This window comes from Capra hircus, chromosome 29 (assembly GCF_001704415.2).
Source record: "Capra hircus breed San Clemente chromosome 29, ASM170441v1, whole genome shotgun sequence".
NCBI classification, from domain to species: Eukaryota; Metazoa; Chordata; class Mammalia; order Artiodactyla; family Bovidae; genus Capra; species Capra hircus.
The window spans coordinates 27,027,871-27,099,959 of record NC_030836.1 but is presented as its reverse complement, the minus strand read 5'-3'; the positions used below and the strand labels follow the sequence as shown (position 1 = coordinate 27,099,959).

At 38.7% G+C, this 72,089-nt stretch overlaps 3 protein-coding genes and 2 pseudogenes across 3 annotated transcripts; 4 read left to right on the top strand and 1 right to left on the bottom strand.

The window, feature by feature from the left end:
• On the bottom strand, positions 6,081–7,010 carry LOC102179548 (olfactory receptor 143-like). Its single transcript, XM_005699704.2, has one exon. It carries the CDS (start codon positions 7,008–7,010, stop codon positions 6,081–6,083), a length of 930 nt encoding a protein of 309 aa, XP_005699761.2.
• Positions 25,289–26,236, top strand: LOC102177777 (olfactory receptor 8B3). The gene has a single exon (XM_005699566.2). The coding sequence runs from the start codon at positions 25,292–25,294 to the stop codon at positions 26,234–26,236; it is 945 nt and encodes a 314-aa protein (XP_005699623.2). The 5' UTR covers positions 25,289–25,291.
• Positions 48,628–49,576, top strand: LOC102177502 (annotated as a pseudogene).
• Positions 53,816–54,760, top strand: LOC102179269 (olfactory receptor 8B3-like). Its single transcript, XM_018042814.1, has one exon. It carries the CDS (start codon positions 53,816–53,818, stop codon positions 54,758–54,760), a length of 945 nt encoding a protein of 314 aa, XP_017898303.1.
• Positions 65,680–66,719, top strand: LOC102178983 (annotated as a pseudogene).

Below are 72,089 nucleotides of genomic sequence, written 5' to 3'. Positions count from 1 at the left end.
TACTTTTTGCCAGTTTTTCCATGATTTGGCATATATTAATGCAGGGGAAAATACCATTCTCAGGGTTTATGTTGATAAGCAGGTGACCCTAGGAATTTATAAAAAGAACACTGAGGTTGTAGGCAGTTGGTGTGAGACTGTAAAACTACACTTGGAAAAAAAGAAGTAAAATCACTAGAAAAAAAAAATAAAGTGACTTACCTGAAAAACAAAACAAAACAAACAAAACAATAAAACCAAGAGTCATATTGCCATTAAGATCAGTTAAAAAACGTCATGTCTGCTATGGTTATAAAGCATGTATCAGTTCACTTCAGTTCAGTTGCTCAGTCGTGTCTGACTCTTTGCAACCCCATGAATTGCAGCACGCCAGGCCTCCCTGTCCATCACCAACTCCCGGAGTTCACTCAGACTCATGTCCATCAAGTCCGTGATGCCATCCAGCCATCTCATCCTCAGTCGTCCCCTTCTCCTCATGCCCCCAGTCCCTCCCAGCATCGAAGTCTTTTCCAATGAGTCAACTCTTCACATGAGGTGGCCAAAGTACTTGAGTTTCAGCTTTAGCATCATTCCTTCCAAAGAAATCCAAGGACTGATCTCCTTCAGAATGGACTGGTTGAATCTCCTTGCAGTCCAAGGGACTCTCAAGAGTCTTCTCCAACACCACAGTTCAAAACCATCAATTCTTTGGTGCTCAGCCTTCGTCACAGTCCAACTCTCACATCCATACATGACCACAGGAAAAACCATAGCCTTGACTAGACGGACCTTAGTCAGCAAAGTAATGTCTCTGCTTTTGAATATGCTATTTAGGTTGGTCATAACTTTTCTTCCAAGGAGTAAGCGTCTTTTAATTTCATGGCTGCAATCACCATCTGCAGTGATTTTGGAGCCCAAAAACATAAAGTCTGACACTGTTTCCACTGTTTCCCCATCTATTTCCCACGAAGTGATGGGACCGGATGCCATGATCTTCGTTTTCTGAATGTTGAGCTTTAAGCCAACTTTTTCACTCTCCTCTTTCACTGTCATCAAGAGGCTTTTTAGTTCCTCTTCACATTCTGCCATAAGGGTGGTGTCATCTGCATATCTGAGGTTATTGATATTTCTTCCGGCAATCTTGATTCCAGCTTGTGTTTCTTCCAGTCCAGCGTTTTTCATGATGTACTCTGCATATAAGTTAAATAAGCAGGGTGACAATATACAGCCTTGACGCACTCCTTTTCCTATTTGGAACCAGTCTGTTGTTCCATGTCCAGTTCTAACTGTTGCTTCCTGACCTGCATACAGATTTCTCAGGAGACAAGTCAGGTGGTCTGGTATTCCCATCTCTCAGAATTTTCCACAGTTTATTGTGATCCACACGGTCGAAGGCTTTGGCATAGTCAATAAAGCAGAAATAGATGTTTTTCTTGAACTCTCTTGCTTTTTCGATGATCCAGCAGATGTTGGCAGTTTGATCTCTGGTTCCTCTGCCTTTTCTAAAACCAGCTTGAACATCAGGAAGTTCATGGTTCACATATTGCTGAAGCCTGGTTTGGAGAATTTTGAGCATTACTTTACTAGCATGTGAGATGAGTGCAATTGTGTGGTAGTTTGAGCATTCTTTGGCATGGCCTTTCTTTGGGATTGGAATGAAAACTGACCTTTTCCAGTCCTGTGACCACTGCTGAGTTTTCCAAATTTGCTGGTATATTGAGTGCAGCACTTTCACAGCATCATCTTTCAGGATTTGAGATAGATCCACTGGAATTCCATCACCTCCACTAACTTTGTTCGTAGTGATGCTCTCTAAGGCCCACTTGACTTCACATTCCAGGATGTCTGGCTCTAGATGAGTGATCACACCATCGTGATTATCCGGGTCATGAAGATCTTTTTCCTACAGTTCTTCTGTGTATTCTTGCCACCTCTTCTTAACATCTTCTGCTTCTGTTAGGTCCTGACCATTTCTGTCCTTTATCGAGTCCATCTTTGCATGAAATGTTCCTTGGTATCTCTAATTTTCTTGAAGAGATCTCTAGTCTTTCCCATTCTGTTGTTTTCCTCTATTTCTTTGCATTGATCACTGAAGAAGGCTTTCTTATCTCCTCTTGCTATTCTCTGGAACTCTGCATTCAGATGCTTATATCTTTCCTTTTCTCCTTTGTTTTTCACCTCTCTTCTTTTCACAGCTATTTGTAAGGCCTCCCCAGACAGCCATTTTGCTTTTTTGCATTTCTTTTACATGGGGATGGTCTTGATCCCTGTCTCCTGTACAATGTCATGAACCTCATTCCATAGTTCATCAGGCACTCTATCTATCAGATCTAGGCCCTTAAATCTATTTCTCACTTCCACTGTATAATCATAAGGGATTTGATTTAGGTCATACCTAAATGGTCTAGCAGTTTTCTCTACTTTCTTCAACTTAAGTCTGAATTTGGCAATAAGGAGTTCATGATCTGAGCCACAATCAGCTCCCGTTCTTGTTTTTGCTGACTGTATAGAGCTTCTCCATCTTTGGCTGCAAAGAATATAATCAATCTGATGTACAGTATCTATTATAATTCAGTTGCTGCACTGTTGCTACATTATTCTCATACAAATAAAATTTAAAAACTGAAAAAAAAATACACTTGGAGAAAAGGCAGAACCAAGGTAACCCAGAGGCCAGGAGCAGGGCATAGTTCAGCAGAAACGATCTTGACACAATGCCACAGCCCTGCTCTTTACAACTGACATGGGCCCTGGATACTGCTGCAGCAACCAAAATAGTTCCCAACTGTCTCACTGCATTCACATCATTCCCACTCAGATTAATTTCTCAGGTGGAAGCATGCAACTAGGTCAGTGTGTCTCTTTTCTGTGAGCCTAGAGACAGAGGGGAGGTGTTTCTCTCCTACATGGATTCAATAGTAGGAAGCTGGGCAGTGAATCTTATCAACATGACAGAGAATGGAAGCTTATCCTCCAAGATATATGCCTACACATTTGTTTTCTCATATTTATTGAAACAGTGAACTTATATTTTCAACTCCAGCTCGTGGTTTATTTACATAATATTCAATATGACATTTGGGAGTGGAACACTTGCTGTTTTTTCTTTGCATGTGATTAAACTGATGCCAAGAAAATTCAGGTCATTTTCCTTTAACTTGTTTCAATCTGTCTTCATATTTTCAAGATGCTTTTTATCTCTGGCAGCAGTATTGGATACTGGTGGAACCAAACAGTAAGCCAGCTGGCAAAGCAGAAAAATAATATCCAGAGGCTTAGCCCCAGCATCATGAAAAAAAGGACAGAAGGAGGCATTTGTACCAAGAAGCAATTTAACACTCTAAAAGAAATATATTCAATTAGGGCAACTGGATAATAGTCATTAAATAGCCATATATATATATATGTGTGTGTGTGTTTGTATATGTATTTTTAGGCTTAATAAATGCACTCTAAAATTTTTACACATGACTAACAATTTATGTATTGGTTTATTAATTTTTTCAGGTAATAACAAAAGACTTGGATCAACGTAGTTATCCATCAGAAAGAGACTGATCAAATACATTTTTGGGCATTTGTACACAAATTTTTACATAGGTGTATTAAAAATTAATATTATATATATGCTATATATTATCCTATTGATTTTACAGAGATGGTAGCATTCTATGTGCACTCTGATTTAATCTGCTTTTTATCTTAGATGTACCATTTCCTGAGTTACAACTAGAGGATGAATAAGCCTTAGGATTTAGGAAAGAGTAAATTCAGAAGACTAGTCAATTCACAGGATGACAACTGTGCAGTTAGCCTGCCTAAAAGCAAACATTTCAGACTGGAACAGTGGTATAGGAGGGTTTTCTCCATTTACCAATATATTCTGTTTTCCAAAAATGTCACAGTCGCTTTGAAGGCACAGCTAATTTACTTACTTGGTTTTATTATCTTCTACTGACTTAGGCATGGGGCTTTCCTGGTGGCTCAGTGGTAAAGAATTCACCTGCCAATGCAGGAGACATGGTTCTATCCCTGTGTAGGGAAGATCCCCTAGAGAAGGAAATGGCAAACCATTCCAGTATTCTTGCCTGGGAAATTCCATGGACAGAGGAGCCTGGTGGGCTACGACGTGGTGACTAAACAACAACTAATGTAGACATAGGTTACATTTTGGAGATAGGTTTTAAATTTCATATATATTATAAGTAGTACAACACATCCTTATTTTATCTTAAGTTTCTGAAGATAAAATTACATACTTTACCTAATTTGTGTTGTAACCAAATCAAGCAGTTTTTTTTTTTTTTCAAAAGGAATCTAAATTCTTCAGGAGAAACATGTTACTTTCCAAATAGGAGTGCTGGTTACTTGAAGCATTATTCAGTTTGAAAGACACCTATGTTACAACAGACTCAGGAATAAGCAAAAGCTGAGGGATTCCATCATCACTAGACCTGCTTTATCAGAAATGCAACAGGCTGTACTTCAAACTGACAAAAGAATGGCATTTTTTTTCTGTTGTATCAAAACAGACCTTTTTCAATTTTGAAGATTTATAGCCACAGATTTTAAGAAAACTCATTTCTGGAAAAAAAAAGTAAAGTTTTTACAAACATAAACTTTTAGTTTGCTTTGCACAGCATGAGGGATCTTTGTTCCCCAACCATGGATCAAACCTGCACCCTCTGGAGTAGAAACACAGAATCTTAACCACTGGACTGCTAGGGAAGTTCCTAGTTTGCTTTACAGAAAACCTGTATCAAACAAGTTCAAGCTATTAATTTCATCAATATTTATTTTTGTCAGATTCTAGTCTAACCACGTGTAGGAGAAAGGAATAAACAATAGATGGTCAAATTCTATTTGATGAGGTAGAGGTGTAAACAAAATTATGAGTCAGATACAGTGACTGAGCATGCACAATACATGCATATATACATATATATCATATCCATGATGCTTTTACTATTATAATAAGTCAGACTAAGTTTTAAAGTAACTAGGTTCATTTCTCTCAGTTCCTACTTGGTACTAACACATTTCATACTTAACATTATAAGTGAATACTTGTGATCCCTGTTCAGTTCAGTTCAGTTCAGTCACTCAATCCTGTCCGACTCTTTGCAACCCCATGAATCACAGCACGCCAGGCCTCCCTGTCCATCACCAACTCCCGGAGTTCACTCAGACTCACGTCCATCGAGTCCGTGATGCCATCCAGCCATCTCATTCTCTGTAGTCCCCTTTTCTTTCCGCCCCTAATCCCTCCCAGCATCAAAGTCTTTTCCAATGAGTCAGCTCTTCACATGAGGTGGCCAAAGTACTGGAGTTTCAGCTTTAGCATCATTCCTTCCAAAGAAATCCCAGGACTGATCTCCTTCAGAATGGACTGGTTGGATCTCCTTGCAGTCCAAGGGACTCTCAAGAGTCTTCTCCAACACCACAGTTCAAAACCATCAATTCTTCGGTGCTCAGCCTTCTTCACAGTCCAACTCTCACATCCATACATGACCACAGGAAAAACCATAGCCTTGACTAGACGGACCTTAGTCAGCAAAGTAATGTCTCTGCTTTTGAATATGCTATCTAGGTTGGTCATAACTTTTCCCTGTTGATTAATCATAAATATTTCACAGATACCACTGAACCTTTACTGAGTCTGAAAATGCACTATAATAGAAAACATGACTAAAAGAGCTCTGAAATTCTAGAAAATTTATAACTTATACAGTGGAAATTCCTAAAATGGTTAAACACAGAAAGGTCCATATTAACACTGTTTTCAGGGAAAACAAAGAGGGGTGGCCTCATCAGTCAGCATTCCACATTCATGCTGATATATGAAAAGTACATGGAAGGGCAAAGTGCAAGGTAGTCTAAAAACGGAATCAAACAGCCCACTGTTAAGGATAAAGCTCATTCAGTGAGTAGGCACGAATCTGAGAACAATCATGAGACTCAATAATATTTGTGTGTTTAAATGGCATGATTAGAGAGCAAAAAAGATCTCAGGCAAAAACCTTATTCTGAAGAAAATTATGGAAAAACACATTCACACATGCACAAAACACAGGTACACACACACACACACCTGGTTATGCTTAGTTTGCAACTCTCTTCAGGGTTTTCTTCACTGCAAGTCTGACATCCTTATTCCTTAGACTATAGATGAGGGGATTCAACATGGGGACTATATTGGTGTAAAATACTGATAAGAACTTCCGCTGGCCAAGGGAACCATCTGAAGAGGTCTTGAGATGTGTGCACAACCCAGAACCATAGAAGAGGGCAATAGTTATTATGTGGGAGCCACAAGTACTGAAGGCTTTGGACCAACCCTGAGCTGATGAGATGTGGAGGATATTGGAGAGGATCAAAGCATAAGAAACAAAAATGATGAAGCTAGACATTATTACAACTGTGCTCACAACAATGGAATCCACCAGCTCACTGGCATCAGTGCGGCTGCAGGACAGCTGGAGGAGGGGGAAGATGTCACACATGTAATGATTGATGATGCTGGAATCACAAAAGGACAATCTAACCATGTCCCCTGTATGGACCATGGCACCAGCAAACCCCATTGCATATGAACCAAACATGAGCAGAGAACAGACCTGAGGGAACATAGTGACTGTGTACCAAAGGGGCTTACAGATGGCCACATAGCGATCATAGGCCATGGCTGTCAACACATAGCATTCTGAATGGACAAAGAAACAGAAAAAAAACAGTTGAGCCATACATCCTTCAAAGGAGATGGTGTTCTCTGACACAAAGCTCATCAGCAGTTTAGGGGTAATGACCAAGGAGTGGCAGAGATCTATGAAGGATAGATTGAAGATGAAGAAATACATGGGAGTATGGAGATGAGCATTCAGGTATATCAGATTAATTAAGCTCAAATTCCCTACCACAGTGACCATACAGTTCATAAAGAAGAGTAAGAAGAGGGGTAACTGGAGCTGAGTGAGGTCTGTAAATCCCACCAGGATGAACTCAGTTACTGAAGAATCATTTCCCACAACCATTATTGACAGCAGTGTGATCTGTGAGGAAATAAGAAAAGAATGTTACATCAGGGAGGGATTCAGATCCTTTGTTTCTAGGCTGAAGACTTGTTCCACTGGGGCTCAAGTGTGCCTGTTGAGACAGTGAGTGATGACTCCCTATCTTTCAACTGTCTTCTCGCAACTGTCTTTTCATGTTTTCAAATCTCAGCTGCAACTCCTGACCTCCTTTTGACTGACTAGCAGGGGCCTAAAGCAATGCTCACACTGGAGAGATAAAGAAACAATATTTTGAAGATATGACTAGGATGGCCAAAGCCATACAACAAGAGAGGAAAGGAGTCCAGAGTGGTACTTGGGACCACTTTCTATGGAAATTCCTGAAGCTTGGACAAAGAAGTCAGTGTGATACCCACTGTGCTCACTGCTCAACTCACTCTCTCCCTCTTGTTATTTGTTTGTTTGTTGTTCAGCTGCCAAGTTGTCTCTGACTCTGCGACTCCACGGTCGGCAGCACACTAGGCTCCTCTATCCAACACTATATCCCGGAATTTGCTCAAATTCATCTCCAATGAGTTGGTGATATTATCTAACCATCTCATCCTCTGTCACCCCCTTCTCCTTTTGCCTTCAGTCTTTCCCTGCATCAGGGTCTCTCCCTTTAACCCTTTAGAAAGTCAGCCCCAGACTTAGTGAACATGCTGAGCCTGTCCCCATATGATTCTGCATTTCTCCTACCTATTCCTTTTATCCAATATTACCTCAAAATAACAATGAATTGTTTAAGAAGGGCAGGTGGCTTCCCACACCTCTCCACTGCTGTAGTGAAGGGAATGAAAACATCAGAACAGAGAAGACTTGCTGTCCAATTTCCTTCTACCTGGAGGTCTCCTAGGCCTTAAGTGTTCTTTTCCTTTCCCTGGCCTGAAGGATACAAAGGTTCTGACAATGTGGATTTGCATATAATGTCTTCAGAACCAGGCAAATGCAACTTTCTGTCTCCAAACCATCATCTGGCTGATAATGTGAATGCATCTCATTCTCTGTGGATTTCAGCAAGCTGTTTGGAAGCTGGAAAATAAGCCTCATTTAGGATCAAAGTTTGATCCGGCTCCTTAGGGAAAAAATTATTGAGCCTGTGTTTACCGACTTCATCAATAAGTTGATATTGGTACCTTTGGGATTTAATGTTCCTCTCCAAGTATCAGTTCACATTAAGAATTTATTGATGTATAATAAAGTACCATAAATGTAGTGACTTAAATACCCAGTTATTCCATAAATTAGAAGTCTGGTATGGCATGGCTGGATTCTCTGCTCAGGCTAAAATCAGAGTGTGGGCAGGGCTCTGTATTTTCTTCTGGGGACTCTACAGATAATTTTTTTCCAAACTCATTCAGGTTGTTGGAAGAACTCGATTTCTGTGGTTTCGGAACTGAGAGCTTCATTTTCTCGTTGACTGTCAGCTGCGGGTCACTCTCAGTTTGCTTAGGCTGCTTGCATTTATCATCACGTGGCCCTCTTGTCTTCAATCTGGCAGTAAATGGAACACTGAATCCTTTTTAAAAATTTTAATTGAGACATATTTAAATTTATTTAGATACATTTGAGAAACAGTATCACAGGAACATCTTGAAATTAATTTTTACTACTTTTATGGATGCCTTAATTATAAAGTAATATGCGCTTATTTTTAAAACCACAGATGATTGAGACATATATCAAGTAAAAAGTGTCTGGTCCTCTCCATCTTTTCCTCCAAAGATAAAGTATAGTTGACTAACAATGTTAGTTTCAGAGCAGAGTGATTCAGTTATACATATACATGCATCTATGCTTTTTAGAATTCTTTTCCCATTCAGGTTATTACAGATTAGTGAGCAGAGTTCCCTGTGCTATACAGTAGGTACTTGTTGGTTATCTATTTTAAATGTAGCAGTGTGTAAATGTCAGCCCAAAGCTTCCAATCTGTCGCTCCCTCCAGCCCTTCCTTCCTGGTAACCATAAGTTCATTCTCTAAGTCTATGAGGTTCTTTCCATTTTGTAAGTAAGTTTGTATGTATCATTTGTTTTTAGATTCTGCCTATAAGCAGTATCATATGATATTTGTCTTTTTCTGTCTGGCTTACTTTACTTAATATGATAATCTTCCATTAATTGATGTTGCTGAAAATGGCATTATTTCATTCTTCTTTATGGCTGAGCAATATTTTGTTGCATATATGTATCACATCTTCTTGATTCATTCCTCTGTCAATGGACATTTAAGTTGCTTCCATGTCTTGGCTACTGTAAACTGTGCTGCAATGAACATTGGGGCATATGTATCATTTCAAAAACTATGTTTTTCTCTGGATATATGCCCAGGAGTGGGATTGTTGAATTATATGGTGTATCTATGTTTAGTTTCTTATGGAACTTCCATATTGTTCTCCATCGTGGTTGTACCAATTTACATTCCCTCCAACAGTGTAGGAGAGTTCTCTTCTCTCCACACCCTCTCTAGCATTTACTGTTTGTAGCCTTTTTGATGATGGCCATTCTGACTGGTGTGAGGTGATCTCATTGTAGATTTGATTTGAAGTCAAGTGGGTCTTAGGAAGCATCACTAGAAACAAAGCTATTGGAGGTGATGAAATTCCAGCTAAGCTATTTCAAATCCTAAAAGATGATGATGTTGAAGTGCTGCACTCAATATGAAAGCAAATTTGTAAAACTCAGCAGTGGCCACAGGACAGGAAAAGGTCAGTTTTCATTCCAATCCCAAAGAAAGGCAGAGCTGAAGAATGTTCAAACTACCACACAACTGCACTCATTTCACATGCTAACAAAGTGATTCTCAAAATTCTCCAAGCTAGGCTTCAACAGTATGTGAACCAAAACTCCCAGATATTCAAGCTGAATTTAGAAAAGGCAGAGGAACTAGAGATCAATTGCCATCTGTCTCTGGCAGATGGATTGAAGAAGAAAATGCAGCACTGTCCATCATATACTCAGATCACATGAAATTATGTAATTCTTATATAGGTACCTGGTTTGATAACTTCCAGTGTCAACATGTGGCAGGCATGAACATTATTGCCCTTTATCCAAGATTATCCAACAGGTATTTTGAGCTTTTAAAGTCCAAAATGAGGAGAAGAAATAAAGAGAAAGGAAAAGACTCACTATCTGATGTTCACTATCCATAGTTTTAATTTTAGTATTCTGTTAAAAGAGATGCATCTTTCAAACATGACCAATGCCAAGATAATGATCTCATCCTCAATTGCATAATTCTGGGTGAGATTTCAAGAGAGTATCGTTCTCACAAAGTGATTGGAGAGAGACCCATTGAAGAATCTCACTCCTTGCTTGATTTTGCATCTTTTTCTTCTTTTCCTTGTTTCAGTCTTTAAGATTTTTATTTTTAAGACCACTAGGGCATAAAGGTCTATGCTACGTTATGTGTCTTTTATTTCTTTACTCCACACACATTATTTTCATAATTTTAACTTTTTCTTCTTTTGAGGTACCAAGAGGTGACACTTCAGATTGCATATCTTTTCTATTCCCTTCCTGTATATCTTACTATGATCTCTCATGACACATTTTTCTTTTCACATTTAGTGTGAATTTTTTCTTTCTGACTGTGGCTTTGGATCAAATTAGATCCACCACAACCAAAACGGTTTCATCTTCCCAACAGCTTTTTCCACCTGCTCTTGATCATTGCAAAAGCTTGAAGCTTCCATTGTAGAAGTGAGAAAAACTATTCCCTGGGATTTGCTTTTCCTTTCTTAATTTACAGTTATTTTGAAGTGTGAGCATTTTCTTTGTTTTTGGATTATGCTGTGAATATTGTTTTTTATGGAGTTTTACTTGTTATTTTTGTTCTGTATTGCTTTTACCAGAATTATTGGGAGGTGCAGGTCTAGGCATTTGCTTTTTTTTTTTTTTTTTGGTTTCCTGAAAGTCTTCTCAAAAATACTATTTTAAACATATCTGCATATTTTAAAAAGGTATATTTTATTGATTTAGAGATGTGGCAGCCTGGATGATAGGAGAGTTTGGGGGAGAATGGATACATGTCTTGGAGAAGGGAATGGCAATCCACTCCAGTATTCCTGCCTGGAGAATCCCATGGACAGAGGAGTCTGGTAGGCTATAGTTCATAGGGTCGCACAGAGTTGGATACAACTGAAGCGACTTAGCATGACATGGCATGGCAGAGGTGGTTCACTTCTCAGTGAACTCAAAAATACTTTTTCCATTTTAGTTTGTTAAAAACACCATTCATCATTTAGATTTGTGTTATTTCAGAAAAAGTAAATATTCAGAAAATTACTAGATCTGTTACTGGAAATATGGTGGCTAGTTTATTCAAGTCAACCAACTTGTTGGAAATAACTATATTGTCATACAAAATACAGACTTTTTCCTTATAAAATTGAAAAGCTAAAAGAATGTAAAGAATTACTAGGTCAAAATAGATTATGTGAAAAATATTTTATCTATTAAACAAATTGAATTAGTAAGTAATCTTTCACACACATGTGCCCACATCTTGTGCTCACAAGCCTAATGGCTTCACAGGTTAATTCTATCATACATGAAAAGAAGAAATAATACCAAGTGCATGCAAATTCTTTCAGAGGAGATAAAGAGAAAACATTTTTCAAGCATATTTTATGAGGCAGCATAACCTGGATATCCAAATAAGACATAGAATTACAAGGAAAATATATACCAATATTCTTCATAAATGTAAGTGCAAAAAAATAAATATGAACTACAATACACACAACAGAAAAAAAAAGTAAGTGCAAAAATCACTTATACCATATTACTAGTCTAATATTGTGTTCTATAAAAATGATAATGCTTTATAATTAAGTGGGGTTCAGCACAAGAAGTCAAGGTTGGTTATACCTCTGAAAACCATTCAATATAATTCACAATATTAACAGAATAAAGGAGAAAACAGTATCATCAGGTAAGTAGATACTAAAAAAGCATATGGTAAAAAATATCCATTTATCACAAAAATCTCAGAAAAACAGGAACAGAAAAGAATTCTCTCACTTTGGCAAAGGGAATTTATAAAAAAACTAACATAATTAATGGTATAAATCGAAAGCTTTCCCTGTAAGATTAGAAACAAGCAAAGAATGTCCTCTTTTTTCTATATTTGGTGAAGAGCTTAGTTAGTGAAATTAGACATTAAAATAAAACAAAATGATATCAGGCTGAAAAAGAAGATAAATTAGCATTATTCTTAGAAAATATGATTATTAATGTAGAAAATCCACAAAATAAAAATATTAGAATAAGAAGATGTACCAAGATCTTAAGATATAAGATCATTAAACATAAATTGACTGCATTTCTAAATGCTAGCAACAAATATTTGGAAAATGAAATTAATAAAAATACCATTTACAATAGCATAAAACTAAAATTACTTAGGAATAAATTTAATGATAGATGTGCAAACCTCTAAACTGAAAACTTCAGAGCCTTGATCTGAGAAATAAAAAGTTTACAAATAAAAAGAGATACACCACGTTTGTGGATTGGAAGATCTGATGTTGCTAACATTTATTTCCATTTCCCCCAAAACAGATCTAGAGATTCAATGCATTCCAAATAAACACAGGGATTCAATGGCTTCAAAATGCTGAGAAAAAGTTACATTTAAACTAGAATTTCATACCTTACTAAACTATGAAAAAAATAGGAAGCAAAAATTAAAGAAATTTCAGAAATGCAATGTCTCTAAAGTTTGCATTCCATGCACCCTTTCTAAGGAAATTAATGGAGCATTTGTGCTATCAAAAATGAGGAAAAACACTGACACAGTCAAGAGGAGTCTAAAGAGGCATACCAACTAAATGTAATGTAACTTTGATGAGATTCTGGAACTGAAAAAGGACATTAAGTAAATAGTAAGGAAATCTGTATATAGTATGAACTTTAGCTAATGATAACATAACAACACTGGCTTGCTAATTGTAACAAACACATTGTAAGATGGTAATGTTAATAATGGGGGAAATAGTTTTCAGTATATGGGAATTCTTTGTACTATTTTCTTATTTTTTTCTATAAAGCTAAAACTGTCCTAAAAAATAAACTTCATTTAAAAAATGAAGAAAACCAAGAAACAGGAAAATATGGGATGCAGAAACAGAGAATCTAACATATATAAGAGGTGAAGAGAATCCTCAGAAAGATGGTGAAAAGGGATCTCAAGATGTTAGATTTCACTGAAGTAAGAAGACAGTCTATCAACACTTGAGTGGATCATGAATTTCTCAGAAAGACTTCCTAAGGAAGGCAACGTTTTAAGAACAGCAGCTAACATCATATAGCTACAGCTGAATATACTGAAAGGAGATCTGTACAAAAGGGATAAATCAGAGAAATCTATAGAATATGAAGCAAATGAAAGCCCCTAAAAATATTCCCTTCAAGGAAAACAACAAATCAAATGAAAGCAATAATTATATTTGATGTATCTCTGTAAATAGGTGTTTAAAATTGTCTTAATAATGTTAACTGCCAATATTTACCTAAAATTTTAGTTATAGCCATATTGCAATAAAGAGAGTGTGGGTGTGTATGTGTGTGTGGTGAGAGTGAGGTAAAAAAGATTCCACAGGAACTCACATGGGAAACAATTGCGTGTTTAGTTGTTCAGTTGTGTCGTGTTCGACTCTTTGCAACTTCATGGACTGTAGCCCACCAGGCTCCTCTGTCCATGGGGATTCTCCAGGCAAGAATATTGGAATGGGTTGCCATTTCCTTCTCCAGGGGATCTTCCCAGCCCAGGGATCAAACACAGGTCTCCCACTTTGCAGGCAGATTCTTTACCGTCTGAGCCACCAGGGAAACTCAAGAATACTGGAGTGGGTAGCCTATTCCTATTGGAGTAGTTTAAACTTTAGACAAGAAGCTTATCAAATCAATGTAACTGAGAGGGAAGGCCAGACCAGGGTTTCAAAGAGATATGTTCTCTGGGACTAGAGGTTGGATAAAGTTGAGTGAGAAGAATATGTTTACATTTAGTTTATGAATTTAGCTTGTTGCCTAGGGGTGAAAAAAGCTTAGAAAATAATGACCAGAGGAGGAGCAGCATTGAGAATTACAAGTAAATGTTGAATGCAGTTTGGGGCACTTTAACTTGAGGTACATAAATAGACATAAAACAGAATTGTTCAAGAGGCAAGTGGGGGACAGTTTCAGGTGATACATACTGGTGAATATGAATAAGCAGAAGGAAAGCAAATACTTGTCAGACTCTATGATTCAGGCAGTGTTTCATTATTTTACATTTAGTAAGTCATTTAATTCAAAGGACAATTACTCTTATGTTACAGATGTGGATACCAAGGGTGAAAGAGGTCACATAAATTGTCTAAAATCTCGCAATTAGAAAGTGGAGACTCAGTCTGGATTTAAAGTTCAGACCATCTGACTTGATAGTCTCTTCTTTTAAATGCTTTCCCACAAGTCTGAACTTCAGGGCGTAGAACCATTGACTCCCTTTGTCCTCCTGACAGTGAGGGCAAAACATATTCACAACTACATTACATGATACAATTGTGGCCAACTGCTCAGAACTGGGTGAACATCCTTTGCCAGCAGCAGTACAGCTGCTATTCCTTTGGCTTGCCCCACTCTTGCAGAACATCTGTCTACCAAGCCAGTGTCCACATCTGTAAGATGCTTTGTTCGCCAATCCTGGTTTTATAATCTCAAACCAGTGATCTGAATTCCCATCTTCTTTTAATTAACTCTATTTAAAAGAGCTAGTAATTTTTTCCTACTTTTATTGAGATATAGTTGACATACAGCAGTGAATTAGAGTCACTTTCTACTGTTTACTCACATTAACTCAAATACAGTATTTTCTCCTCACATATATAAGCCAAAGTATGAACTGACAAAACACTTAGCTGTCAAATGGGTTAAATTCAAAGTTAGAAATATGAATAAACTTTGCAATATAAGATTTTAGGGTTTTTTAATTCTCAGTTAATCAGTCACTGAAATTTGTGTAATCTTTGTACCTCACTTCTCAAATGAGAAGGCTCTAGTTTCTTCTTTGGCAAACAACGTCACTAATGGTTTTCCCCAAAAGTTCTGTTTCATGTAACATACATTCATTTGCAACAAATGAGTTTGGATTTTTCCACCAAAAAAGAAGTTGCAAATACAGTTCCTATTTACTGAAAACGATAGGTAAGTCAAATTAAAAGGATCTTCTTTAGTGAAATGTCCAGTTATAGCTGAGTGGGCAGGTCAGCAAATCTCCACAGCACATCTATAAACTTGGACAAAACTGGCAAACACAATGATACCAACATTCTGGAAATCAACCAATGCACACAACAATATGAGAAATACTGATGCTTCAAAAAGTTTTTAAGTTCATGTAAGAATAAAGGGAGTCTGTGATATATTACAAAGGACTCCTCCCAATGCCAAATTTTGACTGGATATTTTAAGGTTAAAGATAAAAAGAGTTGTGTTTAGATACTGCACTCTAGTTGCTGAATTCGTTTCTCACAGTGTTTGCAATTCTGAAACCTTATTCCATATGTACCGGGATTGATGGAACAATAATAATAAATAATAGATAATAAAAATCTTGTTGTATTCAAATACCTTTTCCCGGCTGATTAGCTTATGATGAATAATATTGCAGGAAGTAAGGGACACATGCTCCATCCGCTCGATTCCACCCACCAGTCACCACTGCTGCTTCAGCTTTAGGCTTGCCACAGCTCAACACTGCGTGAGAGCCAAGGGGGCTCCATCACAACCTCCCAAAACTCAAGAAGCAGTCCCAAGGCCCCGCCACAGCCTCTCCCAGAGACTTATGTCTTTGCATAAGGGCAGGCTCACTCTTATCTTCCCTGGAGAGTCTCCGAAGACCTGGACGGCGCAGGAGGCAGCTGGAGGCCTGGCTCAGTCCTGAGTGAGAGCTCCCTGGTCTCTGCATGGGCTGGGCCCTAAGGGAAGCAGCCTGAGGGCTCCAGGCGGCCGGCTGGACAGGAGTGACCCCAAGAAGACTTCCAAAGGAGACGAGTAGGGGTGGGGGGGCTATGGACACTTGTGGCCTGGGCCACCACCGAGGCCTTGTACGGTAGCAATTGCAAGATGGAGGGCACAGAAGCCACTGGGGCAGATCAACGGCCAGCGCCATCCGCCATGGCCAACAGCAGCCTCAAGCTAGGCCACCCACCAGCTGGTAGCAGCCTGGCATGTCCCACGAGGACAAAGGTGCATCTTTTGCTTTGGAGCCTGGGGATCCCAGGCCAGCTGAGCTGCCCATGGCTACCTGGCTGGGAGGACCCCTATGTGGTGTCGAGCAGAGCATGCGCACGAGAAGCCCGCCCACAGCTGGGAGATTCTGCGAAATGGAGGCGCAAGGCCCGGGCCGGCCAGAGGATGTGGCTGAGGAGGACACGAGGGACCAGCAGGTGAGTGAGTTCACGTGCAAGATCCTGGCAGCCGCTGATCATGGCCAGACCGTGGCTCACCTTGGGGCCCACCCAGTGGATGCCCTGCCCTTGGCCTTGGCCTCTCTGGTCTCATGGGTCTGGGCCCTCACTGCCCCAGGCCTTGCTTCCCCAACTCTTGTTTCTTCTCACACCCCAGTGTCTGGGCTCTCAGCTTCTCGTTCTCACACGTGTGCCTCCACCATGTCTTTGAGCTTCAGGCCCCCTTTTGGGCCATCTTTCACTTCAGGGTCCCATCTGTTTGTGCCTCAGTCCACCATTTGGTAGGGGTAACCTTTCCGTACTTCAGTTCCTGTATTTTCTTAAGGCCTCCTCTCTTGAGTTTTCTGTGTTCTCAGGATTTGCCTGTGTTCATGAGTTCCTGGCTCTACAGCTTCTTCGCTCTTTGAGTCTTTGCTGTCTCTAGAAAATCCCATGGATGGAGGAGGCTGGTAGGCTGCAGTCCATGGGATCGCTACGAGTTGGACACGACTGAGCACCTTCACTTTCACTTTTCACTTTCATGCATTGGAGAAGGAAATGGCAACCCACTCCAGTGTTCTTGCCTGGAGAATCCCAGGGACGGGGGAGCCTGATGGGCTGCCGTCTATATGGTCACACAGAGTCGGACACGACTGAAGCGACTTAGCAGCAGCAGCAGCCACCATCCTCTGTATTGGGACTTCCCACCTCCTCAGGCCCTTTCTCTCCCACTTGGCATTTTAGGCAGATGGAGACTCACCACTTCCTGTCATGCTTGTGCTCCCAATTCTTTACTGCCTACCCGCCTGCCTCCAGGCACCTTTCTTGCTTGTTGTTTAGTTGCCAAGTTGTGTCTGACTCTTCTGTGACCCCATGGACTGCAGCTGGCAAGGCCTCACTGTCCCCCAGCATCTCCTGGAGTTTGCTCAAGTTCATGTCCATTGCATCAGTGATGCCATCCAACCATCTCATCCTCTGTCACCCATTTCTCTTTCTGCCTTCAATCTTTCCCAGCATTAGGGTTTTTTCAAGTGAGTTTGCTCTTCACATCAGGTGGCCAAAGTATTGGTTTCAGCATTAGGCCTTCCAGTGAGTAGTCAGGGTTGATTTCCTTTAAGATTGATTGGTTTTATCTACTTGTTATTCAAGGGACTCTCAGTGAGAGTCTTCTCTAGTACCACAGTTTGAAAGCATCAATACTTGGGCCCTCTGCCTTCTTTATGGTCAGGCTCTCAAAATCGTTCATGACTACTGTAAAGACCATAGCCTTGACTATACAGAACTTTGTTGGCAAAATGATGTCTTTGCTTTTTAACACACTGTCTAGGTTTGTCATAGCATTCCTTCCTAGAAGCAGTTGTTTCTAATTTCCTTTCCTGATGGCTTATCCTTTTGCTGTGAGGAAGCAGAGCTTGTTTCAGGCAGTTTTTTAGGGAGGGGTGGAGCCAGATTAAAAAATGCTTTTCTTGGGAAGTACAATAGGACTTGTCATTGACATGGGGGCATGGGCTCCTTAAGGGGTTTCCCTGTCCAGGCCAATTGAAGAAACCTGGCCAACTCCTCCCCCAAGGCTCTGGCCAGCATGTTGTGATGAGTGGATACATTAGGCTTTGCACACAATCAAACTTTATTTAGATAGATGATGTCCTTGCCCATGAAGAGTCCCTGGCATGCCCCACAGACACACAGATACCATCCCCAGCCATGCCTGGAAAGAGGCTGAATGTGGAGTGCTTGTTGTTGAATAGGTGAAGGCAAGAATGATAGCTGCTGAGCTCCAGCACACTGCTAGGAGGGTCTTCATGGGCACCTCATGGGCACCCCATGAGGTGGCAGTGGTCCTTGCTTTTAGAGGTGCCTGGCAGACCCCAACTCCATCCTGTTTTTGGAGCCTTTCCTCTTTGTAACCAACCTGCAAAATCTGTCCTCTTACCTTTCGTGTGTGTGTGTGTGTATGTGTGTGTGTGTTCTTTCAGCTCCAGAGAATAACTTTGATTTGGAATGATACCTTTGGTACCAAATGTTTAAAAAGACCCCCCTTCTGACCCCCCAATGCACACCCTGGCCATATAGGTGCTAGTACTGTGAAAATACTATTTCTGCTATTTCATTATAAATAGACTTCTGTTTTTAATTTTAGTTATAAGAAATTCCAGGAAAGAAAATTTGAGAAACAAGGCCACTGAGCCAAAGTCACAGTTCTGTCTCCCAGCATGGAGAGGGGAGTGCGATGGGGCTTTGGGGCACTTTTGCTCTCTGAAAGCTCCTTGTTCACCAGTGCCACTGCTCACTTGGTGGGAGTGGTGACAGCTGGGAGTTTTGTTCATGTGGAAAAGATCACTGGGTGCTAGATGAACCTGAGTGTTTTTTGACCTTAATGTGCTTGCTGCCAATTTGTTTTCATGTAGCCTGGTGTGTCACTATTTTGAGCTGACCATTCCAGACCTGTTGCTAAGGGAGAATTGCAACAGGCAGTGGAGCATTCTGCCCATGGAGAGACCATTTACTGGGAGCCCAGTCAAGGTCTTGAGAGCCTCTTGTCTGCATCTTCCCACATTTTGCAGCATAAGACATCTCCTAAAGTGTGATTCTGCACATTTTGTTGTTAACATAGTGCACATATACACAAGTGATGATGTGTATTTTCACAGATAGTTATAGTGGGGCATATCTTGTCTTTGACTAATTATAAGACCAACGCAAATTCCGGCCCAGCTCTGCAGGCCTGGGGAAAACCACAGACTTGAGCATGCAGCACCACCCTAGGGAAAGCACAAAGGAGGCTATCAGCAACTGAAATAGCTTTGCAGGGTTGAAAGAAAGCATATAAGCTTAAGAGTTCTGCTATAAATTGAAATGAGAAATGTAGAGCAGATATCATGTAAAAAAGATCTGAGAAAGCTTCAGACTTACTAGCAGGACTGCCAGAAGGTGATTCTCTCCTGAAGCTAGTCAGAAGGACCAGAGGGATGTGACTGATCAGTTTTGAAGATATTTAAAAAAATTAAAGGAATTTGAAAAATCAGTGTAACATGACATCAACAAAGTTCACAGTAATTTTCTAGAGACAGAGTCCAAGGAAATGGAGATATGTGATTTGTCTGATGAAGAATTCAAAATAGCTGTTTTAAGGAAGCCCAGTGAGCTACAGGAAAACAGAGAAAGATGGTACAGTGAAATCATGAAAACAGAGAACAAAATGATAAGCTTAATAAAGAGATACTGATAAAAATCATAAGAAAGAAAAAGAAATCTTGGAGCTTAATAATGCAGTGAATGAAGTGAAAAAATGTGATAAGAGCAGCAGTGGATTAGATAAGCAGAAGGATGAGTCTGTGAGGTAGAAGATAAGACATTTGAAATTATGTAGTAAGTAGAGAGCAAAGGAAAAAAAATGAAAAAGAGTGAAGAAAATTTATGTGAAACATGGGATGTTATCAAGAGGAATATTGTAGACAGTATTAGAGTCCCAGAGGAAGAAGAATGGAGAATGGAAAGCATTCTTAAAGGAATAAGAATGAGAACTGAGAACTTCCCAAATATGGGGAGATATTTGGACATCCAACTTAAAAGTTAATAGGTCACCCCAATATTTCAACTCAAAATGATCTTCTCTAAGACACATAATTAAGCAGTCTGAAATAAAAGAATTTAAGAAAATCCAGAGGAAAAAAAAGGAGCCCTCATTAGACTGACAGGAGATTTCTCAAGAGAAACCTCGCAGCCTAGAATAGAGTGAGACAATATACTCAAAGTGCTGAAAGAAAAAACTGCCCTGCCAATCAAGAATACTTTACCCAGCAAAGTTATCTTTCAAAAATGAAGGTGAGATAAAGATTTTCCCAAAAAACAGCTGAGTTAATTAACACTTGACTTTATAAGAGTTACTGAAGGGAGTTCTTCAAGCTGAAACAAGAGGACACTAATTAGTAACATGAAACATAAGAAAGTATACAACATATTGGCAAGTATAAATATAAAGTCAAATTTAGAATACATACTGTAAGATGGTGGTGTGTTAACCAGTCAACTCTAGTAAATGTTAAAGGACAGAACTATTTAAAAATAGCTATAACTACAGTAACTTGCTAATGGGTACACAATATAAAAAGAGGTAAATTGTGGCATCAAAACATAAAATGTGGGAAAGGAGTAACTTCATAGTGTTTTTGTGTGTTATCAAAGTGTTATCACCTTAAGAGTTATATCTGTAGGATATCTTCTGTAAGTCTAATGGTAATCACAAAACAAAAGACTATATTAACACAAAAGAATAAAGAGAAGGGAATAGAAATATACCATTATAGAAAATCATGAAATCACAAAAGAAGACAGCAAGAGAGAAAGAAAAGAACAAGGGAGTTACAAACAGCCAGAGAACAATTAGGTGGGCATTACCCCTTACTTGTCAATCATTATTTTAAGTGTAAGTGATTTAAATTTTGCACTCAAAAGAAGTAGAGTTGCTGGATGGATTAAAACAAAACAAAAAAAACCAGACCCAATTATGTGCTTTCCACAAGAGCCTTACTTCAGCTTTAAGGACACTCACAGACTGAAAGTGAGGGGATGAGAAACGGTGTTCTATGCAAGTGGAAACCAGGAAACAACAGCAGTAACCATACTTATATCAGAAAAAATAAACTTTAGCTCAACAATTGTAATGAGACAGAGATGGTAATGATACCATGATGAAGAGGAAACATTACAGCTGATACCACAATAATACACAGGATCAGATTATTATGAACAGTTATATTCAAACAAATTGAATAGCCTAGAAGCCATGGATAAACTCTTAGAAACAGTCTACCAAGAGTGAATTACAAAGAAACAGAAAAAATCTAAACAGATCAATAACAAGTAAGGAGATTGAATCAATAATCAGAAACCTCCCAACAAAGAAAACCCCAGGACCAGAAAATAGATGGTATTATTGGTGAAACACTATGAAGTTACTCGTTTCCCACCTGTCAAATGTTTAAATAAGAATAAATGCCAAAACTTCTCAAACTTTTCTCAAGTCGAAGAAAGAGAACACTCTCAAAGCTGTTTTACAACCAGAATTACCCTCTCACCAACATCAGGTAAAGACACTGTAAGAAAAGAAAACTACAAGCCAATGTCTCTGATGAATACAGATGCAAAAATTCTCAACAGAATTCTGACAGACCAGTTCGATAGCACATTAAAAAATCAGGCCCTGTAATCAAGTGGGATTTAACCATGGAATGCAAGAGTGGTTCAACATACACTAATCAGTAAATGTGCTATACCAGATTAATAGAATGAAAGATAAAAATCATATAATATTTCAATAGTTGCAGGAAAAACAGGGGATGGATTGGTAACAAGGATAAGGGAACTTTTGGGGGTGATGGAAATGCTCTAGATCTTGACCATGGTGATCTTTAATGTAACTGTGTTCTTTTGAAAGTTGTTGAACTGTATTCTTAAAATGAGAGCATGTTATTGTATCTAAATTATGCCACTGTAAAACTGATTTAAAAAAGAATATTACAAGAAGAACCAGTCTGAACACCTTATATCCCCTGCCCCTGAAACACTTTCCATAAATAAAACAGATTTAGCTTTGTATTAAACAAGAACCTAGTAATTTTTAACTTACTACAGAAGTTAGAATAAATGTGAGTTGTATAAAATGGAATACCACCCAGCAATAAAAGGACAGGTTATTGATACAACTAAGGTGGACTTAAGAGCATCATGCTTAGGGGAAAAGGCCAATATCAGAAGTTATATATTGTATAGTTTCATTTTTTGTCTTAACAACCCACCTATAGAGATGAAGGACAAGTAAGTTAGTGGTTTTTAGAAGACAGAGATGAAGGTGGAAGGGGAAGGGTGTGACTGTAAAGGGATAATGTAAGGGGGTTCCTTTATGTTAGTAAATGAGTTCTGTGTATGATTGTGGTGGTAGCTACATGAATCTATAAAAGTGATCAAATCACATAGGTCAGACAGAAACATGTGCTGCATATAAAATTTCTCAAAGCTAAATAGAGTCTATAGTTTTGCTTTTATACTACAGTTGCTGTGGTAGGAAGTTGGGTGGATTTTAAGGAAATCTATCCAATATTTTTGAAATTTTGTGGGACTCAGTAATAATTTCTAAATAAAAAATTAGATTTCTTCTCACAGCTTGTGTGTGTGTGTGTGTGTGTGTGTGTGTTAGTCACTCAGTCATGTCCAACTCTTTGTGACCCCATGGATTGTAGCCCACCAGGCTCCTCAGTCCATGGGATTCTCCAGGCAAGAATACTGGAGTGGGTTGCCATTTCCTTCTCCGTGGTCTCACAAGTGTAACTGTAAGCTAATACATACATGGGAATTTTAGTCATAATTCTTTATAATGAGGCTTATTTACAGGGATTTTTCTCATAGATTTAATTTTAATCTATCAAACACATATTGAAGTAAAACAAACATCTTAAAGTAAATTCCCATGGGATTATTCTTATAGTAAACAGTGATTTATTAAACAACAACCTCTGAAATCAATTAAAAATCCTTTGGTTTATGTCTATAACATTTTCATAAGCTGATTATTTAAAGAGACTCAATTATTGTAAGTGAAAGTGGCTCAGTCGTGTCTGACTCTTTGCGACCCCATGGACTATACAGTCCATGGAATTCTGTAGGCCAGAATTCTGGAGTGGGTAGCCCTTCTCTTCTCCAGGGGATCTTCCCAACCCAGGGATCGAACCCAGGTCTCTAACGTTGCAGGCGGATTCTTTACCAGCTGAGCCACCAGGGACTTTGTAAAGGGCCATAGTAAACAGTCTTTCCTTAAATGTTTGTATATCTTTATGAACTAAAATTCTTAAAACTAAAGTTGCCTAGAGTTATAATTAGTGAATTTTCAATGACATTAATTATTTGCATCTTTATAAGGGAGGGCAGAGAATCATTTCTTCTATGCTCTGGGGAATGTATAATCTGTGATGGGAAATTTACATTTACTGTCACAGTTAGGGTGTAAACATACACACTGATTTCTTCCCTGCAGAGTTTATCATGATGGGAAGGTCCTTGAGGGCACCTGTACCTGGATTTCTAATCAGGTTCAAAAGGATTATAAACCTTAAGCAAATGCTATATGCTCTATGACATGCTGATTCAGATGTCTGCCTGTTGTTTCCTTTCAAAATTTATAGCTACAAGTTTGATCTAAATCATAGACTGACTCTTGAAACATTGAGACTGTGAGATTTATGCTATATTTCTTTGCCTGTGAAGGAAGAAGATTCTGTGGGTACATCCACTCGGCTTTGATATCCCCTAGGCCAGTTCTTCCAAGGAATTGGAGGTGAAACATGCATAAAGGGTCAGCACTGAGTTCTGTCAATGGATGGAGAGTGAGTTAACGAAGTTTCTATATTTTGCTAAATTCTCTGAAAATGAGGAAAGTATTTATATTGAATAACCCCAAAGTCCAAAGTCAGGAGCTCTGACTCTACTGCCTGTATTGTTCTCAGCATACCCTCTGTGTTGGCTTTATCTTCATTCTGGTAGCAAGAGAATTACAGCACTTTAAAGTGACAAATCGAGAACATAGCAATATCAGAAGAAATTTTGTTTTTTTCCTAAAATTTTTTTTTAATCGAGATGTACTGTATACAAAGAGTCAGACACGCCTTGGTTACTGAACAACAACAGTTATATACATAGTAAAGTTGACATAATAAGTTGAAACTTTTGGGATTAGTCTTGATGAGGACCTTAGAGATTCATTAAAATTTGTTTTCTATGAAAATGTTAAGAACTCTTATTTAGGTGATACAGGAAACAAAATCACTTCCTTTAAGTTTATATTACATGAAGTCAACATTACAATAAAGTTTATGGCAAGGTACCAAGCTAGAGTTAAAGGTCATTTTTTCATCTTTAGTACAACCAGTATAAATACAGGCAGAAAATGAGTGTGGACTCAACTTATTCTTACATTGCAAAACTAACTCATTACCTTCCTCTCTCCTATCTACATAATGGTCACAGTAGCCTGATTTAGTTATAACAAAATGTGTCAAACAGTTATCCTTTTCACTGAGATATAACAAGGTATCCTTTGCTAATAAGTATACAGCTTGAAATGTTTTCAGAAACTTAACAACTAACTTAATCAGCACTCAAATTAATTATTTTCTCATTCTTGCCATCCTACAAAACCTAGGAAAGAACATCTAAATTCCTTTATTCATTCTCTGTGCACATAGGATAGAACAGAGTAGGGCAGTGTGTGGAAACCCTGAAATGTATGGTTAAGTATAAAATTTCAGATATCAAGGTTCACCTCAATATCTGTTACCAATTATTGACTTCCTGGATTCTTAAAGAATCTGAAAATTTGGAGACTATGAGAGGCTTCCTCGTTGTGGAATATCTGTATGGTCTCTTCCCTGTAGGAATCCCTTCTTGAAGGAACCTTCAGTGTGTAGTAGGATGATGGAAACATGAGTAGAAAGTAGGAAGTGGTAAATCAGATAAATATGGGGAGGACTGGGGATACCTTCCCACTGCTGAAGCCCATTATCAAGGAAGCTCATTCCTCAGCTACTATATCCCTCTATTTTCTAGTGAAGATAGAGCAGTTGTTTGTCACATGCAGTTCATTCAAAAGACAGCGATTTAAATGTTGAGAAATGTGTGCCTTCAAGACACTATAAGGCAAAGAAGCGTTTACATGATTTCTGCCAGACTGAGATTCTTTCTCATAAATAAAGCTCATGTAAAAGTGAGTTTGTAAAGGATGGAGCTGTGTTCCCTACTAATGAAATTTTCTTCTGTTCTCACAGATTTCTGAAGTTCAGAATGCTGGCTAGAAATGACTCTTTAGTGACTGAATTTATTCTTGCTGGATTAACAGACCGTCCAGAGCTCCAGCAACCCCTCTTTCACCTGTTTCTAATGATCTTTGTTGTCACCATGGTGGGCAACCTGGGCTTGATCATTCTTATTGGTCTAAATTCTCACCTCCACACCCCCATGTACTATTTCCTCTTCAACCTGTCCTTCATTGATCTCTGTTACTCTTCTGTTTTCACCCCCAAGATGCTGATGAACTTTGTATTCAGGGAGAATACCATCTCGTATGTAGGGTGCATGACTCAGCTGTTTTTCTTTCTCTTTTTCGTCATCTCTGAGTGCTATGTGTTGACCTCAATGGCCTATGATCGCTACGTGGCCATCTGTAATCCCTTGCTGTATAAGGTCTCCATGTCCCATCAGGTCTGTTTGGTGCTCTCTTTGGCTGCATATGTGATGGGGTTTGCTGGAGCATCTGTCCACACAGGGTGCATGCTTAGACTAACCTTCTGCAATGTGAATGTCATCAACCATTACTTGTGTGACATCCTCCCACTCCTCCAACTCTCTTGTACCAGCACCTATGCCAATGAGGTGGTAGTTCTCATTGTCGTGGGTATTAACATCACAGTACCCAGTTTTACCATCCTGATTTCTTACATCTTCATCCTCACTAGCATTCTTCATATCAAATCTTCTCAAGGAAGATCAAAAGCCTTTAGTACCTGTAGCTCCCACATGATTGCTCTTTCTATTTTTTTTGGTTCAGCATCATTCATGTACCTTAAATATTCTTCTCCTGGATCTATGGAGCAGGGAAAAATTTCTTCTGTTTTTTATACTAATGTGGTGCCCATGCTCAATCCTTTGATTTACAGTTTGAGAAACAAGGATGTCAAAGTTGCACTGAGGAGATCCGTATTTAAAATCCAGAGGAGAAACGTGTTCTAATTAGTAACAGCAATAATGTAAAGACATTCAATTTTGTACTTAATTTTTATTATCTATCATGATGAGATTTGTTCAAAATTGCATTACTTCTACGGATTATATTATGTGTGGTATAATAGACTTGTCCTATCATTTCTCTTATAGCTGTTCTTGTCTCATTCCTACGTATCTCTTGTAACTTGTAACAGTTTTAGTAAACAACTAATGGCATCTTTATAAAAGGGAAATATCAATTGATTTTTTTCAAACTACCTTTGACTTTCGGGCTATTCCAAATTGAACAAATGTGGTGTTTCTTAAATGCATAAAGATAAAATTAGAGTTTGTTGATCTAGACACAAAAGTACCAAACAATACAGGATAATTCTCTTATGAAACAGTATTGTTACTGATATAGTCAGAAGGCCTTCCTCAGTGATCAGTACAAAGAAATAGAGGAAAACAACAGAATGGGAAAGACTAGAGATCTCTTCAAGAAAATTAGAGATACCAAGGGAACATTTCATACAAATATGGGCTCAATAAAGAACAGAAATGGTATGGACCTAACAGAAGCAGAAGATATTAAGAAGAGGTGGCAAGAATACACAAAAGAACTATACAAAAAAGATTTTCATAACCCAGGTAACCACAATGGTATGATCACTCACCTAGAACCAGACATCATGGAATGAGAAGTCAAGTGGGCCTTAGGAAGCATCACTACAAACAAAGCTAGTGGAGGTGATGGAATTCCAGTTGAGCTATTTCAAATCCTAAAAGATGATGCTATTAAAAATGCTGCACTTAATATGTCAGCAAGTTTGGAAAACTCAGCAGTGGCCACAGGACTGGAAAAGATCAATTTTCATTCCAATCCCAAAGAAAGGCGATGCCAAAGAATGCTCAAACTATCGCACAATTGCACTCATCTTACAAGCTAGTAAAGTAACACTCAAAATTCTCCAAGCTGGGTTTCAACAGTACGTGAACTGAGAACTCCCAGATATTCAAGCAGGATTTAGAAAAGGCAGAGGAACTAGAGATCAAATTGCCAACATCCGTTGGATCACAGAAAAAGTAAGAGAGTTCCAGAAAAACATTTACTTCTGCTTCATTGACTACCCCCAAACCATTGACTATGTCAATCACAACAAACTGTGGAAAATTCTTCAAGAGATGGGAATACCAAACCACCTGACCTGCCTCCTGAGAAATCTGTCTGCAGGTCAAGAAGCAATAGTTAGAACCAGACATGGAACAAAGGACTGGTTCCAAATTGGGAAAGGAGAATGTCAAGGCTGTATATTGTCACCCTGCTTATTTAACTTCTATGCAGAGTACATCATGCAAAATGCTAGGCTGCATGAAACACAAGCTGGAACCAAGATTGCTGGGAAAAACACCAATAACCTCAGATATGTAATTGACATCACCCTTATGACAGAAAGCGAAGAGGAACTAAAGAGCTTCTTGATGAAAGTGAAAAAGGTGAGTGAAAAAGCTGGCTTAAAACTCAACATTCTAAAAAATAAGATCATGGCTTTGGGTTCCGTCACTTCTTGACAAATAGATGGGGAAACAATGGCAGACTTTATTTTCTTGGGGTCCTAAATCGCTGCAGATTGTGACTGAAGCCATGAAATTAAAAGATGCCTTCTCTGTGGAAGAAAAGCTATGATCAACCTCAGTTCAGTTCAGTTCAGTTGCTCAGTCGTGTCCGACTCTTTGTGACCCCATGAATTGCAGCATGCCAGGCCTCCTTGTCCATTACCATCTTCCAGAGTTCACTCAAACTCACGTCCATTGAGTCAGTGATGCCATCCAGTCATCTCATCCTCTGTTGTCCCCTTTTCCTCCTGCCCCCAATCCCTCCCAGCATCAGAGTCTTTTCCAATGAGTCAACTCTTCGCATAAGGTGGCCAAAGTACTGAAGTTTCAGCTTTAGCATCATTCCTTCCAAACCTAGACAGTATATTAAAAAGACAATATATTAAAATATATTAAAAATACATTACTTTGCTGACAAAGGTCCATCTAGTCAAAGCTATGGTTTTTCCTGTAGTCATGTGTGGATGTGAGAGTTGGACCATAAAGAAAGCTGAGCACCAAAGAATTTTTCCTTTTGAACTGTGGTGTTGGGAAGACTCTTGAGTCTCTTGGACTGCAAGCAATTCAAACCAGTCAATCCTAAAAGAAATCAGTCCTGAATGTTCATTGGAAGGACTGATGCTGAAGCTGAAACTCTGATACTTTGGCCACCTGATGAAAAGACCCTGATGCTGGGCAAAATTGAAGGCAGGAGGAGAAGATGACAAAGGATGACAGTTGGATGACATCACTGACTCGATGGACATGATTTTGAGTAAGTCCCGGGAGCTGGTGATGGACAGGGAAGCCTGGAGTGCTGCAGTCCATTGGGTCACAAAGAGTTGGACATGACTGAGTGGCTGAACCGAAATGACAGTCAGAGGGATTTAAAGAAATGTCTTCATTGCTAATGTAAACAGTTTAATGTAGAAAGAGATCCACCTGATGTTGTCATTTTGTTCTATTTTTTGTAACACTTTTGATCTTGCATTTCTTGCTCTCTTTGAAAATAACATAAATCTTTTCACCTGCCACCTGCTTCTGAGAACCTCTATCAGGCAAATACATTTAGTACTCAAGAGAATACATACAATTCTACCATTTATTGTCAAACATAGCATTAAGAGAGGGTGATTAGAGGAATAATACATATGTATCTCAGAATTCCAATAAGTATGATGGGCAGTTTGTTATCAAATTTGTATTTATTACTATCTACTTGACACAAAATATTTTGAAAAAGGCATATGGTTTTACTGTAAATTTCATCATCACATTAGGCAAATACTACACATAGTGTTAGGAGAAACATTTTAAGCCATGTTTCACTTATCCACCGAAGTGTTATCAAAGGTGTGTATTAATACAACAAATTATATTAACATTTTCTGAAATTACTTGAATGTTGTTTCACCAATGAGATAATAAATACATTTACCTAGATGTTTCTCCCTATAGTTTTCCCATTCATATATTTGGAGTATCATATGTAGTGGTAGGTCACAAAATTCTTGTTAATTGGATTATCTTGTTTGGATAACAATAATAAATTTAATGTTATAAATAATAATAGAATATAATAATTACAATAATAAGAAATCAGAAAGAACTTTGGGATTTAATTTCTTCTGGGCAGTGAAATGTGGCAGCCATGGATAGGTGCCACTAACCCCTTTTCAGTAGAACCATTTGTGGGGCACATCATTGTCTGTAACTGATATTCCCTTGGATCCAACATAGTATTTAGGTAGAGTCTATGTTTCATCTAAGATGTTCTCAACCATTGACTTAGCATGGTGGGTCATATGGGGCTGGCCTTTATCTTTGTAACATAGATCTCTTCTGATAGGCAGTCTTTGCTTAGGGACTTCTTATACTCTTTGAGATTTTTTTTTCTTTTTGAACCACACTGTAATCTGAAGTTTTTCTACCAAATTCTTCCTTCCTGCTCTCCTTTTGTAGGTGTCACGCTTTCATCCTGGTCTGAAAACTTTTTCACTGACACCCACTCCTTCCTATTTTATCTTTCACAGGCACTTACCACAGTAAATGTCTTGGAAGTCTAATCATTTCTTAGCATCTGTTTCTTGGAGAACTCAAAATAACATAACACTAACTGATTTTAAGACTTTGTTTTAGGATATGGTAATCAAAACAGATTGGTTTTGTTATAAATATAGACAAATAAATCCATGGGACACAACAGAATATTTAGAAACAGATCCTTACTTACATAGTTTATTGATTTTTAACCAAGCAACTATGTTAATCTGGAGGTAAAGACAAATCTAAGCGATTGATGCTGAAAATGCTAATTAATCATGAGGAAAAGTAAACTTTGATTTCTACCTCATGTCATACACAAAATTAATTTTAAATGGATCAAAACTATATATGTAAAACTGTCATTTGAAGCTTCTAGAAGAAAACATAGAAAATATGTTAATGTAGACACAGATTTCTTAGACATAATCTGGAAAACACTAAACCTAAAAGAAAAAAATATGAGTTTCATTTAAATTAGAGCAACTATGTATCAAAAAATATTTAGAGGCAGGCCACAAATTGGAAGAATATTTGCAATACTTATATGTGATAAAAGTATTATAACTAGGATATGTAGTAATTTAATTAAAATTTATCTCAGTGATTAAAAAGACCATATCATATATTCTCAAATGATTTGAAAGACGTATCCCAAAGGAACGTGTAAATGGCCAATAAGCCCATGGGAATGTGCTTATCTTGGTGCACCCCTTAGATATGGTAGCTAGCTGTTCAACAGTCCCTTACCAGTGGTACTATGCTCCCTCACATCATTGTCCAGACTTTTGCCCTTGAGTGGCTCAAGCACTTGTCAGGTCTTCAGGGTCTCCCTCCATGTTAGACCTTGCAACCTCTTGGTGGAGTCTCTATTTCAGAGGTCCAGTCACCAGCTGTGGGGTATCTTCAAGCCCTCCATTAATCCAAGCACCAATCTTGTAGAGCTTCTCCTCTGAGATTCTAGAATTTGGTAATGCTTCTTAGTCTTTCTTTTTGTTCCATCAGTCCTGGAAGTAGTATCTATTTTTTAATAGGATATTAGTCTTTATATTTTTCCCTTCAGGTCAGTTCAGTTCGGTTCAGTCGCTCAGTCGTGTCCGACTCTTTGCGACCCCATGAATCGCGGCACGCCAGGCCTCCCTGTCCATCACCAACTGGAGTTCACTCAGATTCACGACCATCGAGCCAGTGATGCCATCCAGCTATCTCATCCTCGGTCGTCCCCTTCGCCTCCTGCCCCGAATCCCTCCCAGCATCAAAGTCTTTTCCAATGAGTCAGCTCTTCACATGAGGTGGCCAAAGTACTGGAGTTTCAGCTTTAGTATCATTCCTTCCAAAGAAATCCCAGGGTTGATCTCCTTCAGAATGGACTGGTTGGATCTCCTTGCAGTCCAAGGGACTCTCAAGAGTCTTCTCCAACACCACAGTTCAAAAGCATCAATTCTTTGGTGCTCAGCCTTCTTCACAGTCCAACTCTCACATCCATACATGACCACAGGAAAAACCATAGCCTTGACTAGACGGACCTTAGTCGGCAAAGTAATGTCTCTGCAGCTTCTTATACTCTGTGTCTATATATCCAATTATCTTTTAAAAAAATGTCCTCTGTAGAAAGTGTGTAGTATGCTATATTTTTTGACTGGAATTTGAAACAGGGAACACGTTTTATGTGATTATGTTGGACTGACTTGACCCTCTCACAAAACATATCCAGTCTAACCTTGATGACAGTGATTAATCAGGAACAGTTATTTGGCTATAGTCCTTTCTGCCAAAATTGTTTAAACAGGCTTTTCTCTTTGTAGTTACTGAATTGGTAAGATTAAATCTTGGTATTCTGGTAGTCCTATTTTCACTGCATGGGAGAATTTAGCTGAGGTTGTAGTAGAACCAAGCAAACAGAACATGGGGGGAGAGACACACTTCCATGAGTGGTTGGCCCTGTCCAGCCAAATAAAAGGCCATGTATATTTGTGGCTTACCAGTTTCACACACTTTTGGGGAGTATGTTGGTTTATCTAGGCAAAATATAGTTGCAGGCATGACACGTGGCTTGCAGTCTGAATGTGATATCCAAGTGCCCAGAACACGCTGCTGAAAGTATGAGTCAGCAAATGCCTGGCCTGGTCTGTGAATCAGCAGGCTTATTTTGCAGGGTAACTTTATATTCTGTAGATCAGCCTGTGTAAAATGATCATTTAAAAATATTAAAACCACAATTCATATAAAACTAAAATGCTTAAAGCTTTAAATGTAATGTTTAGAAATAATTATAACTGTAGAATTTGATATAAAATTATTTCAATATATTAAGCATTTTAAAGATACCTTTAGGATATTTGGAAGTATTTTGTCTGTAAATTGATGAATTTCTTGAAGATACAAGTAATGTCATATATGGCTTTATTGTCCTTCTGTATATGCTTCATGCATACTATTTTTTTTTTGGGAAAAAAAGAGTTTGTTTTATTCATGTGGAATCCCTAGATGAACAGAGCCTAACGTATATGCTAGATAGATGCTCTCAGAAGGGTAAGAATAGAGTGGGTCTGATGTGGTGGCATATACCATACTCTGGTCAGTGACAAGCGTGATCAGCCAAGTGAGGCATTCTCTGCTCTATCTCAACAGCTCAGCCAAAGAGGTGCTCCACCACCTGGTCACCAGCTATGACAGTCACACGCAAAGGGGACAGTGTCTACTGTGGTCAGGAGTTCCACAGAGCTGCTGGAGGTGTTTGTTTCAGGTGCTCAGACTTGTGGTGCTCAGCTTATGATGGAGGGAGGTTGGGCAGGGAATCCTGAAGCTTGGGATTCCATCTCCAAGTAGGTGCCTGAGTCTCTGTCTCCTCATGTCAGATGCTTCCACTTATCTCCAGCCAATTTATCCTTTTCATGCATGTAAACTAGATGCAGTGTGATTGCTCTGAGAATGTATAAGCCTTCTGAAACTAGATTTGTTATTTTGAAATATTGGAAATGAAAAATGAAATTAGTTCTAATTTTGTTGAACATTAAATTTGTAAGTAAAAAGAAAATAACTCACATTATTTAAATATGACTTTGATGGCAAAATTTTCAATGGTGGTAAGAATGATTTAACCTCTGTCTCTTACACATACAAAGTTTCTCATCGATTGATGGTTATAAAAGAAATTAAAAACTATGGATCAAGGATTGCAAATGATTATTTCAAGTGCAAAGCCTGATACAAAAAATTATATTCTGAAAGCAAGTACAAATTTTTATTTAGAATTATGAATATATTTTATTTTTTATTTTTACTTTATTTTACTTTACAATACTGTATTGGTTTTGGCATACATTGACACGAATCCACCAGGGTGTACATGAGCTCCCAAACATGAACCCCCCTCCCACCTCCCACCCCACATTATCTCTCCAGATCATCCCCGTGCACCAGCCCCAAGCATCCTGCATCCTGCATTGAACATAGACAGGCGATTCGATTCTTACATGATAGTATACATGTTTCAATGCCATTCTCCCAAATCATCCCACCCTCTCCCTCTCCCTCTGAGTCCAAAAGTCCACTCTACACATCTGTGTCTCTTTTGCTGTCTTGCATACAGGGTCATCATTACCATCTTTCTAAATTCCATATATATATGTTAGTATACAGTATTGGTGTTTTTCTTTCTGGCTTATTTCACTCTGTATATTCGGCTCCAGTTTCATCCATCTCATCAGAACTGATTCAAATGTATTCTTTTTAATGGCTGAGTAATACTCCATTGTGTATATGTACCACTGCTTTCTTATCCATTCATCTGCTGATGGACATCTAGGTTGTTTCCATGTCCTGGCTATTCTAAACAGTGCTACGATGAACATTGGGGTACATGTGTCTCTTTCAGTTCTGGTTTCCTCAGTTTGTATCCCCAGCAGTGGGATTGCTGGGTCATAAGGCAGTTCTATTTGCAATTTTTTAAGGAATCTCCACACTGTTCTCCATAGTGGCTGTACTAGTTTGCATTCCCACCAACAGTGTAAGAGGGTTCCCTTTTCTCCACACCCTCTCCAGCATTTATTGCTTGCAGACTTTTGGATCGCAGCCATTCTGACTGGTGTGAAGTGGTACCTCATTGTGGTTTTGATTTGCATTTCTCTAATAATGAGTGACGTTGAGCATCTTTTCATGGTTTGTTAGCCATCTGTATGTCTTCTTTGGAGAAATGTCTGTTTAGTTCTTTGGCCCATTTTTTGACTGGGTCGTTTATTTTTCTGGAATTGAGCTGCAGGAGTTGCTTGCATATTTTTGAGATTAGTTGTTTGTCAGTTGCTTCATTTGCTATTATTTTCTCCCATTTCGAAGGCTGTCTTTTCACCTTGCTTAGATTTTCCTTTGTTATGCAGAAGCTTTTAGTTTTAATTAGATCCCACTTGTTTATTTTTGCTTTTATTACCAGTATTCTGGGAGGTGGATCATAGAGGATCCTGCTGTGACTTATGTCAGAGAGTGTTTTGCCTATGTTCTCCTTTAGGAGTTTAATAGTTTCTGGTCTTACATTTAGATCTTTAATCCATTTTGAGTTTATTTTTGTGTGTGGTGTTAGAAAGTGATCTAGTTTCATTCTTTTACAGGCGGTTGACCAGTTTTCCCAGCACCACTTGTTAAAGAGATTGTCTTCCCTCCATTGTATATTCTTGCCTCTTTTGTCGAAGATAAGGTGTCCATAGGTGTGTGGATTTATCTCTGGGCTTTCTATTTTGTTCCATTGATCTATATTTCTGTCTTTGTGCCAGTACCATACTGTCTTGATGACTGTGGCTTTGTAGTAGAGCCTGAAGTCAGGCAAGTTGATTGCTCCAGTTCCATTCTTCTTTCTCAAGATTGCTTTGGCTATTCTAGGTTTTCTGTATTTCCATACAAATTGTGAAATTATTTGTTCTAGTTCTGTGAAAAATACCACTGGTAGCTTGATAGGGATTGCATTGAATCTGTAGATTGCTTTGGGTGGTATACTCATTTTCACTATATTGATTCTTCTGATCCATGAACATGGTATATTTCTCCATCTATTAGTGTCCTCTTTGGGTTTCTTATTTAATAAAAAATCATTCATTTTATTTAAGAGATGTTTTTGGTTTTTTGATTAATTTACTTTAGCATATAATGGGACAAGGCAATGGCACCCCACTCCAGTACTCTTGCCTGGAAAATCCCATGGATGGAGGAGCCTGGTGGGCTGCAGTCCATGGGATAGCGAAGAGTCGGACAAGACTGAGAGACTTCCCTCTCACTTTTCACTTTCATGCACTGGAGAAGGAAATGGTAATCCACTCCAGTGTTCTTGCCTGGAGAATCCCAGGGATGGTGGAGCCTTGTGGGCTGCTGTCTATGGGGTCGCACAGAGTCGGACACGACTGAAGTGACTTAGCAGCAATAGCAGCATATAATGAATATGCCAACTTTTCTGATTTACCATCAAATATGACCCTAAATAGTTCCTAAAACATGCATTTACAATTAATAAGTAATTCGAAGGTTATGTGATCAAAAGCCAGTCATAAAATAGAATATTTTTTTCAGTATATTTAGCTGGTTTTGAGTAGGTGGTAGATCCAATAACCTAGCCCAACAATACCAGAAATGATAATTGTTAAATAGCTTTGTAGTCAACTTTGTTCTCAAATTAGATTAGGTGGTATATTTTAGGTGAATGTCTTCAGCTGTTATGTCTTCAAGTATTTTTCTCCCACTCCTCCTCCCTGTGGTCTGAAACTCCAATTACAAACATATGAGGTTACTTGATGTCTTAGGGCTCATTGATGCTGTGTTCATATTTTTGTTGTTCTTTTTTTCTCTCTGGATTTCATTTTGGGTAGTTTCTATTGCTCTTCTTTAAGTTTACCCATCAGCTCATCATTCTTCTGATGTGGTGTTACTCCATTCAGCACTTATTTATTTTTTTTATTTTTATTTTTACTTTATTTTACTTTACAATACTGTATTGGTTGTGCCATACTTTGACATGAGACCACCATGGGTGTACATGCATTCCCAAACATGAACCCCCCTCCCACCTCCCTCCCCATAACATCTCTCTGGGTCATCCCCATGCATCAGCCCCAAGAATGCTGTATCCTGCATTGGACATAGACTGGCGATTCGATTCTTGCATGATAGTATACATGTTTCAATGCCATTCTCCCAAATCATCCCACCCTCTCCCTCTCCCTCTGAGTCCAAAAGTCTGCTATACACATTTGTGTCTTTTTTGCTGTCTTGCATACAGGGTCATCATTGCCATCTTTCTAAATTCCATATATATGTGTTAGTATACTGTATTGGTGTTTTTCTTTCTGGCTTATTTCACTCTGTATAATTGGCTCCAGTTTCATCCATCTCATCAGAACTGATTCAAATGTATTCTTTTTAATGGCTGAGTAATACTCCATTGTGTATATGTACCACTGCTTTCTTATCCATTCATCTGCTGATGGACATCTAGGTTGTTTCCATGTCCTGGCTATTATAAACAGTGCTGTGATGAACATTGGGGTACATGTGTCTCTTTCAGTTCTGGTTTCCTCAGTGTGTATGCCCAGAAGTGGGATTGCTGGGTCATAAGGCAGTTCTATTTGCAATTTTTTAAGGAATCTCCACACTGTTCTCCATAGTGGCTGTACTAGTTTGCATTCCCACCAACAGTGTAAGAGGGTTCCCTTTTCTCCACACCCTCTCCAGCATTTATTGCTCAGCATATTTATTTTTACACAATTTTTATTTTGGAATTGTTTTAAATTTACAGGAAAATTGTTAATGTACTACAGAGTCTGGTTCCTCTTGCTGTCTTACATCAGGCTTCCCTCATGGCTTAGCAGTGTGATACATTGATCAGTTAATGAACCAGTAGTGATGCATTATTATGAAAGCCCATACTTTATCCCAATTTCCTTAGTTTTTACCTAAATGGCATCTGGTCCCATCACTTCAAGGGAAATAGATGGGGAAACAGTGGAAAAATTGTCAGACTTTATTTTTGGGGGCTCCAAAATCACTGCAGATGGTGACTGCAGCCATGAAATTAAAAGATGCTTCCTCCTTGGAAGGAAAGTTATGACCACCCTAGACAGCATATTCAAAAGCAGAGACATTGCTTTGCCAACAAAGGTCCATCTAGTCAAAGCTATGGTTTTCCCAGTGGTCATGTATGGATGTGAGAGTTGGACTGTGAAGAAGGCTGAGCACCGAAGAATTGATGGTTTTGAACTGTGGTGTTGGAGAAGACTCTTGAGAGTCCCTCGGACTGCAAGGAGATCCAGCCAGACCATTCTGAAGGAGATCAACCCTGGGATTTATTTGGAAGGAATGATACTAAAGGTGAAACTCCAGTACTTTGGCCACCTCATGCGAAGAGTTGACTCATTGGAAAAGACTCTGATGCTGGGAGGGATTGGGGGCAGGAGGTGAAGGGGACGACCGAGGATGAGATGGCTGGATGGCATCACTGACTCGATGGACATGAGTCTGAGTGACCTCTAGGAGTTGGTGATGGACAGGGAGGCCTGGTGTGCTGCGATTCATGGGGTTGCAAAGAGTCGGACATGACTGAGCAACTGAACTGAACTGAATGTTCTTTTTCCATTCTAAGATCCCATTCAGAATACTCCAGTGAATTGATTAATTATGTCTCCTTGGGTTCCTCTTGGCTGTTAGGTTTTGTCAGACCTCCCATGTTTTTGATGAGTTTGACAGTTTTGAAGAGTATTAGGTATTTTGTAGAATGGGCTTCCCTGGTGTCTCAGCAGTAAAACAACCTGCCTGCAATGCAGGAGACATGGCCAGGAGATGCAGGTTCCATCTCTAGGTCAGGAAGATCCACTGGAGAAGGAAATGGCAACCCACTCCAGTATTCTTGCCTGGAAAATCCCATGGCTAGAGAAGCCTGGCAAGCTACAGTCCACGGGGTCACTGAAGAGTCAGACAAGACTGAGTGACTAAACAATAAGAGCAACATTTTGTAGAATATCCCTCAATTGGAATTTCTAGTGTTTATCTCATGATTATTTTGGGATTATGTATTTTTTTGGATTTGGCACATTTTTCCATTTCATACACTGTATTTTTCAGATCAAGGAAATAGTTTTTTTTCATATCTTTGTCTTTCTTAACATGCAAACTTTTCCTTGAATGTATAGCATATATTAATAACAGCTCTTTTTTCTTGTCTATTAACTTTAAACTATGTGTTTTTTAAGCATTTTTCTAGAGATTGAGGGTTTTCCTCATTGGATTGAGATTTTTTTGCATGCTTGGTTTTAAGCTAGTTTTCAGTCAGATTTGCTGTTAAGCATGAATGTTGCCATATCTTTAAACTAAAATTATTTGTAATTTTTTTTTTTTTTTTAAGGAGACAAGCTTGACTGTCACTCTCGGTAATAGAAATGCGAACAATAACAATTGGCAGAGCTTATGGAGCACAAGCTTAAATGGGAAGAAATTAATGTCCCAGTTGATTCTGATTATTTCTTTGCCTAGGGTTTCTTACTTTACATCAACTTCATTGAATTTCCTCAGGTTTGGGACATGAATTCAATATACGTCGGAATATCCTTATGGAAACACCCAGGCCAAATCCTGTATAAGACTACTGACCCATCTGCTCCAGTAGTGTCTCTAAGGGTGGTATGGAAAGGTGTAGATGAGTCTACCCCATACTGATGTTAGAGATTAGAGATGTATTACAGTAACAGATTAGTCTTCCATGATAATTACTAAGTGGTCTGCTAAACAATATATTGTTTAAAATATTAAGCTCTATAAGTTTTTACACAAATTTTACTTATAAAGTTTTATAAAAACATTTCAAATTGTAATCTATGAGGGCTAATTTACATATAATAAAATGTAAAAATATGAGATATACAGATTAATGACTTTTTACCTAAGTATCAGTTCAGTTCAGTTCAGTCACTCAGTCGTGTCCAACTCTTTGTGACCCCATGAATTGCAGCATGCCAGGCCTCCCTGTCCATCACCAACTCCCGGAGTTCACTCAAACTCACGTCCATCGAGTCGGTGATGCCATCCAGCCATCTCATCCTCTGTTGTCCCCTTCTCCTCCTGCCCCCAATCTCTCCCAGCATCAGAGTCTTTTCCAATGAGTCAACTCTTCGCATGAGGTGGCCAAAGTACTGGAGTTTCAGCTTTAGTATCATTCCTTCCAAAGAACACCCAGGACTGATCCACAGAATGGACTGGCTGGATCTTCTTGCAGTCCAAGGGACTCTCAAGAGTCTTCTCCAACACCACACTTCAAAAGCATCAATTCTTTGGTGCTCAGCCTTCTTCACAGTCCAACTCTCACATCCATACATGACCACAGGATAAACCATAGCTTTGACTAGATGAACATTTGTTGGCAAAATAATGTCTCTGCTTTTGAATATGCTGTCTAGGTTGGTCATAACTTTCCTTCCAAGGAGGAAGCGTCTTTTAATTTCATGGTTGCAATCACCATCTACAGTGATTTTGCAGCCCCAAAGATAAAGTCTGACACTGTTTCCACTGTCTTCCCATCTATTTCCCATGAAGTGATGGGACTGGATGCCATGATCTTCGTTTTCTGAATGTTGAGTTTTAAGCCAACTTTTTCACTCTCCTCTTTCAATTTCATCAACAGGCTTTTTAGTTTCTCTTCACTTTCTTCCATAAGGGTGGTGTCATCTGCATATCTGTGGTTATTGATATTTCGCCTGGCAATCTTGATTCCAGCTTGTGCTTCTTCCAGCCCAGTGTTTCTCATGATGTACTCTGCATATAAGTTAAATAAGCAGGGTGACAATATACAGCCTTGACATACTCCCTTTCCTATTTGGAACCAGTCTGTTGTTCCACATCCAGTTCTAACTGTTGCTTCCTGACCTGCATATAGGTTTCTCAAGAGGCAGGTCAGGTGGTCTGGTATTCCCATCTCTTTCAGAATTTTCCACAGTTTATTGTGATCCACACAGTAAAAGTTGCGACGAACCACACAGAAGCATGGCTGAGAGGAGCTACCCCTCGCCCAAAGTCAGGGGTGGCGGCCGAGAGGAATTACCCCATGTCCGAGGTCATGGGTGGCGGCTGGAGGGAGCTCCCCCACCCACGAGGTCAGGGGTGGTGGCCAGGAAGAGCTACCTCATGCCCCAAGACAGGGGCAGCCGCTGAGAGGAGCAACCCCATGTTCAAGGAGCGGTGGCTGTGCGGGCGCAGGAGGGCCAAGAGGAGCCACTCCTCATTCAAGGTCAGGAGGTGCGGCAGTGAGGAGATACCCCTCATCCAAGGTAAGGAGCAGTGGCTGTGCTTTGCTGGAGCAGCCGTGAAGAGATACATGTCCAATGTAAGAGAAACCCAGGTAAGATGGTAGGTGTTGTGAGAGGGCATCAGAGGGCAGACACACTGAAACCATAATCACAGAAAACTAGTCAATCTAATCACATGGACCACAGCCTTGTCTAACTCAATGAAACTAAGCCATGCCCTGTGGGGCCACCCAAGATGGGCGGGGTCATGGTGGAGAGGTCTGACAGAATGTGGTCCACTGGAGAAGGGAATGGCAAACCACTTCAGTATTCTTGCCTTGAGAACCCCATGAGGAGTATGAAAAGGAAAAATGATAGAATACTGAAAGAGGAACTCCCCAGGTCGGTAGGTGCCTGATATGCTACTGGAGATAAGTGGACAAATAACTCCAGAAAGAATGAAAGGATGGAGCCAAAGCAAAAATAATACCCAGTTGTGGATGTGACTGGTGATAGAAGCAAAGTCCGATGCTGTAAAGAGCAATGTTACATAGGAACCTGGAATATTAGGTTCATGACTCAAGGTAAATTGGAAGTGGTCAAACAGGAGATGGCAAGAGTGAACGTCAACATTCTAGGAATCAGTGAACTAAAATGGACTGGAATGGGTGAATTTAACTCAGATGACCATTATATTTACTACTGTGGGCAGGAATCCCTTAGAAAAAATGGAGTAGCCATTATGGTCAACAAAAGAGTCCAAAATTCAGTACTTGGATGCAATTTCAAAAATGACAGAATGATCTGTGTTCATTTCCAAGGCAAACCATTCAATATCACAGTAATCCAAGTCTATGCCCCAACCAGAAGCTGAAGTTGAATGGTTCTATGAAGACCTACAAGACTTTTTAAAACTAACACCCCAAAAAGATGTTCTTTTCATTATAGGGGACTGGAATGCAAAAGTATCAAATGAATTATACAATATCGAATAAAGTATCTTTCAAATATCCCCCCCCCCCAAAAAAAAGTAGGAAGTCAAGAAACACCTAGAGTAACAGGGAAATTTGGCCTTGGAATATGGAGTGAAGCAGGGCAAAGGCTAATAGAGTTTTGCCAAGAAAACGCACTGGTCATAGCAAACACCCTCTTCCAACAACACAAGAGAAGACTCTACACATGGACATCACTAGATGGTCAACACCAAAATCAAACTGATTATACCTAAGTATAAACTTATTTAATCACCACCCAGAAAAAGATATGGAATATTTATATGACCCCAGAAATTTCCCTTGTGTCACTTTCTAATCAATAGCAAACTCCCAGGCACCAGTTGAGGTAACAGCTCTCATTTCTGTCACTTCAAATAATTTTTCCTGTTCTTAAAAAAATATTACATCCCTATCAAGCTACCAACGGTATTTTTCACAGAACTAGAACAAATAATTTCACAATTTGTATGGAAATACAGAAAACCTAGAATAGCCAAAGCAATCTTGAGAAAGAAGAATGGAACTGGAGCAATCAACTTGCCTGACTTCAGGCTCTACTACAAAGCCACAGTCATCAAGACAGTATGGTACTGGCACAAAGACAGAAATATAGATCAATGGAACAAAATAGAAAGCCCAGAGATAAATCCACACACCTATGGACACCTTATCTTCGACAAAAGAGGCAAGAATATACAATGGAGGGAAGACAATCTCTTTAACAAGTGGTGCTGGGAAAACTGGTCAACCACTTTTAAAAAAATGAAACTAGAGCACTTTCTAACAACATATGCAAAAATAAACTCAAAATGGTTTAAATATCTAAATGTAAGACCAGAAACTATAAAACTCCTAGAGGAGAACATAGGCAAAACACTCTCTGACATAAATCACAGCAGGATCCCCTATGACCCACCTTCCAGAATATTGGAAATAAAAGCAAAAATAAACAAGTGGGACCTAATTAAAATTAAAGGCTTCTGCACAACAAAGGAAAATCTAAGCAAGGTGAAAAGACAGCCTTCAGAATGGGAGAAAGTAATAGCAAATGAAGCAACTGACAAACAACTAATCTCAAAAATATACAAGCAACTTATGCAGCTCAATTCCAGAAAAATAAACCACCCAATCAAAAAATGGGCCAAAGAACTCAGTAGACATTTCTCCAAAGAAGACATACAGATGGCTAACAAACACATGAAAAGATGCTCAACATCACTCATGATCAGAGAAATGCAAATCAAAACCACAATGAGGTACCATTTCACGCCAGTCAGAATGGCTGAGATCCAAAAGTCTACAAGCAATCAATGCTGGAGAGAGTGTGGAGAAAAGGGAACCCTCTTACACTGTTGGTGGGAATGCAAACCAGTACAGCCACGATGGAGACAGTGTGGAGATTCCTTAAAAAACTGGAAATAGAACTGCCTTATGACCCAGCAATCCCACTTCTGGGCATAAACACTGGGGAAACCAGAACTGAAAGAGACACATGTACCCCAGTGTTCATCGCAGCACTGTTTATAATAGCCAGGACATGGAAGCTACCTAGAAGTCCATCAGCAGACGAATGGATAAGAAAGCTGTGGTACATATACACGTTGGAATATTTTTCAGCCATTAAAAAAGAGTACATTTGAATCAGTTCTAATGAGGTGGGTGAAACTGGAACCTATTATACAGACTGAAGTAAGCCACAAAGAAAAACACCAATGCAGTATACTAATGCATATATATGGAATTTAGAAAGATGGTAATGATAACCCTGTATGCGAGACAGCAAAAGAGACACAGATGTGTAGAATAGTCTTTTGGACTTTGTGGGAGAGGGTGAGGGTGGGATGATTTGGGAGAATGACATTGAAACTTTTATATTATCATATATGAAATGAATCGCCAGTCCAGGTTTGATGCATGATACAGGATGCTTGGGGCTGGTGCACTGGGATGACCCAGAGGGATGGTATGGGGAGGGAAGTGGGAGGGGGGTTCAGGATGGGGAACACATGTACACCCATGGAGTATTCATGTCAATGTATGGCAAAACCAATACAATATTGTAAAGTAATTAGCCTCCGAATAAACAAATTAATATTAAAAAAAAGAATCAAGAATCTTCAACAACCAGTCACACCTCCTCTCCTTTTAGTACAAAAAAGCCTGAATTCTAACTCAGGTAAAATGGTTCTTCTTTGTCTGCTGGCTTCCTGAATAAAGTCATTATTCCTTGTACCAACAACAACAACAACAAAAAATCTTACAAATAAAATCATACTGTTTATACTCTTTTGGGTCTTATGTCTTTCTTGAACATAATGATTTTTGTATTTCAACCACATTGGTACATGTGATAGAGCATTTTTAAAAAATTTTATTGAGAAATATCTCATTGAATATATTTTCTACAATTTCATTTCCTTGATGGAAATTTGGCTATTAAAACCTCAGTAAACATTCTTGTACAAGTATTTTTTTTTTTACATGCACTAATTTTTCTGGATGTATAACAGTGGTGGAATGTCTGGATCAGATGCTACCTAGATATGAAACTTTATTAGAAAATGCCAGTTTGCTTTCTAAAGTATCTGTCAAATTTTTTCTCTTCTAACAGCAGTGTATGAAAGCTCCAGGAGTGCCACATCCAAATGTACACTTGGTGTAGACAGTCTTATTAATTTTAACTGTTCTGGTGTGCATGCAGTAGTATCTCATTATAATTTTGATTTGATTTTCCTTAGGACAAAGGATGTCTAGGTACATTTTTTTTCAAACATATTAATATTTGAGTCTGTATCTTGGAATGATAACTTTAAACAGTTTTTAAATACATCCTGGAAAAAAAGAAATATGGCTGCCTATGTTGTCAGATGATATGATTTTCTCTGTAGACAATCCTTCAAAATTGACAGCAAGAACTACCAAACAAACAAATGAACAAAAGGTGGCTCAGTGGTAAGGAATCTACCTGCAATGCAGGTGATGCGGGTTTGCTCCCTGGATGGGGCGATCCTCTGGAGAAGGAAATGGCAACCCTTTCCAGTACTCTTACCTGGGAAATCCCATGAACAGAGGAGCCTGGTGGGGTACAGTGCACGGGGTCACGAAAGAATTGGACACAACTTAGCGACGAAGCAACAACAATGCAGCAACTAAGACCTGGAGCAACCAAATAAATAAAATCAAGAAATGAAAACAAAAACTGATTCTAAAGTTTATATAGAAAGGCAAAAGACCCAGAATATCAAATACAGTAGTGAAGGAGAGCAAAGCTACAGGAGAGAGACTGTCCAACTTTAAGATTCTATGTGTGTATGCATGTTAATTCAGTTCAGCCCTGTCAGACTCTTTGGGACCCTATGGACTGAGGACCATCAAGCTCCTCTGTCCATGGAATTTTCCAGGCACAAATACTGGAGTGGGCTGCCATGCTCTCCTACAGGGGATTTCCCCCACCCAGGGAATGAACCTGCATCTGTTATGTCTTCTGCATTGGCGGTTGGGTTCTTTACCACTAGTGCCACCTGCAAAGCCCAAGACTCCCTATAAACCTATAGACAACAAGTCAGTGTGGTGTTGAAGGAAAAGACAGTGGATTAAAAGAATCTGGAAGTTGTCCTACACAATATAGTCAACTGATCTTTGACAAAAGAGCAAAAGAAATCAATGGAGAAATGATAGTCTCCATAACAATTGGTGCGAGAAGGACCAGATTTCCCTGTGCAAAAACATGAATTTAGACCAGACTTTACACCTTAAAAAAAAAAAAATCAGAATCTAGAACCTCACCTCAGATCTGCCGAATTAGATTCTGCCTTCCCATCTCCTTTCTGGCACTTGTAGATTTAATTTTCTTTTATTTTAAATATAAATTTATTTATTTTAATTGGAGGTCAACTACTTTACAATATTGTATTGGTTTTGCCATACATCAACATGAATCCACCACAGGTATACACATATTCCCCATCCTGACCCCCTTCCCTCCTCCCTCCTCGTACCATCCCTCTGGGTCATCCCAGTGCACCAGCCTAGATCCTGCATCAAACCTGGACTGGCGATTCATTTCATATATGATATTATACATATTTCAATGCCATTCTCCCAAATCATCCCACCTTTTCTCTCTCCCACAGAGTCCAAAAGACTGTTCTATACATCTGTGTCTCTTTTGCTGTCTTGCATACAGGGTTATCGTTACCATCTTTCTAAATTCCATATATATGCATTAGTATACTGTATTGGTGTTTTTCTTTGTGACTTACTTCAGTCTGTATAATAGGCTCCAGTTTCATCCACCTCATTAGAACTGATTCAAATGTATTCTTTTTAATGGTTGAGTAATACTCCATTGTGTATATGTACCACAGGTTTCTTATCCATTCATCTGCCAATGGGCATCTAGGTTGCCAATGATTCTGGATGTTTGCAGCAGCTTAGCTCAGTGTGACATAATACTGCAAATTAAAATCTTATTTAGTTAAAAAAAGATTTACATTTTATGCACCTTTATGATAGTATAGTATGAAACTTAATTTACTGCTGACTTTGTTAAGTTAGAACATATTGGGCTTGAGTTAAGAAAAGGAGCCAGGAATTAGCAAAAGATAAAGCTCAGTGAAGAGGATAACTGTTTGACACATTTTGTTATAACTAAATCAGACTACTGTGACCATTATGTAGATAGAAGAAAGGAGGGTAATGAGTTAGTTTTGCAATGTTAGGAAAAAGCTGAGTATCTCTACAATCATTTCTCTGCCTGTATTTACACTGGTTGTGTTAAAGATGAAAGAATGACCTTTAACTTTAGCTTAGCACTTTGCCATAAACTTTCTTGTAATGTGACTTCATGTAATATAAACTTGGAGGGAGTGTTTCTGTTTCCTGCATCACCTAAATAAAACTAACATTTTCATAGAAAACACATGTTTTAATGAACCTCTAAGGTCCTCATCAAGACTAAGCCCAAAAATGTTTATCTTGTGGGACACATTTTAATTTTGTCCTGAGTAAATTTTGGTACTCTTGTTATTTCTAAAGGATTTGGTAATAATAGTTGGGACTCATTTTAGTAATGATTGGGTTTTCAAATATCCTATGTGTAATCCATACGAAAGGTTTTCCAAATATTTTTCTTGTGTCTCTGCTCTCTTTATTCTTTCTTATTGAGTTCGCCCAACTCCATGACTTTAATCTCTGTGGTAATGGTCCCCAGATCTTTTTTTTTTTTTTTAATCAGATTCTGGTCTTCCTCTTGAGCATTATTTACCCTTATTTGAGTTGTATGCTTCTTTTTAGTTGCTCAGTTGTGTCCAACTCTTTGTGACCCCATGGACTATGTAACCCACCAGGCTTCTCTGTTCATGGGATTTTTCAGGCAAAAATACTGCAGTGGGTTCCCATACTTCTACTTGCTTGTCAAGCTGGGAACTCAAGATCAGCATGTTCACAACTGAATGCATAATGTTTGTGAGCATTCCTATTCTTTCTGAATTTTCTGTTTGTAGTAACATCATAGTTTAACCTAGCACCTAGGCTAATATCTTTGGGATTTTTGTCTATTTCTATCCCATTTCTGAGAAGCTCTACTGACTTTCCCTTTCAGTATCTCTTGCATGTGTTTGTTTCTTGGAATTATTCACAATGGCAAAGTTAATTCAGGGCATTTTTATCATTCATTGATCATTTTAATTGCCCTTGTGAGTCACTTTGTCTCCAGTCTCTCTTATGCCAGGCCATTCTACCAGCCATTGCCATATTAATCTTTCTAAGCTTGCACTTAGATGATTTCAATCCTATGTAAAAAAGAGAAATAAAAATCTCGAATGGTTCCTAATGGCTTCCGATAGTGAGCTGACCTTGATTTTGGCATTTGAAACCTTCTATTGACCCAAATCTGCCTTTTCATCTATGCTGTCAGGGAGAGACATTGAGGCATTTCTCACAATTTGTGCAAATCCTCTTTGTGACATTCAGGGAAGATGACAATTATATTATTTTCTCTGAATTCAGCAGCTTTGATCTGAAGTGCTCTTAGATGATATCTAAGAGTTTAGCAGTGACCTTACATGCCTTACTGATGTCTTTCCTGTCTCACACTCAGGTCTGCAAAGAAAAACACCAGCACTACATAAGCCTTTGCCTGCAGGGCAAGAATTTTGTTGTAGTGTCCAACATATGTTCTAGGAAAGATGGGAAAGGGATACTCATTCCTTTATTCTTTTATTATACAAATATTTATTGGGTGCCTATTATGTGCCAAGTATTGCTCTGAGGTGCTGCAGAAATAACTGAAGAAAATAGAAAAAAATATATAGCTTAGGTTAAAATGTTTGTGAGTACATAAATGCGTGTTTATGTGTGGTGAGAACATGCAAGGAACAAATAAATGTATAGTATTTCATATGGTGATAGATGCTAGAGAGAAACCACATGGATGCCGGGGAGATTCTGCTTTTCTATTTGGGTATATGTCCTATTTTATAAGAAACTAAAAGGTCTGTAAAATAGTATACTTCCAATAAGTCAGTGTTGTTATCATGAACTAGGCTGAATATGTGAAGCAGGTAATTTCTTTTTGCCTCAAAGTCTGACCTCTGGGGAAAACACTAAGAAAACATAGTTCTTTTAATCAGGTTCCTAGGATTTCCCAATTCATAAAAACCCATGGGTCATATTAGCAGGTGGCTCCTTGGGCACCAGCAGATGCTATTTACACTTCCTAGTCTGGAGAGAACACTCTGCAAAGCCACCATCAAAAATCATGACCTGTAACTCGTGGCATCTCAGAGCCAGAGCTATTGAGGTCTGTGCTCTGGCTTCATTAGTCTAAAATTCACTGAAAACAAAACAACAGAAAACTCTGTTTTAGGTTGTTCTCCCTCAAAATTCATCAGAGCCACTTGCCCTTCTGTGCAAATGATGGAGAAGAGTTAATAAGGTGAGCTGACCTTGATTTTGTCATTTGGAAGCTTCCAAAACTGACCCAAATCTTCATTTTGATCTGATTCTGTGCTGAATTTAGCAAGGAGAGACATTAGGACCTTTCAGAGAGCTTGTAGAAGTCCTCTATCTGACATTCGGGAAGGATGACAGTGACTTTGTTTCTCTGAGCTCAATTAATCCAGCAGGATTGAGGTCCTCATGAGGTGAGTGTTGAATTTTATCTGTCCTGTTACTCGTCTTCCAAACCTCATCTGTGGAAGCCTGGGACTTCCTGAAATGACATGCCTTCTCTCTGCTGAGATGACCACTGATCATTGGGTGGGCCTGGTAAACTGTCAGAGCAGAAGTGGAGCAGAGATGCTGTTGTCATGAGGTTCAGGGTTACTGAATCTTTTCCCTGTGGAACTTGCCCATTAGTGTTTTTGATACACATCTTTAAAAATTCCTTCAGCGTTTATACAGAAGAGAAAAAGGCACAGAGGGGTGGGCTGGGGTTCCTTCTCACATTCTGGGTCTATCTCATTAGAGTGGGATTGGGTGGAGAGAGCGGGGTACTCATTTTAACGTTACCCTCTGTCCTGTTCCCACAGGTATGTCCTAGGGAAGAATGGCCCCAGGGAATGAATCTTCAGTGACTGAGTTTATCCTGCTGGGTTTAACACAGCAGCCAGAACTCCAGCTGCCTCTCTTTTTCATTTTCTTAGCAATTTATGTGGTCACTGTGGCAGGGAACATTGGCTTGATTATTCTTATTGGTCTGAACCCTCACCTGCACACTCCCATGTACTACTTTCTCTTCAACCTTTCCTTCATTGATCTCTGCCACTCCTCTGTCATTACCCCTAAAATGCTGATGAGTTTTGTAAGCCAGAACATCATCCCTTATGCAGAGTGCATGACTCAGCTCTGCTTCTTCTCCTTCTTTGTTATTGATGAGTGCTGTATTTTGACGTCAATGGCCTATGACCGATACGTGGCCATCTGTAAGCCCCTGCTGTACAAGGTCTCCATGTCCCATCAGGTCTGCCTCCTGCTGACGGTGGGTGTATACACCATGGGGCTTGTGGGTGCCATGGCCCACACTGGGTGCATGCTGCGACTCTCCTTCTGTGATGGAAACATCATCAATCACTACATGTGTGACATTCCTCCTCTCCTCCAGCTCTCCTGCACAAGCACCTCCATCAAATGAGCTGGTTGGTTTTCACTGTGGTGGAGTGTCAATGTCATAGTGCCCAGTGTCACCATCTCTGTTTCCTATATCCTTGATCCTCTCCAACATCCTCCACATCCGTTCTGCAGAGGGTAGGTCCAAAGCCTTCAGTACCTGCAGCTCCCATATAATCGTGGTTTCTCTTTTCTTTGGATCATCTGCATTCATGTATCTCAAGCCTTTTCCTGCTGGGTCTCTGGATGAAGATAAAGTGTCCACAGTCTTTTACACCATTGTGGGGCCAATGGTGAATCCTTTCATCTACAGTTTGAGGAACAAAGATGTCCAAGTTGCACTGAGTAAGACTTTGAGGAAAAGGGTGTTCTAAGTGGAATTTTTTGTACTATTTGTTATTACTATTTTTTACTAATAATTAATAGTATTTGTTACCAATAATTAGTACTATTTGTTACTAGTAATTGTTTCTAATATTACTCTTTCCCTCCCCTGTGAGTGCTAAGGTGGTTCTTTCTCAAATCTCCATTGTGTTTTGAAGGTAAAATCTAAGAAAGTGTGGCATAAAACTGTGGCTCCTATGGTGTGCTGCAAGTCTTTGGGGTTTCAAAGAGTCAGATATGACTTAGGGACTGAATAACAATGAATCTTGATATATATTTAATAGAGACATGCTATCTCTGACTCTAATCTAGCATCATAGGATTCATGGTAGACTTTCCCTTTTGTGTATCTGTAAATTCTTTCTTTGATGGTGTCTCCTACTTATTTGACTGTACACTGGAAGGAGAAAAGGGGGAGAAGAAAACTGTACACAAGCACTGCACTCCAGATGGTAAATGTGATTCTCACACTGGTATTGACTTGCAATTCTATCACATGTGTACTGGGATTGAATGAGTGATAATAAATTTAGATAATAGAAGTTTTGTTATAACCAAATGCCTTTTCCTGACTAATTTGCTTTTCACTGGTAATGATGCTGCACACTCTCACAAAGTGTAGTGGAAGGGCATCCCTTGCTTTCCCCTTGTCTTGACCGGTTATTAAATACCTGCTAAAAATCTGGAGGTCTCAGTCTTTATTCTTAGAGAAAGAAGAATGAGAGCCTTAACTCAGATTGGCTTAAAGAAGATTCAGAGAAGAACCAGCTTCATCTGTGATTTCTAGCCTCTGCCCCTGAAACATTTTTTATAAATAAAACAGATTTACCTTTGTATAAATACCAGAATAGAGTAATATTTAAATTACTACTGAAGGTGGAATAAACTTAAATTGTAAAAAATGGAATGCTACTCAACAGTAAAGGAAATGGCTATTGATACATGCAACAAATGGGATGAACATTAAAGGCATCATAACTAGTGAAAAAAGCCAGTCTCAGAGATTGCATATTGTTTGATTTCATTTATTATCTGCCAAACGACTTGACTATTGAGGTGGAGATGAAAGAGATGGAGATGGAGAAAACAGAGATGAAGGTGGAAGGGGATGGGTGTGACTAAAAGAGTCATATAAAAATTTCTAAAGGTAGTGAAACAGTTCTGTATCCAGTCATGGTGTTGCTACATGAATATATACAAAGGATCAAATTGCATAGATCTACACACATGTACACACACACAATGTAAACACTCAGTGCATATAAAACTGCTAAAATCTCACTGTCTGTAGTCCTGAAGTCTTGTTACCATTACTAAACCAGTGTCCGTTTTCTGGTTTTACTGTTACACAGCAATTGTGAAAGATGTCATCATGATAGGAAGCTAGATGGAGCTCAAGGGACTCTACATTATTTTAGCAACTCCCTGTGAATCTATACTTATTTCAAAATAAATGTTAGCTGCAATCTCAGAAGCACAAAGTGAAGTTAATACATTATCTGCTGCTGCTGCTAAGTCGCTTCAGTCGTGTCTGACTCTGTGTGACCCCATAGACAGCAGCCCATCAGGCTCCCCTGTCCCTGGGATTCTCCAGGCAAGAACACTGGAGCGGGTTGCCATTTCCTTCTCCAATGCATGAAAGTGAAAAGTGAAAGTGAAGTCGCTCAGTCGTGTCCGGCTCTTCACGACCCCATGGACTGCAGCCCACCAGGCTCCTCCATCCATGGAAAATTCCAGGCAAGAGTACTGGAGTCTGGTGCCATTGCCTTCTCCTTAATACATATCTAGGAGTTCTAAAGTCATATTTTCTTAATGGTGGATTCATGTTGATGTACGGCAAAACCAATACAATATTGTAAAGTAATTAACCTCCAATTGAAATAAATTTATATTTTAAAAAAGAGACAAAAAAAAGAAGTCTTTGAACAGTGATTTTCTTATGTGCTCTATGCTTAGTCACTCAGTCATGTCCGATTCTTTGCAACTCCATGGACTGTAGCCCTCCAGGCTGCTCTGTCCATGGGGATTCTCCAAGCAAGAATATTGGAGTGGGTTGCCATGCCCTCCTCCAGGAGATCTTCCCAACTCAGGGATTGAACCCAGGTCTCCCACATTGCTGGTGGATTCTTTGCTGTCTGAGCCACCAAGGTAGCCCAAGAATACTGGAGTGGGTAGCCTATCTCTTCTCCAGGGGGTCTTTCTGATCCAGAAATTGAGCCAGGGTCTTCTGGATTCCAGGCAGATTCTTTACCAGCTGATCTACCAGGGAAGCTCCTGATTTTCTTATAGACTTAATTTATTAAAAGCAAAGACATACTGAGTCAGAACAGCCCAAAGTAAATTTTCATGGAATGTTGGATTAGAATTATACCTAATAGCATTTTACTGAAACAATAATGTCTAAAAGCAATAAAAATATCCTTTTACTATATGTCTATAAAATGTTCATAAATATTTAAAGATGATCTATTTAACAAAGCAAGTAACCTTTACTGAAGTGTTTATAAATTTTTACAAAAATTAATATGTTACCTGGAATGACAGTTAATGAAATTTTCAGTGACATTAATTATTTTCATTTTTATGAAGCACAGAGAGTATCTTTTTCTATGTCCCAGGGGATGTATGTTCCCTGAAGGAAAACTAACATTTACTGTCATGATTAAGGTGTAAAAATAGACACCAATTTCTTGCCTGCAGAGCGTATCACAATGGAAACGTCTTAGGGGAGACTTACCCCTGGATTTCTAATCAGGTATAAAAAAATTACAAGCCTTAAGCAAATGCCATGTGCTCTATAACATGGTGGTGTAGCTGCCTAGTTTGTGGTTTCCCTTTATAGTCTCCTAATAGATTTATAGCTACAACTTTAACCTGAACCTTAGACTAACTCCTGTAATTCAGACTGTCATATCAGTACTCTGACTCTTTTGCCAACACAGGGAGAAGATTCTGTGACTACATTTGCTCAGCGTTGATATCTCCAAAGCCAGCTCTTCCAGAAGGGTGGAGGTGAAACACATATAAAGCTCCCTCAGCACTGAGTTCCCTTAATAGAAGGAATGTGAGTTAACAAGGTTTATTTTTCTCTCGTGGCTAAAAAATGAGGAAAAGTATTTATATTGAATAACAAGAAACTCCAAGGTCTGGATCTCTGACTTGACTGCTTGTATTCTGAGCATATTGTCTGTGTTGGCCTTGTCCTCATTCTGGAACAGGGGAACTATAGCAGTTCCAAGTGACAAATCCAGAGCATAGCAATATCAGAGGAAGAAAATATTTTTCTCCTAAAATTTTTTTTGTTGAAATATATGTATTATACAACTTTATATGTCATAATAAGAATACAGCTTGGTTTGTTTTCACTAACTTAACAGCTAATTTAATCAGCACCTAAATTAATTTATTTCTCTTTCATGCCATCCTACAAAACATGGTAAAGTACATCCACCTTTTTTTATTCATCCTCTGTTCTTCTAGGATGGAATAGAGCAGGAGAATGTGTAGAAACAATGGAGTATATGGTTAAGTATAAAGTTTAGGCCATCAAGGTTCTCCTCAATACCTGTTACCAATTATTGACTTTGTAATATCTTATAGTAAAGTGTCTGTAAATCCTATAGACTGTTAATGACTTTCTTCCAGGAGGCAGAATATTGGTGTGGCCTTCTGCTCTATAGGAATTCTCTCTTTCTTGAAGGTCATCATAGGGAAACTGAGATATCTAATAGAGTGATGGAAACTTGAGTAGGAATGAAAAAGTGACTGGTGAGATGAGTAGGTTAAAGAGATAGGGATACAGTCCCATCACTGAAACTCATCAACAGGTAGATTTGTTCCTCAGCCACCCCATCACGCTATCTTTTAGTAAAAGTAAAGTTAGAGCCATGATTTGTCCCATACAACTCATGAAAGGAAAAGACAGGAGGGGACATGGGTAAACCTATGGCTGATTCATGTTGATGTTTGGTAGATAACAATGCAATTTTGTAAAATAATTATCCTTTAATTAAAAATAAATAAATTTAATAAAAAAGAGTGATTTAAATGGTGAGATGCGTGTGCCTCCAGACACTATGAAGCAGAGGAGGACTTACATGATTTCTGCCAGTCTGAGACACTGCCTCATAAGTAAAACTCATATAAAAGTGATTTTGTAAGGACAGAGCTGTGTTCCCTGCTAATAAAATTTTCTTCTGTTCTCACAGATTTCTGAAGTTGAGAATAGGATGCTGGCTAGAAATGACTCTTTAGTGACTGAATTTATTCTTGCTGGATTAACAGACCGTCCAGAGCTCCAGCAACCCCTCTTTCACCTGTTTCTAATGATCTATGTTGTCACCATGGTGGGCAACCTGGGCTTGATCATTCTTATTGGTCTAAATTCTCACCTCCACACCCCCATGTACTATTTCCTCTTCAACCTGTCCTTCATTGATCTCTGTTACTCTTCTGTTTTTACCCCCAAGATGCTGATGAACTTTGTATTCAGGGAGAATACCATCTCGTATGTGGGGTGCATGACTCAGCTGTTTTTCTTTCTCTTTTTTGTCATCTCTGAGTGCTATATGTTGACCTCAATGGCCTATGATCGCTACGTGGCCATCTGTAATCCCTTGCTGTATAAGGTCTCCATGTCCCATCAGGTCTGTTTGGTGCTCTCTTTGGCGGCATATGTGATGGGTTTTGCTGGAGCATCTGCCCACACAGGGTGCATGCTTAGACTAACCTTCTGCAATGTGAATGTCATCAACCATTACTTGTGTGACATCCTCCCACTCCTCCAACTCTCTTGTACCAGCACCTATGCCAATGAGGTGGTAGTTCTCATTGTCGTGGGTATTAACATCACAGTACCCAGTTTTACCATCCTGATTTCTTACATCTTCATCCTCACTAACATTCTTCATATCAAATCTTCTCAAGGAAGATCAAAAGCCTTCAGTACCTGTAGCTCCCACATGATTGCTCTTTCTCTATTTTTTGGTTCTGCCGCATTCATGTACCTTAAATATTCTTCTCCTGAATCTATGGAACTGGGGAAAATTTCTTCTGTTTTTTATACTAATGTGGTGCCCATGCTCAATCCTTTGATTTACAGTTTGAGGAACAAGGATATCAAACTGACAGTGAGGAAATCCCTGTTTAGAACCCAGAGGAGAACCATGTTCTAATTTGAAGTGGCAATATTGTAAAGCAACTCAAGTTTTTATTGTTGTTTTTCAAGAAGATTCTTTGTTTATCACTGTTGTTGCCACAGATTGTGTTATATTTGGAATAATAGACTTGTCTTATTACTTCCTCATTGCTGGTCTTCTCTCATATTTGTCCCCTGTATTTCTTGTACCTCATATCAGTTTACTGAACAGTAACTTGTTTATAAAAGGAACAGATATGCTGACTTTTTTAAATATAATTTTTTATATTTCTGTCTTCTGTGTTACTCCTACTCTGTACAAATGTGATAAGGCATAAATCATAGAAATTTAAAATTACACTTTGCCTATCTAAACACAGAAGTGCCAAATACTACAGAAGCATTCTCATGTTTGTTGATAATATTGTTGGTATAGGCAACAGGATTCAATCAATTATCTTAAATACAAACTAGTATATAGCTTAAAGTGTTATCATATTCTCTGATCTTTTCCTTTTGTTCTATGTTTCTTACCAAATTACTTTTTAGTTTTGTCCTTTCTTATTCCCTTGGCAAATTGCAAAATCTGTACCATAGTATCACCTGTTTTTGAGAGCCTCCATCAGCCCAGGTCGTGTAATATTAAAGAGAATATATGTAGTTCCATCTTTTATTGCCAAAGATGGCATTGACAGAATACAATTAAAGGAATAATACACATGTACCTTAGGATCCCAGTAAGGGTACTGGCTGCTTTATTGTAAAACTGGCATTCATTATTATATAAAATGACATAAAATATTTTGAAAAAGAGCATCTAGTTCTTACTGCAGAGTTTGTAATTTATCACTTTAAAGGAAAATATTGCACATTAAGTTAGGAGAAATATGTTAGACATTGTTCTATTCATCTAATGAGATTTATCATGAAAAAATCATATGCTAATGATAATAAACTATATTCCTGTTAATGGTTCTTGAGCTTATTTAAACCTGTTTCAGTGCATTCAGGCTAGTGTAACAAAATACATAGACTCAATGTTTTATAAACAACAGAAATTTATTTCTCACAGTTCTGAATGTTGGAAGTCTAGGATCAAGGTACCAGCATAAATGAGTGAGGGTGCATTTCTGGGCCACACCCTTCTCATTATATGCTTACTTGGTGGAAGGGGCTAGTGATTTCTGTGAAATGTCGTTTAAAATGCACTAATCTCAATTGTGAGGGTTCCATCTTCATGACTTAAGTACCTCCTAAGAGTCCTTCTAATATCATCATCATTGGGGGGTTAGGATTTCAACATTTGATTGTAGCACCTTGTCTCACTGATAAGGTAATTAACAGATTTAAAGTAGATGCTGTTTTCTGTAAGTTTCCTATTTCTCCAGTGCCTTTTCAGCTTGTATATTTAGAATATCAGATGTATTTGCAGGATAAGAAATACTTGTTAAATTGTGTTATCTTGTTTGAGTAACAACAATAATAAATTTTACTGTTATAAATAATAATTAAGGGAATACTATAATAAATACAAATACTAGTAAATAAATAAATCAGAAAGAACTTTGGGGTATCATTTATTTCTTTGAGGGTGGACTTTCACAGCTCTAGACATGCTGCTTACCTCCCAGTCAAGATAAGTAGCTGTGGGGAGCATCCAGTCACTGTCTATAGATTATACTGCTTTGGATCCACCATAGTGTTCAGGCAGAGTCCATGTTTACTCTGAGATGTCCTCAGCCAACCGTTTAGCTTGGTGGGTCACACAGGAGCTGACCATTTTATACGTTATATATTATACATGTATCTCCTGATAGACAGTTATAGTTCTTGGTGAGGGACTTTCTATCATTATTAATGAGAATTATGGAACTGCACTGTGGCCTGGGATTTTCCTTCTCTGTCTCCTTTCTTAGATGTCAGATTTTCATTGAGGTCTGAAGGCCTTTCTCATGGATTTTCAGCCCCCTGTTTTAGCCTTCATAGACTTTTTTTTTTTTTTTAAATAATAAGTGTCTTGAAAGTGAAAGAAAGTGAAAGTCCGTCAGTTGTGTCTGACTTTTTGCGACCCCATGAACTATACATTCCCTGGAATTCTCCAGGTCAGAATGCTGGAATGGATAACAGCTCCCTTCTCCAGGGGACCTTCCCAGCCCAGGGATCGAACCCAGGTCTCCCACATTCCAGTCAGATTCTTTACCAGCTGAGCCACAAGGGAAGCCCAAGAATACGGGAGTAGGTAGTCTATCCCTTCTCCAGTGGATCTTTCTGACCTAGGAATTGAACTAGGATATCCTGCATTGCAGGTAGATTCTTTACCAGCTGAGCTATCAGGGAAATAATAAATGTCTTGCAAATCTAATATTTCTTGGCTTTTGCTTCTTGGAGAACTTTAAGTGACACAAAGAACTTACTGATTTTAAAGCTTAGTGTAATGGTCAAATAAAGACTGAGTTTCCTGTTATAAAACAGACAAATGAACAACAGATAAAATAGAAGATTCATAAAAAGATCCTCATCTATACAGTTAATTTTTTTTAACCAAGTAATAAGCCAATTCCAGAGAGAAAGAAAAACTAAGAACCTGATGCTTGGAAATATTAACTTTTCATGAGAAAACTATTAAATGATCTCTATTTAACAGCATACACAAAAATTAATTTAAAGTGGATCAAAATAATAGACACAAAACTTGCTGCTGCTAAGTCACTTCAGTCGCGTCCGACTCTGTGCGACCCCATAGACGGCAGCCCACGAGGCTCCCCCGTCCCTGGGATTCTCCAGGCAAGAACACTGGAGCGGGTTGCCATTTCCTTCTCCAATGCGTGAAAGTGAAAAGTGAAAGAGAAGTCGTTCAGTCGTGTCGGACTCTTCGCGACCCCATGGACTGCAGCCTACCAGGCCCCTCCATCCATGGGATTTTCCAGGCAAGAGTGCTGGAGTGGGGTGCGAATGTGTCTAAAAGAAAACATAGGAAAATGTCTTTGTGTAGGCCTAGACTTCTTAGACATATTCTAGTAAACAGGAGATCCCAAAGAGGAGAAAAAAGATAAACTTCATTAAAATTAGAATACCTATCAAAAATATTCATAAGCAAACCATGTACTAGAAAACTATTTGCAGTGCATAGATTTGATAAATTTATTGTATCCAAAATACATGGCGATTTAATAACTAAAATATATTTCAGTGATAAAATAGTTTCATATATTTGCCAATCATTTGAAAGACACATCCATGTATGTAAATGGCATGTGTAAATGGCCAGTAAGCACATGGAAATATGCCTAACTTGGTGCAGTCCCTTAGATGTATACTTAGGAGCCGGACAATAGTCCTTTAGCAACTATTTTGTCTTCCCTCACTTCATTGCCCAAACTGGTGGCTCAGACAGAAAGCATCTGCCTACAATGCGGGAGACCTGGCTTCCATCCCTGGGTCGGGAAGATCCCCTGGAGAAGGAAATGGCAACCCACTCCAGTCCTCTTGCCTGGAGAGTCCCATGGATGGAGGAGCCTGGTGGGCTACAGTCCATGGGGTTGCAAAGAGTGGGACAAGATTGGACGACTTCACTTTCACTTTCATAGTTGATTTACATATTCATATTAATTTCATGTGTACAGCATGATATATTGGTACTTTTATATGTTGTACTCTGTTAAAAATTATCACAATTAATAGTCATAATTACTATACAATATATTCTTGTTGCTTCTCTGTTTTATCTAGTGGTTTGTATTTCTTAGTCCCATGCATGTAATTTCCCCACCCCCTTCCCTCTCAGCTAGTGCCTCCCCTGACAGTTCCCAAGTAGACACCAGGTGACCAGGGAGCCACTGATGTAGCCCACAAAAGCCAAACTTCAGGGAGGGGTCCAGAGAAAGTTGCAGAAGGATGGAGTGAGGATCTGAAGGAGCCGATGCGGAAGATCCAGCAGGGTTTGCTTACTAGTAAACAACTTTTGAAACTGGGGACTTTCCCAAATACTTCTGTTATATCTGAAATATCTAATAATGCATATGCAATGATTATTTTAATGTTGAGGGTTTTTCTTTTCTTTTTTGGTGGTGGTGGTAGGATAATGGATTTTCCCTTTGATTTGTTTTTCTATGTTAAAATGACTTCATAAAGTTCTTTAATATGTAAAAAACAGCAAACATTATCAATGGTAGAAAACTGAAAACATTTCTTCTAAGATCAGGAACAAGAGAAGACAATTACAATTAATAGCCACTTTCCCCACTGTTATTCAACAAAGTTTTGGAAGTCTACCCATGGAAATCAAAGAAGAAAAAGAAGTAAAAGAAATCTACATTGGAAAAGAAGAAGTAAAACTCTCACTCTTTGCAGATGATATACTGTACATAGAAAACCCTAAAGACACCATCAGAAAATTACTAGCACTAATCAATAAATTTAGTAAAGTCACAGGGTGCAAAATCAATACACAAAAATCCCTTGCATTCCTATACACTAATAACAAAAAATCAGAAAGAAAAATTAAGGAAAAAATCCCACTCACCATCACAACTAAAAGAATAAAATATGTCAGAATAAACCTACCCAAGGAGACAAAAGACCTGTATGCAGAAAACTACAAGATACCGATGAAAGACGACACAAAGCAGATGAAGAGATGTATCATGTTCTTGGATTGGAAGAGTCAATATTGTGAGAGTTAATATACTATCTAAAGCAGTCTATAGAGTCAATGCAATCTGATCAAATTACCATTGACATTTTTCACAGAACTAGAACAAAAAAATTCACAAGTTTATGGAAACACCAAAGACCTCAAATAGCCAAAGTAATCTCAAGAAAGAAAAACAGAACTGGAGAATCAACCTTCCTACCTTCATAACATACTACAGAGCCAGAGTAATCAAAACAGTCTGGTACTGGCACAAAAAGAGAAATATAGACCAATGGATCCAGATAGGAAGCCCAGAAATAAACTGACGCTCCTATGGGCAACTTATCTTTGACAAAAGAGGCAAGAATATACTATACAGTGTAGAAAAGACAGTTTCTTCAATAAGTGGTGCTGGGAAAACTGGACAGCTACATGTAAAAATGAAATTAGAACACTTCCTAACACTATACACAAAAATAAACTTAAAGACCTAAATGTAAGGTCAGAAACTATAAACTCGGAAAATGTAGGCAGAACACTCTGACATAAATCACAGCAAGATCCTCTTTGACCCACCACCTAGAGTAATGGAAATAAAAATAAAAATTAAAAAATGGGATTAAACTAGGGCTTCCCCCAATGGCTCAGCGGGTAAAGAACCTGCCTACAATGCAGGAGACATGGAAGAAGATGCAAGTTCGATCCCTGGGTCGGGAATATCTCTGGAGCAGGGAATTGCACCCCACTCTGGTATTCTTGCCTGGAAAGTCCCATGGAGAGGAGCCTGGAGGGCTCCAGACCAGGCTACAGTCCATGGGGTTACAAAGAGTCAGGCATGACTGAGCAGCTAAGCATGCAAAAGCTTTTGCACAGCAAAGAAAACTATAAACAAAATGAAAAGACAACCCTCAGAATGGGAGAAAATATTGCAAATAAGACAACTGACAAAAGACTAATCTTCAAAATACACAAGCAACTCATACAACTCACTCTGGGAGAAATAGACAACCCAACTGAAAAATGGGCAGAAGACCTAAACAGACATTCCTCCAAAGAAGACATACAGGTGGCTGATAAACCCATGAAAAAAGTACTCAACATAGCTCATTATTAGAGATATGCACATCAAAACTACAGTAAGGTATCACCTCACACCAGTCAGAATGGCCATTATCAAAATCTACAAACAATAATTGCTAGAGAGCATGTGGAGAAAAGGAAGAACTCTTGCACAGTTGGTGGGAACATAAATTGATATAGCCACTATGGAGAACAGTATAGAGATTTCTTAAAAAATGGAATAAAACAACCTGGTGGGTGCATGCATGCTAAGTCACTTCAGTTGTGTCTGACTCTCTGTGATCCTATGAACTGTAGCCCACCAGGTCCCTCTGTCCTTGGAATTCACCAGGCAAGAACACTGAAATGGGTTGCTATGTCCTCCTCCAGGGTATCTTCCAGACCCAGGGATTGAAACTGCATCTATGTCTCCTGTGTTGGCAGGCAGGCAGGTTCTTTACCACTGACTCATCAGTCCAACTACTGGAAAACCATAATTGAAAAAGACACATATATCCCAATTTCATTGTAGCACTATTTACAATAGTCAGGACACAGAAGCAACTGAACTGTTTGCGACAGGTATATGGATGAAGTTGTGGTACATATATACACTGAAATATTACTCAGCCATAAAAAGGAACACATTTGTGTCAGTCCTAGTGAGCTGGATGGACCTAGGGCCAATTATACAGAGTGAAGTAAGTCAGAAAGGGAGAAACAAATATTGTATGTGTGCTGTGCTTAGTTGCTCGGTCTTGTCCAACTGTTTGTGTCCCCGTAGACTGTAGTCCACCAGGATCCTCTGTCCATGGGGATTCTCCAGGCAACAATACTGGAGTGGGTAGCATATCCCTTCTCCAGGGGAACTTTCTGACCCAGGAATCAAACAGGGGTCTCCTGCGTTGCAGGCAGATTCTTTACCAGCTGAGCTACCAGGGTTAACACACACACACACACACACACACACACATATATATGGAATCTAGAAAAACAGTACTGATGAACCTATTTACAGGGAAGGAATGGAGACACTGATGTAGAGAAAAAAACTTATGAACAAAAAGGGGAAAAGAGAGATTGGGACTAATTTAGAGAATAGGATTGACATATATACCCTATCATGTATAAAATGGGTAGATGGTGAGAAGCTGTTACATAGCACTATATGAACACTGCCCAGACTGGCACTCTGTGACAACCTGGATGGGTGGGATGATGGAGAGAGGGAGGCTCAAGAGGGAGATTAAATATATAATTATTATTGATTTGCAATACTGTACCTGGAAGCACATGGTAAAGCGACAATGCTCTAGCCATTCTTTTGTTTTAGGAACTGGGCATAGACTCCAAGAGATGATAAAGAAAGTAAATATCAGAACACACATTCCTCTGCCTTGGGGATTAAGAAGAATACTTATTTTAAAATTGTAAACTGAGTAATATATTGTGTCTCAAAAGATCTGTAACACAGAATGGAAAAAAACCTATTAATTTCTACTGTCAGTGGGCTCATTTAACTTGAAATCACGAGGGAGAGAATTATTTTCTGCTTCTAATCAATTTTCCCAGAACTACAGGGTATGAAATGAATTCTACTTGAGTCAACTGATTGTTTTGGAGCTCATTAAGGTGGATATGAACAGTATGAAAAGGTAAAAAGATAAGACACTGAAAGATGAACCCCCCAGGTTGGTAGGTGCCCAATATGCTACTGGAGATCAGTGGAGAAATAACTCCAGAAGAATGAAGGGACAGAGCCAAAGCAAAAAACAACACCCAGCTGTGGATGTGACTGGTGATAGAATCAAGATCTGATGCTGTAAAGAGCAATATTGCATAGGAACCTGGAATGTCAGGTCCATGAATCAAGGCAAATTGGAAGTGGTCAAACAGGAGATGGCAAGTGTGAACCTCAACATTCTAGGAATCAGCAAACTAAAATGGACTAGAATGGGTGAATTTAACTCAGATGACCATTACACCTACTACTGCTGGCAGGAATCCCTTAGAAAAAATGGAGTAGCCATCATAGTCAACAAAAGAATCCAAAATGCAGTACTTGGATGAAATCTCAAAAATTACAGAATGACCTCTGTTCGTTTCCAAGGCAAACCATTCAATGTCACAGTAATCCAAGTCTATGCTCCAACCAGTAATGCTGAAGAAGCTGATGTTGAACGGTTCTATGAAGACCTATAAGACCTTTGAGAACTAACACCCAAAAAAGATGTCCTTTTCATTTTATGGGCCTGGAATGCAAAAGTGGGAAGTCAAGAAACACCTGGAGTAACAGGCAAATTTGGCCTTAGAGTACAGAATGGAGCAGGGCAAAGGCTAACAGAGTTTTGTCAAGAGAACGAACTGGTCATAGCAAACACCCTCTTCCAACAACACAAGAGAAGACTCTACACATGGACATCACCAGATGGTCAACACTGAAATCAGATTGATTATTTTCTTTGTAGCCAAAGGGAGAAGCTCTATACAGTCAGCAAAAACAAGACCAGGAGCTGACTGCGGCTCAGATCATGATCTCCTTATTGCCAAATTTAGACTTATTAAAGAAAGTAGGGAAAACCACTAGACCATTTAGGTATAACCTAAATCGAATCCCTTATGATTATACAGTGGAAGTGAGAAATAGATTTAAGGGACTAGATCTTAGAGTGCCTGATGAACTATGGATGGAGGTTTGTGAAATTGTAAGGACACAGGGAGCAAGACCATGCCCAAGACAAAGAAATGCAAAAAACAAAAATGGCTATCTGAGGAAGCCTTACAAATAGCTGTGAAAAGAAAAGAAGTGAAAAGCAAAGGAGAAAAGGACAGACATACCCATTTGAATGTAGAGTTCCAAAGAATAGCAAGGAGAGATAAGAAAGCCTTCCTCAGTGATCAGTGCAAAGAAATGGAGGAAAATAATAGAATGGTAAAGACTAGAGATCTCTTCAAGGAAATTAGAGATACCAAGGGAATATTTCATGCAAAGATGGGCTCAATAAAGGACAGAAATGGTATGGACCTATCACAAGCAGAAGATATTAAGAAGAGGTGGCAAGAATACACAAGAACTGTACAAAAAAGATCTTCATGACTCAGAAAAATAAGATGGTGTGATCACTCACCTAGAGCCAGACATCCTGGAATGTGAAGTCAAGTGGGCCTTAGGAAGCATCACTATGAATAAAGCTAGTAGAGGTGATGGAATTCCAGTTGAGCTATTTCAAATTCTGAAAGATGATGCTGTGAAAATGCTGCACTCAATATGCCAGAAAATTTGGAAAACTCAGCAGTGGCCACAGGACTGGAAAAGGTCAGTTTTCATTCCACTTCCAAAGAAAGGCAATGCCAAAGAATGTTCAAACTACCACACAATTGCACTCATCTCACACGCTAGTAAAGTAATGCTCAAAATTCTCCAAGCCAAGCTTCAGCAATACGTGAACTGTGAACATCCAGATGTTCAAGCTGAATTTAGAAAAGGCAGAGCAACCAGAGATCAAATGGCCAACATCCGATGGATCTTCGAAAAACCAGGAGTTCCAGAAAAACATCTATTTTTGCTTTATTGACTATCCCAAAGCCTTTGACTCTGTGGATCACAATAAACTGTGGAAAATTCTGAAAGAGATGGGAATACCAGACCACCTGACCTGCCTCTTGAGACACCTGTATGCAGGTCAGGAAGCAACAGTTAAAACTGGACATAGAACAACAGACTGGTTCCAAATAAGAAAAGGAGTACGTCAAGGCTGTATATTGTCACCATGCTTATTGAACTTATATGCAGAGTACATCATGAGAAACCCTGGGCTGGAGGAAGCACAAGCTGGAATGAAGATTGCTGGGAGAAATATCAATCACATCAAATATGCAGATGACACCAACTTTATGCCAGAAAGTGAAGAAGAACTAAAGAGCTTCTGATGCAAGTGAGAGAGGAGAGTGAAAAAGTTGGCTTAAAGCTCAACATTCAGAAAATGAAGATCATGGCACCTGGTCCCATGACTTCATGGCAAATAGATGGGAAAACAGTGGCTGACTTTATTTTTTTGGGCTCCAAAATCACTGCAGATTGTGACTGTAGCCATGAAATTAAAAGACACGTGCTCCTTGGAAGGAAAGTTATGACTAACCTAGATAGCGTATTAAAAAGCAGAGACATTACTTTGCCAATAAGGTCCAGCTACTGAAGGCTATGGTTTTTCCAGTAGTCATGTATGCGTGTGAGAATTGGACACTAAAGAAAGCTGGGTGCCAAATAATTGATGCTTTTGAGCGGTGCTGTTGGCGAAGACTCTTGAGAGTCCCTTGGACTGCAAGGAAATCCAACCAGTCCATCCTAAAGCAGATCAGTCCTGGGTGTTCATTGAAAGGACTGATGCTAAAACTGAAACTGCAATACTTTGGCCACCTGATGCAAAGAGTTGACTCATTTGCAAAGACCCTGATGCTGGGAAAGATTGAGGGCAGGAGGAGAAGGTAACGACAGAGGATGAGATAGTTGGATGGCATCACCGACTCAATGACATGAGTTTGGGTAAACTCTGGGAGTTGGTGATGGACAGGGAGGCCTGGGTTGCTGCAGTGCATGTGGTTGCAAAGAGTTGGATATGACGGAGCAACTGAACTGAACTGAACTGAAGGTGTATATTGTCCTTTCAAGTGAAGAAAACCTTCTGGGAGAATTCTCATATAAAAATTATGGCCTGTTCCCTTAGCATGTCAAAGACTAATGACCACAGTGATGGATACTGTTTTCTTCCTTGTGAGAAATTTTGACTTTCTAAGGATCATAGGGTAGAAATAGTCCTATGGTTCAGTGTCTGTGAGGCATTGAGGAAAAAGAAGGTGAGGGTTGAATCACCTTTGTCTCCATTCCTTTCAAACCTCAGACTGTGTAAATTGAGGGTTCTGAGGAACACCACTTGTTTATTGTTCTTTTCAGCCCTGATCCTGAACAGAGCCTGGAGAGACTGAGGAATGATGTGTAGAAACACTGGGAGTTTACCGGTATTTTTTAAGCACAGAGACAAACAAGAGGAGTAAGGGCAGAAAGAAGAAAATGAGGAATCTGCAGGAAGAGTCATTACAAGTCTTGTATTTTGGATGCTTTGAGGAGTGTCTTTAGACAACCCTGTGGTTATAAACCAAGAGATCCAGCTCTCACTCGGGAAACATAGGGAAAGTCCATGAAGGTCCATTGTGAATCTGAGTTTCTGCCCCTGTTCCTACAGATCACAACTGTGTAGTAAATGAATATGGAAAATGCCTCCTCTGTGACTGAGTTTATCTTTATGGGATTGACAGAGAAACCTAAACTCCAGCTACCTCTGTTTTTCCTGTTTCTGCTGAACTACATGATCATTGTGGTGGACAATTTGTGCTTAATGAATCTAATTTGTCTAAATTCACATCTGCACAAACCCATGTACTTTTTTGTCTTCAATCTCTCTTTTATTGATCTTCGTTACTCACCTGTCTGTACCCCCAAAATGCTAATGAGCTTTATTTTTGAGAATATGCTATCTCCTTTACAGAATGTATGTCTCAGGTATTTTTCTTCTGCTTTTTTTGTCAGCTCTGAGTGCCATGTGTTGACAGCCATGGCCTATGATCACTATGTGGCCATCTGTAAGCCCTTGCTGTACACAATGGCCGTGTCCCCTCAGATGTGTTCTCTGCTGATGTCTGGTTTGTATGTGATGGGGTTTCCTGGAGTCATGGTCCACACAGGGTGTATGATGAGGCTGAACTTTTGTGATTCCAGTATCATCAACCATTTCATGTGTGACATCTTCCCGCTCCTCCAGCTCATCTGCAGCAGCATTTATGCCAATAAGATTGTAGTTTCTGCTGTTGTGGGGACAGTTGTAACAGTATCTAACCTCATTATCTTTATTTCTTACTCTTTGATTCTTTTCAATATTCTTCATGTACCATCATCTAAAGGTTGATCCAAAGCCTTGAGCACCTGTTTTCCCATATTACAACAGTTGGTCTATTTTATGGATTTGGGCTGCTCACTAATGTCAGACCATCATCTTCTAGGTTTGTGGAAGAGGGAAACTTTTCTCACTCTTTTCCACCAATGTGGTACCCATGCTGAACCTTCTCATATAGCCTCAGGAATAAGGATGTCAGAATTGCTGTGAAGAAAATCCTGAAAAGAATTACAAACGGAACCAAACCATTTACACCACCTTTTCTTTGTCGTCTTTCTTTTTTTCCTGCTCAACTTTATCCTCTTCCTCTCGTTCTTTTTTCACATTTTCCTTTGTTCTTCCTCATGTCTTCTTGACAGGATTCATCTCTAATGTCTGATGGCTATTCTTCTCTTGCCACATGATGTAACACTGTGGGCCTATTTGACTGGAAAATCATCCTCAGCCCTAACTGATCCTATAACATTTGGAGAGTAGGGACTAATAACCTTTCCCATCTGATGATAACACTACTATTTCCCTTGTGTGTCAACTCATCCAAGGTATGCCATAGAGTAATATGCTGTTTGACCAATTTTTTTCTTTCTTGCTTTCATTACATACAGCCCTTTCCTATATCAGTGCTGTCATTACTTACCACTCCATTAACACAGAGAAGTAATGACAAAAATGTGGACATGGTAAAGATGTAAACATTTCCAAAACTTTTCTGGATTTTAGGGGCCACATAGGTAAAGAAATTGAATAATTTGTTGAACCATAATTCTTTTATTCTTGAGGGTACTTAAGAATGAATAAGCTAAACTATTCTATATACCTTTCTCAATCCACACCAATAAAAATGCCTGTTTTTAGTTTATTGGTCAATTGATATGTTGTCATAAATATAATTGAAATTGTTATCAACTTGCCTATCAGTGGATTGTAATTGTGATTAAAAGTTGCACAGTGGTATATTTGACTACAGACTATGTTATCAAACATAAGGTCAGGATTCATTGTCTAACTATGTAAGAGGGCTTCTCCTTTGCCAAAGAAAGATGAGTTTCCCACTTTTCAAAAGAAAACAAAAGTATTTGGCAGAAACATTGTCGTGTTGATATTTACTGTTTTAGTTCATAAATTTGACTCCTTCCCTCTATTAGAGGAAAATTTAAATTGATAGAAAATAATGTGTTACAGAATTTTACAAATGGTCTAAAAGATAAATCTCCTTATCTGATTTTTTTTTTTGCTGAGGAAAGAGTTCTGTGACTTGCTCAGAATCACACAGCTAAAATTGCAGAGACAGTTTTTGCAGCCACTGTTCATCTTGTGAAAAAAATGGAAGGAAAGAAAGAACTGTGAAGGGACAGATAGAACTTCTGGAGAGTTATTTCTGAATGAGCTTGAGAGTGGGAATTTTCCAGTGTGGAGTTATCTCAGAAAACTAGAAATAGAAATACCAAATGTCCAGTAATTCCACTCCTGTGTATATATCTGAAAAATAGGAAAACATTAATTCAAAAAGATATTTGTACCCCAATATTCAGTGCAGCATTATTTACAATTGCCATGATATGGGAGTATCCTAAAACTCCATCAACAGATTGAAGGGATAAGATGTGGCAGATATATACAATGGAATATTACTCATCCATCAGAAGAATGAAAAATCCCCATTTACAGCAACATCAATGGACTTGGAGGGTATTATGCTAAGTGGTTTAAGTCAGGCAAAAAAGACAAATATGATATTACTTATATGTGAAATCAGAAAACTGTAAAAAATTAGTGAATACATCAAAAGAGATATAGACTCATTGATGCAGAGAAAAAATTTATGTTTACCTGTGCGGAAAAGGAAGTGGGAAGAGACAATAAAAAGGTAGGTGACTAAGAGGTATAAACTATTATGTATAAAATAAGCTTTAAGGATATATTGTACAACACAGGAGATATAACCAGCATTTTTATAATAACTATAAATGGAATATAACCTCTAAGAATTAACTCATATAATATTGTACATAACTATACTTCAATAAAATAAGCTAAAAGAGAATTTTTGATCAGTAATTGATATTTCATTCATAAAACCTGATAGAAAAATTACATTCCACAAACAAGCACACATTTACATTAGAATTTTGATGATTTTATTTGGAAATGTTATCTGGTAGATAAAATCATCATAATTCATCTTTAAATATAAGAATATTTTCAGTTTTTAGATAATTATGTTAATATGATAAAGGTTAAAAATACCTATTTTTCTTTTTTATCATCAAACATAACAGACTTACTAGATGTTCCCTGAATATTCATTTATGGTTTAATAAATAATTAAACATTCAACTTAATATCTACCAAGGTCATGAAATATTTCCAACATAGTTAATTCAGTACTTATAGCTATATTTTCCCCCATGTGTGTTTGTTGTAAAAAATCTAGCTGAACCTTATGAGATAGATAATGTGAGTGAATTTGGTGCTGTCATTGATTTTGCTGATTGTTTATTTACTTGAAGAATTATTTGTATAAATAGACCTATTTATCCGGTCCCATCACTTCATGGGAAATAGATGGGAAAACAGTGGAAACAGTGGCAGATTTTATGTTTTTGGGCTCCAAAATCAGTGTAGATGGCGACTGCAGCCATGAAATCAAAAGACGCTTACTCCTTGGAAGAAAAGTTATGACCAACCTAGATAGCATATTCAAAAGCAGAGACATTACTTTTCCAACAAAGGTCCATCTAGTCAAGGCTATGGTTTTTCCTGTGGTCACGTATGGATGTGAGAGTTGGACTGTGAAGAAGGCTGAGTGCCGAAAAATTGATGCTTTTGAACTGTGGTGTTGGAGAAGACTCTTGAGAGTCCCTTGGACTGCAAGGAGATCCAACAAGTCCACTCTGAAGGAGATCAGCCCTGGGATTTCTTTGGAAGGAATGATGCTAAAGTTGAAACTCCAGTACTTTGGCTACCTCATGCGAAGAGTTGACTCATTGGAAAAGACCCTGATGCTGGGACGGATTGAGGGCAGGAGGAGAAGGGGACGACAGAGGATGAGATGGCTGGATGGCATCACTGACTCGATGGACGTGAGTCTGAGTGAACTCCGGGAGTTGGTGATGGACAGGGAGGCCTGGCGTGCTGTGATTCATGGGGTCGCAAAGAGTTGGACATGACTGAGCAACTGAAATGGACTGAACTGAATTGAACTGATAATTAAAAACTGTGATGACATATAGCTTTGTGAGTTCTTGCTAGTTTTCTTAATTAAATACTTGGTAGACATACTTTAAGAGTACACAAAATCATGTAAATATTGTATACAAAGTTTTTGGAAATAAGTTATTTAGATAAGACTAGATAGCTATACAGGTCTTTCATTCTAAATGTTCTCTTGCCTGTTCAATTCACCTCCCTTGATTTCTGTGCCTGAAATCTTATACCAGGCCACTCAAAATACAGTATTAACTCCTTTTGGTTTGTCCAAGACTTTTTTAATTATAATTTTCTAACTACAAACATCTTTTCATGCTGGAATTTATTTTTTAAATGCATTTTTATTGAAATATTGTTGATTTACAACATTATTTTCAGGTGTACAACATAGTGTTTCAGTGTTTTTACAGATTATACTCCATTAAAATTATTACAAGGTAACTGTATAATTCCCTGTGCTATAAAGTAACTCCTTATTGCTTATCTGCTTTATACATAGCAATTTGTATTTCTTTTTTTTTAAAAATTTTTTAAATTTTTTATTTTTAAAATATTTTAAAATCTTTAATTCTTACATGCGTTCCCAAACATGAACCCCCCTCCCACCTCCCTCCCCACAACATCTCTCTGGGTCATCCCCATGCACCAGCCCCAAGCATGTTGCACCCTACGTCAGACATGGACTGGCGATTCAATTCTTACATGACAGTATACATGTTAGAATTCCCATTCTCCCAAATCATCCCACCCTCTCCCTCTCCCTCTGAGTCCAAAAGTCCGTTATACACATCTGTGTCTTTTTTCCTGTCTTGCATACAGGGTCGTCATTGCCATCTTCCTAAATTCCATATATATGTGTTAGTATACTGTATTGGTGTTTTTCTTTCTGGCTTACTTCACTCTGTATAATTGGCTCCAGTTTCATCCATCTCATCAGAACTGATTCAAATGAATTCTTTTTAACGGCTGAGTAATACTCCATTGTGTATATGTACCACAGCTTTCTTATCCATACATCTGCTGATGGACATCTAGGTTGTTTCCATGTCCTTGCTATTATAAACAGTGCTGCGATGAACATTGGGGTACATGTGTCTCTTTCAATTCTGGTTTCCTCAGTGTGTATGCCCAGCAGTGGGATTGCTGGGTCATAAGGTAGTTCTATTTGCAATTTTTAAAGGAATCTCCACACTGTTCTCCATAGTGGCTGTACTATTTTGCATTCCCACCAACAGTGTAGGAGGGTTCCCTTTTCTCCACACCCTCTCCAGCATTTATTGCTTGCAGATTTTTGGATCACAGCCATTCTGACTGGTGTGAAGTGGTACCTCATTGTGATTTTGATTTGCATTTCTCTAATAATGAGTGATGTTGAGCATCTTTTCATGTGTTTGTTAGCCATCTGTATGTCTTCTTTGGAGAAATGTCTATTTAGTTCTTTGGCCCATTTTTTGACTGGGTCGTTTATTTTTCTGGAATTGAGCTGCAGAAGTTGCTTGTATATTTTTGAGATTAGTTGTTTGTCAGTTGCTTCATTTGCTATTATTTTCTCCCATTCAGAAGGCTGTCTTTTCACCTTGCTTAGATTTTCCTTTGTTGTGCAGAAGCTTTTAATTTTAATTAGATTCCATTTGTTTATTTTTGCTTTTATTTCCAGAATTCTGGGAGGTGGATCATAGAGGATCCTGCTGTGATTTATGTCTGAGAGTGTTTTGCCTATGTTCTCCTCTAGGAGTTTTATAGTTTCTGATCTTACATTTAGATCTTTAATCCATTTTGAGTTTATTTTTGTGTACGGTGTTAGAAAGTGATCTAGTTTCATTCTTTTACAAGTGGTTGACCAGTTTTCCCAGCACCACTTGTTAAAGAGATTGTCTTTACTCCATTGTATATTCTTGCCTCTTTTGTCAAAGATAAGGTGTCCATATGTGTGTGGATTTATCTCTGGGCTTTCTATTTTGTTCCATTGATCTATATGTCTGTCTTTGTGCCAGTACCATACTGTCTTGATGACTGTGGCTTTGTAGTAGAGCCTGAAGTCAGGCAAGTTGATTCCTCCAGTTCCATTCTTCTTTCTCAAGATTGCTTTGGCTATTCGAGGTTTTTTGTATTTCCATACAAATCTTGAAATTATTTGTTCTAGTTCTGTGAAAAATGTGGCTGGTAGCTTGACAGGGATTGCATTGAATTTGTAAATTGCTTTGGGTAGTATACTCATGTTCACTATATTGATTCTTCCGATCCATGAACATGGTATATTTCTCCATCTATTAGTGTCCTCTTTGATTTCTTTCATCAGTGTTTTATAGTTTTCTATATATAGGTCTTTAGTTTCTTTAGGTAGATATATTCCTAAGTATTTTATTCTTTTTGTTGCAATGGTGAATGGAATTGTTTCCTTAATTTCTTTTTCTACTTTCTCATTGTTCGTGTATAGGAATGCAAGGGATTTCTGTGTGTTGATTTTATATCCTGCAACTTTACTATATTCATTGATTAGCTCTAGTAATTTTCTG

What these genes read in the sequence shown, in the direction of transcription:
- LOC102179548 (XM_005699704.2), bottom strand. Translation starts at nt 7,010, where the DNA reads ATGGTTGTGGGAAATGATTCTTCAGTAACTGAGTTCATCCTGGTGGGA.
- LOC102177777 (XM_005699566.2), top strand. Translation starts at nt 25,292, where the DNA reads ATGCTGGCTAGAAATGACTCTTTAGTGACTGAATTTATTCTTGCTGGA.
- LOC102179269 (XM_018042814.1), top strand. Translation starts at nt 53,816, where the DNA reads ATGCTGGCTAGAAATGACTCTTTAGTGACTGAATTTATTCTTGCTGGA.